A 72,089-nucleotide genomic window follows, 5' to 3' on the forward strand; every position below is an offset into this window, starting at 1 on the left:
TGCATCTGGGTTCCAGGCGGCCTGCAACCACATTCTGGGCTCCTCTCTGGCCTCTTGACACTCCTGCTACTCTTGCTCCTGTCACTGCCACCACCAGTGCTGCCCTAATGCTTGTGTTTCTCCTGTTCAGGGGTGCGCTGTGGCTGCACCTTCCTCCTTGCCATTGCTGCCTCAGCCTTACCACAAAGCTTGTTTGAACACCTCAAAGAGGCCCATCTGCCCTGAATCCTGCCAGAGATACAGAATGGAAATGCTCCCAGATTCTCCCGCAGACAAAGGTGCTGACGGGGACCTGGAGGGGCTGCTCCAAAGGCTCTTGGGAAGGTCAAGATAAGATCTGGCTGCAAGTTTAAGGCTCTCTTGGAGTCTTTCCTCCTGTGGTTTAAGTAACCATACTCTGCTCCAGACCTGTGAGCACCTGTCTTGGGTAACTCCAGATGGGAGAGTTTCTTCCTTGCATCTGCAAAGTAGATAAGATTTTTTCCTCCTATAATTTAATCTAGTTTAATTTAATTTATGAAGTTTATATAGTTATTCATTAGTTGCATTAAATTGTGTTACATTTAGTTCATTCAAATTAAATTTATTTTCTTTGGTTTGAATTCATTTCACTTAGTTAATTTTGGTTTATTTCACTTAAGTTTTTTCTTAGGTTAGCATATAGGTTCAACATATGATTAATTATTTTTTAACTTCATTTCTTTTTATTTTTATGTCCTGTAATACCGTTTAAGTCACTGCCAGTTTTTCTGTAGTTTACAAAGATTTTTCCTACACTAAAGTTATTTATACTAAATTCTTCTTAATAATTGCCAACACTTTTTGTATTTTTGTATTTTAGAAAATATTTGAGGAAAACTTTACGTTTTATTACTGTTAATCAGAATGTAAAATCAAAAGTAAATGAGTTTCCTTATTTTCCCTTGTCATTCTTGAGAAGAGTCATCTTAAACAGAAGATATAGAATAGTGCAGGTTGCGTTATTTTTGGATAGGAAACTTCAGGACTGATTTCTGTGCTATGTCTCTGGAAGACATTCAAGAGCTTTGTACAGTGTAGTTACATAACAGTATTCTGTTCCATTTGATGAAAGCATCTTCCCACATCTTTTTTAGGTAGAGCTGCCTGGAAAAAATAATGATATAAGACTATCTATGTTTTACTAACTCAGAAGTTGTAAATATTATATGTTTAATATTGTTATTCTTCAAATGACACCACCTTGTAGATTGGTAGAGTGAAGACAGATGGGATGAAATAAAGGTGGCTAAAGGAGACTAACACAGGGGTCCAAAATCAGGAGTAATAGCAGAATCAAGATAAACCCATTTTAGTTGAAGTTTGATAAAGATTCCTTAACCGAGAAGATTGGAAAATTTAAGTACTTTCAGCTGAAAGAGTAGACAAAGTATTGAAAGATTACCTCTACACTTCTTTTGGGGTAGAATATAGGAGAACGAGAAGTCAAGAAGTGGGAGGAATTTTATGTTGTAGACTTGAACTTAACCATAGTCATTGCCAAAAAGCTTCCTCTTGGCTAATCAGAGTCAGCCAAGTTATCTCTAAGGCATTCACTCCTTTTCCATACCATCTAGAGACCATCATTCTGGGTCCTTTTAGTCGGTGCGTCAATTATGAATGGCCTCAAATGTAGATTTGCAGTGTTATTGCTATGTGTGATTATGCAGTCAGAGAAACTGACATATCAAAAGACAAGGGTCTTTTGAAAGACAAAGAGTCTGCATTTTTATCTTTATTGAGGTATAATTGACAAATACATATATTCAAGGTGAACATGTTTTGATATACATATACATTATGAAATAAATCAAGCTAACATATCCATCACCTTACATAATTACCTTATGGTGTGTGTGTGGTGAGGGGAGAATACTATGATCTTTCTTAGCAAATACTCTTAGCAAATTCCAAGTATACTTTATTAAGTATAGTCACCACATTGTATATTAGATCTCCAGAACTTACTCATTTTATAATTGCAAGTTTGTATCCTTTGACTAACATGTCCCCATCTTCCACACTCCTGGCCCCTGACAACTACCCAACTACTCTCTCTCTCTATGAGTTTGACTCTTTTAGATTCCACATATAGATGACAGCATGAATTTGTCTTTCTGTGCCTGGTTTATTTCACTTGGCATAATTTCCCCCGGATTCATCCATGTTGTTGTAAATAGCAGGATTTTTTTTTCTTTTTTAAGGCTGAATGCTGTTTTACTTTTTATACATGCACATACATTACATACATTGTGTATGTGTAATATATATATTTTTATGATATCCATTCATTTTTTGATAGACATTTAGGTTATATCTTGGCAATTGTAATGCGGCAATGAACATGGGAATGCAACTATCTCTTTCAAGATTCTGATTTCAGTTCTTGTGGTATGTACTCAGAAGTGGGATTTCTAGATCATTTAGTAGTTCTATTTTTAATTTTTAAAGAAACTTCCATACTGTTTTCCATGGCGGGTGCACATTTTACCTTCCTACCAGCAGCGTACAAGGGTCCCAGTTACTCCACAACCTTGCCAACACTTGTTATCTTCTGTTTTTGTTTTGGATAATAGCTATCCTAAGAGGTGTGTGAGGTGGTGTCTCGCTGAGTTTTTTATTTACGTTTCTCTGATGGTTAGTAATGTTGAACACCTTCGTATACATGTTGGCCATTTGTGTGACTCTTTTTGGGTAGGCAACTTCAAACTTGACTACTGTTTCTGCTTCAAACTGTCAGTAGACCATAATGAATTGATTTTTATGGAACTTGAAACACCCTATGAGCCAAATAAATAATATTTAAATTCGGTATTTACATTTAATAAATTAAAAAGTTGTTAACCTCATTCACTTGTTTATGTTAATAGACTAGAACCTCTGTTTTATAAGTGATGGACCTTATCCTCACACTTGGACTACTTCAGCCTTAAAGGTTCATTCATAAATTTAGGGGCAATGTTGTGTTTAAGAATCCTCAGAAAAATCTCCATTGCAGAATCTTGTGTAATATTTTTAGGCCGTTCACATATGTGGGACCCTCCACTATCACATTTACATTCACGATAGCTTTCTCCACTCCGTTACCCATTAGTGCAGATAATCCTAGTGCCCCTTGTCATATCTCTTTTGTTCTTTGACCTCAGTTGTAGTAGACATTTGTGGAAACTCAGACTTATTTCTTGTTAAGAGCATATTACCCATTACTTCAAGTTATATGCCCTGCTTCTTTCCACTTTCTGCTCCTGGGCCTTCTGACGCCAAGTGAACCTGATGTGCCCTCAAGCAAATATAGCACGGAAGTATGAAGTTAATAACATTGGGGTGAAATTTTGACCAATTAGAGACAGGAGTCAGTGGATCAATATTCTAGTCCCCAGTAGTCAAAATGTATTGGGATGTATCTTCTATCAGTCTCAGAAGATTCTGATCAAGTAAGACACCTCACTGGCCAGATTGATCTTTTTAAAAACATATTCTTACATTGGCTTTTTCTCATCACTTTCTTTCTCCTTTCACAATTATCTTTGGCATCAACTCTCGAATAAAATAATTGTATTCAAAAATGTCTCTTTCTAGACCTTTGGGGTTACTCATATTAGATCGGTTTATATAGAAGTGTTATTAGAAAGCATACACACAGAAATGAGTACAGATATTAGATCATTTGATGATAAGAGAGCAAAAGAAGCCCCAATTGATTAGAGTAATAATAATTATTGTAACAGCATTCCAATACTTAGAGTTGACCTTTGGGTGGATTACGATGATGTACAGGTAGAAGAGGAAGTGACAGCAAACCTATTACTTGAATGGCAGAGAGGCAGTAATAGTAAGGATTGTGAAGTTTGCTGTGTTTTGTAACCTACTTAGACATGATCACCAAAAATAAGAAAAACAGACTATTATCAGCCAGCTTTGAACACAAGGTGTGTTGAGCCTTATTTCCTCATCTGCTGCTGCAACAAGATGGCCATGTGCCAAAAGAAGGCCATGTTCCAAAGGCAGATTCATGGTTCACTAGTCAAAATTTTGGAGCTGCAAAACAGTGAATATACAACAGATATCAGTTATTCTAGGATGTTTAGTTATTGGATAATTTAACAATGATTTTTTGAAACAAAAAAAATTACCATATTCCACTGTTGTAAGAGGAGGCTTGTACATGTTATTTGATTGATTCATGATCCAAGTCCAAATAACAGTAGACCTATACTTTTGGTTGTTTTCCCTTAATATTTATGTATTACAGGAATGGTTGTATTCAGCCTTGACAGAATCTACACATTGGTTTGTTGACCTGGAGTTGAAGCCTGTTATAGTAGGAAGGATCTAGAGGCCTAATTTATTTTATGAAGTTAATGATATCCTCATATTAAAGTGAGTTAAGAACAATTTAAAAGAGATCATTAGTGAATGTTAGGAATGTATAAAATATTAACATTATATACAGATAATCTTAATATATGATCTGATTGTATATTACATATAAATTTGATATATAAATTGATCATGCATATGTGATAATATAATTTAGTCATATATATTCCAAGTATTTCAATTCCAATTGGATCGTATATCTATGATTGAAATAATCAGATTATATACAATTAAATTATAATCAGATTATATGCATAATCAAATTATATATAAAATCTTGAAAAACTCTTCTAGACATTGGCTTAGGCAAAGACTTCATGACCAAGAACCCAAAAGCAAATGCAACGAAAACAAAGATAAATAGATGGGGCTTAAGCTAAAAAGCTTGGGCACAGCAAAATAAATGATCAGCAGAGTAAACAGGCAACCTACAGAGTGGGAGAAAATCTTCACATCTGACAGAGGACCAATACCCAGAATCTACAAGGAACTCAAACTAATCAATAACAACAAAACAGTTCCATCAGAAAGTGGGTGAAAGACATGAATAAGCCATTTTGAAAAGAAGAAATACAAATGGCCAACAAACATATAAAAGATGCTCAATGTCTCTAATTATCAGGGAAATGCAAATAAAAACCACAATGTGATACCACTTCACTCCTGCAAGAATGGCCATAATAAAAAAATTTAAAAAATGATAGATGTTGGCATGGGTGTGGTGAAAAGGGAACACTTTTACACTGCTGATGGGAATGTAAACTAGTACAGCCACTATGGAAAACAGTGTGGAGATTCCTTAAAGAAGTAGAAGTAGATCCAGCATTTGATCTAGAAGTCCCACTCCTGGGTATCTATCCAGAGGAAAGGAAGTCATTACATGAAAAAGATACTTGTGCACTCATGTTTATAGCAGCACAGTTCGCCATTGCAAAAATATGGAGCCAGTGCAAATGTCCATCAATCAAGGAGTGGATAAGACAATGTGACATATATATATACCATGTAATAGTACTGAGCCATAAAAACAAACAAAATAATAGCATTTGCAGCAACCTGGATGGAATTGGAGACCACTATTCTAAGTGAAGTAACTCAGGCATGGAAAAGCAAACATCATATGTTCTCACTGATATGTGGGAGCTAAGCTATGAGAACGCAAAGACATAAGAATGATACAATGGACTCTGGGGACTCGGAGGAAAGGGTTACAGGGTATGAGGGATAAAAGACTACACATGGGTACAGTGTACACTGCTTTGGTGAAGGGTGCACCAAAATCTCGGAAATCATCAAAGAACTTAAACCAAACACCACTTGTTTCCCAAAAACCTATTGAAATGAAAAAAAGGATGACATATGAATATATCTCCTATTTTTCAAAGAAAAGCCTATAGAAAGATACCTTTTTACTTCCATATTATATGGTTCTTCTGAAGATGGATACCTACTTCATTAGAATATACATACTGTAAGAATGTATCATTTGTGATAGCTAACACAAAAATCTGTCTTCTATCCATTGAAAAAGTTAAGGATAGAGGTCTTTGATGGAAAGACTCATTCTTTTTTTTTGTTTTTGTTTTTTTTTGTTTTTTTTTTTTTTTTTGAGACAGAGTCTCGCTCTGTCGCCCAGGCTGGAGTGCAGTGGCCTGATCTCAGCTCACTGCAAGCTCCGCCTCCCGGGTTCACGCCATTCTCCTGCCTCAGCCTCCCGAGTAGCTGGGACCACAGGCGCCCGCCAGCTCGCCCGGCTAGTGTTTTTTGTATTTTTTAGTAGAGACGGGGTTTCACTGTGTTAGCCAGGATGGTCTCGATCTCCTGACCTTGTGATCCACCCGTCTCGGCCTCCCAAAGTGCTGGGATTACAGGCTTGAGCCACCGCGCCCGGCCCGGAAAGACTCATTCTAACAGCATTGATTCTGTAGAGGATATTCTCTATTTTCTTCTGGGCAAGAAATCAGGAATTTATGGGGAATCATACAAGGCTTGTGTGTGAGCATCTGCTTCCCAATCCTGTTTGAGAAAGAAGTTGTCATGGCTTTGCCACATCTGTGATCTTAAGGCAATGATCAATTAAGAAATGTTCTGTCCTAATTTTTATCAGTTTTCTAGTTTGAGTGCTCAGGGAAGGCATGGGTCTCAAATATCAGGGGCCCTAGAAACTCTTGGTTGTATAAGAATAGAACTGTTGAGAAATCAGTAAGAGCCTTGCTTTAGTCTCTGCAGTTCTACTACCACTATGTCCAAAAACATCTAAAACATGTCCTTCTTCACATGGTTGCAGGAAGGAGAAGTTCTGAGCAAAGGGGGAAAAGCCCCTTGTAAAAGCATCAGATCTCATGAGAACTCACTCATTATCATGAGAACAGCAGGAGGGTAACAACTCTCACGATTCAATTACCTCCCACCAGATCCCTCTCACAACATGGGGATTATGGGAACTACAATTCAAGATGAGATTTGGGTGGCAACACAGCCAAACCATATCAAGACATTTGGAAACAGTCATCATCCACACATGCAAGCACACAGCTGCCACTAAAGTATGCTTGTTATTGTTATTGCCAATTAAATAAATGAATATTTTATGACATTTTCATAATAATGAAAATGAAATCCTACAAGTTAGAACATCATTAAGAAATATTTAACAGGCCTTTAATGCAAGTTGTAAGATGTCAGTTTTTATGTTCTGAGGCAAGAGAATGAGTAATTACTTAATTCAAGCAGCCAAAAAGGTGGCAAGAAATAAAAATATGAATTGAGTTTTGTTGGATTGGCAGTTTGCCCACAGCTCCTTATTTGTCAAGAAGTTTGCATAAGGTCTCAGAAGCTTTTACACCATTTTCAATTAAGGCACAACATTCTGGTAGGCCATTTGACTCTTTCCAGGTAAAATAATAACATTTTCTAGCATGAAATTATTAAATTTTGTTCTAAGAGGTAGAAAATCTGAAACCAGAGGCCCTTACATACACCCTGCATAGGAAAAACGATGGGTGTCCCTACTGCTAATAACTTTGTAGGATCAATAGTGAGTTAGTGATAAACATTTATGCTCAGAGAAAAATCAGGATGAGTTACTAGCAAAAGATCACTTATCAATGATAAGGTAAGTGATCAAGCAACGTGTACTTTCAGGTACGTCTTTATAGTGAGACAAAAACCACTGAGATTCAGAGTACAAATTAGCTATCAATAAGCTTTATGGCGGGAGAACTCTTCAGTGACTTCTGTTTATTACTGAAAACTCCTGTCATATGAAAAGAGTTGTGATTTCTTTTCCTATGTGTTTGAACTAATGTGAGCCACAATGAAGACTTGGAAAGGTGTGTAGAGATAAGTACCAAGTTTTAGCCAGGTCTGAAGTGTTTGATAAGATTGCTAGATGAGCAAGAGGTTGCTTCTGCAAGCCAATGCATATTATTTTGTTCACAGGAAATAGCTGTTAGCCAGCAGTTCTTCTAAATCTTGATGCAGTATCGAATGAAAGTAAAAGTTAGAAACACATCTACTCAATATGTCTTGAAATATAATGTACAATAAATTGTATGGTGTGAACCAGTTTGAACCAAATTTTCAGGCTGTCCAAAAGAAAAGCTACTCAATTTTTTTTTGCTTTTAATGAGATATAAGAAACATTAATTCATAACATCAAATATTTTTAAAAAGTTATTTTTCTTCAACTGATAATATCTAAGAAAACTCAAGCTTATTACTCTAAGGTTGAAACTGTGATATTAATTCAGTGAGATCAAAATTTCCGAAGTGGGTTGTTGGTAAGTTGTTGCTCTATTACCAAGACTTTTATACTTTATTTGGAAAGAAACTGACATTTGACATATTTCAAAGCAATATCCAAGTACTATTAGGGAACAAATAATTTCTTCCCAGAACTTCATGCAACCAATGGGTAATTCAAAACTCTATTCACTACTATCTCTCTTGTTGAAATAGTAAACCTTCATAAGCACACCTTCGTGTTCAAATAGCACGGGTTCAGAGTGACATGTCTATCAATAGTATCTAAACATGTAATGAAAGTGGGGAGATGTCTTAGTCCATTTTCGGTTGCTATAACAATACCGCAGAATGAGTAATTAATAAAATAGATTCTATTTGGTTCATGTGTCTAGAGGTTGGGAAGCCTAAGATTAAGGGTTAAATCTTGTAAGGACCTTCTTTCTGCCTTATCCCATGGCAGAGGGCACGTAAACATGTGAGGCAGAGAGATTTTGAGCTGAACTTTTCCTTTTATGGAAGCCCGCTTTGTGATAACTAATCAACTTCATCAATAACAGCATTTATCCCTTCATGAGGATAGTCCTCTCATGGCCTAATCACATCTTAAAGCTTTACCTCTTAATGTGGTTACAATGACAATTAAGTTCCCAACACATGAACTTTGGGGAACGTATTCAAACCATAGAGGGAGCATTCAGTGCCCCTATGTTAAAATTAAGGAACAGTTACAGTATCTCCATGGCTGGCAAAGATAAAACAGCATTTATGTGTTCAAGAGAGTTTTCTTCAGCATGAATAGGACATCAAGAAAGCCTTCCATTAACTAATGGAATTAGGCTTTATGGAATCACATTATTTGCAAAGCGTAATTTACCTGGACCATAATTTGTTCAGCAAGATTGTGGAAGAGCAAAGCTCTTTATGTATGGAATGTATCTTTGATTCACTTGATGAATGAGAATTCTTCCCCTCAGTTGAGTTGAGGGCACAGTTCCACAGCAAAGAATAAGCTTCAGGTAACTGAAGTCCCAAGTCAGTCATTGCTTTTCTAGATGGAGAGAGGACTGAGAAAAGTTCAGTGGGAAAACTCCCAATTGCATAAGATAGTTAGAGGGAAAATGTTCACTACCCAGTTAGGTAGAGTCTGCTTTTCTTCCAGTAGATATAGAGGGCCCTACTGAGACCAGAACAGTTTATCTCAAGCAGTGTTCTATACCGAGGATTGCAGTGCTCTGAACAACCTGGGGGAAGCAGTTGATTCTGCACAAAACACAAAATTCTGAGGGCATGAGAAGAGTGTTTAATTTTTGATATTTGGGGTAGGACAGAGGAGTGCAGAGCCATTGGACAACATTGGCAGATAATGACAAGCTCAAATTGGCATCTCTATATAGAAGCTGTTGTTTTTATGTTTTAGAGATAGTCTAAAATCCAAATCATTTCCATGGTGAAAGACTACTTCATTGACTGGGCTTAGGCAGATCCAACCAGTGACCGACACACCTCACAAATTACCTAAGTATGTTTTTGAGGAGGGGGATGGGGGAAGAAAGATTAGTACATGCATTTCTAGATTGAGTTCATTCAGATGAAGGGGCAGCCAGTTTCTATATAATACCTTATGAGTAAAAATAAAATTCTAGTACCATTGTTAATTACTCACAAGGGGATCCACCATTGGAAAACCATTTAACAGTACATTGTTGAACATCTTGGGAATTTGTGCCTTGATTGAAAGGGAAGATAAGGCAATGTAGACCTTTTCTACTCTCTGTGCACAGTGTCACTCAGATTCTCATGTGAGAACACTGAGTACTCATTGACTGCTATTTTAGGATGGGCAACAGGTAGAGAGCTGTGGACATCTGCAAAATCCACAGAAGCAGAAGAATAAACTTCAAGTCCCTTATCTATTTTCTCTTTTAGTAGTCTATACGAACAATATAAGTGACAGGTAAATATATTTCTGGGATCTGTAAACTATGAATGTAATTCTACTGAATGGCTTGTGTCTCTTGAGTAAGCATAAAACATATGAGTCCAAGATTGCACCTTGTGTAATAAGCACCAGTTTTGATCAATTTTGGTACAAGTTATACAGAAAAACAGGCACACAAATGTCATATTAAAACCTTGCCCATTGAGAGGCTTGTGGAATGGAATTTTGATCCAAATTTGAATCCTTGTTAAAAATGCACAAGGCAAAGTTTTTAAAAAGCCTTTTAAAAGAGCCAAAAAAGGCCATTTTAAACTCCTTGAAAGGTTGAGTTCAGCTCTTATGTTTTCATTAGTCATCCTCTGGCTTGATTCCAAGCCTTTGGCATACATTATAAATCATAACTTGGAAAGACAGAACAGATGAGGGGAGAATACGGCTTCTGAAACAGAAGAGTCTGGAGGGATGAGAAGGTAAGACTACAGGAAAGCTGGCTGGATATGAGGAAGCCCATGAGAGATTTATTCATTTATCTGGTGCTCATTGTTGTGAGGACATAATTACTTCTTCCATTCTCTGCCTTACCCTTGCTTTTGGCAGGGGAAAATATTCTCCTAGAGTACCTACACACTGCTGTGGGAGAGTACACTTTGGTGTCAGAGCCTACATGAGCCATCCTATTTATTCCAGAAGGTTCAGGTAAAGATGTGTCTGTGAATCCATGACTTTTATAGCAGTCATCAGTCCCCAAAGTGAGCCTTTCATCCTGGGGTGAAGAACCAAAGTTATTTGTAAGAAGACTCTACATTTGAGTCTAGATTGCATCGTCGACAAAATTAGTAACATATTTGCCTTTAAAACATTGGGCAGGAATTATTGAAGCCATAATTGAGATGTACAAATGGAGTTGAAACACCTCCTGGGACCACCCTTAAACTTCCACCACAGCAGTACAAGCAGAAACCAGAGGCATGGACTTCACTGACTGTGGCCTAAAGCATAATTATTAGCACTCAAGAAGAGACTGAAGATACAGATTTCTTATCCTGAGGGTAGAATCTTAAGAAAGGTTGAGGCCTGAGGGAGAAAGATGGAAAATTACAGAAAGGAAGTTAGCACTGGGGACGGAGAAAGGGAAAATAATGCTCATGTGAGACACTCTCAGGTTTAGAGTAAGCCTGGATTCTTGCCCCCAAATCAGGAAGATGCTAAATATTACATCTAGATTACAATTTAAAACATTTAAAAATGTTGCTTTTAAATTCCTCCCTTTGGAAAAGTTAAAAGTTGGTAAACTGAGGTAGGCCAAAAGTAAATGAGGAGGCTTTACATTATTAGCAACCCAGTCAGCAGGGTAAGATAAAGTATGTTTGCCAGCCAATGTACGGTCAGCCCTGTTTCTGTGGGCTCTACATCTGTGGATTCAACCAACCGTGGATCAAAAATATTCACAAAAAATCCCCCCAAAAATAGCAATAAAACAAAAAATAATGCAGATAAAAATCATACAGTATAAACAATATTTACATAACACATTATATTAGGTATTATAAATAATGTAGAGATTATTTCAAATATATGGGAGGATGTGTGTAGGCTATATGCAAATACCCCATTTTACATGAAGGGCTTGAGCATCTTCAGATTTTGGTATCCCTGTGGAGTTCTGGACCCAATTTCTTGGAGATACTGGGGGACAACTCTATTCATAGTGACCAAGCATGGTTTGTTCTAAGAATACAAAGATAGTTTTATCATACCATCTGTCACCAAGAAGATAAGGAAAGCTCTGCAGAGATACTGTTGGATCACATTTAGTATCTACTTTCCGTCAAGGTAATAAACATGGACTGGACCTCATGTTATAGGACCTACCCAGAATACCTTCCACATGGTTACTGGTAGGAGTAAATTGAACTCAGGGTAAATCTGCAGAAATTAGTTAATGCAGAATATTCTTAGAGTTAGGGATAGGAGTCTCTTTTCTGTATTCCCATGACATGGCTATTCCACATGGCTTACTTTGGGAATCTCAGACCCTTAAGAAAACTGTTTGTGCTGGACCACAGTAATAACTCAGACAGGAGTCAAAATAGGTAACCTAGCATTTGAGCTGCCCTAAGTATTTGAATTTGCTTGTGCTGTTTTAAAGCTTCCTTAACACACTGACGGGTGGCTCTACCCCATTCACTTCTAGCACTGCTCCCGCAGCTCTCTCTGTCCTGTCATAGAAAAGTGAGGACAAAATGCTGTGAGGAAAAGAACCTCCATTTCAAATCTAAACATTTATAATAAGAAACAAAGTTATACTTAACATTACCTAACAATGGCCCCAAAACATTAAGATGAAGAACATTGTTCTAAGTGATAATTATTGCTTTTAAGTTTTTTTTTTAAACTGTTCGACTTACTCTTCTTCACCTATTATACTTGAATTTTGTCTGTCAGTCCCTATCTTTAGTGTCAGAACCCCTGAATAGAGAGAGACAAACTATATATTTCATGCTCAAGTTTCTAGAGAAAATAAATATGTTTTTGACAACGTCTTGTGACCAGGTCAGCAAGAACTTACTCTCTGAAAGAAAAAGCTCAGGAAGGCCTGTATAGAAAAGTCATAAAGAAGCCTGTATCATGTCTGTCAGAAACTTGGAGTCTTTTTTTCTTAGACACATAAAGAGTCAATGGGTCCCATTCTTCTTTCAGTTTCTTTTTCTTTTATTTTCTAATAGGGGGCTCAACCTCATTAATTTTCATGAAACAGAATCTAGAATGACTCTCAGGCCAACTGTAGATATTGTTACTCACTTGAAACAATAGCCACAAAAGCTTTTATTGGAGTCTTGAAAGCTGTGGATCTTTTTCCCAGAAGGTGCATATGCACGGGCTTGTGTTAATATACACATCAACTATGATTTATAGGATGCTCTGAAATTCATCTTTTTGAGATCGGGATAAGAAATCTGCTTCCTGGAGATCTGTCCATAATAGTGTGCTAAGAGACAGATAGATATAACTAGTGAAGAACCACTGATCTCTGACACGTTAGTGACAGGAGGTACCTTTCAGGGCAAATGGATGGAAGTACCTGCCAGGGCACATGGAAGGAAAAGGTGGTAGCCAAGGCCAGAGGAGACAAGACTGAATTCAAGCCACACTGTTTCCATGTCCTAGTGTCTAAAGGAAAGGCTCAGGAAATTCCCTTTGAAGAAGGCAATTCAGGGCTAAAAATGTCCATTTATTCCCACTTTAGTATAACTTCATACCACATTAAGCTACCTACAAATTTCCAGTTTTGTAAGAAAATTCCAGGAGGAATAATGAAAGCCCTTTATTAAAAAGCAGTTTTAGCTACCATGGGGTAAGCATCTTCCCTAGAAAATAGAGCCAATGAATCAATTTTTCCATATTCACAAAGACCAGTTATAGGAGAAGCTTGAACTCCTTGAGGAACTGCCAAGGACACATTTATCTCTCAACAAAATTAGAAGCTTGAGAACGTTGCTCCTTCCTTGGGCTTAGACTTTAAGGAGTCTTTAAAATCACCCACCTTTTTCCTCTCTTGATGAGTTCAGAGCAGCTGGCACTTCCAGACCATCTGTCTTTTCTTATTAGGATCTCTTCACACAAGTGACTCAATAGGTGTTATTCCTTAGTTATTTCCTTGGCATCACGTTCTTGGTTCCTAAGGAGACATTTTACTCTGTCCCTTTTTCTTTTTCTTTTTTTTTGATGTTAATTTTTTAAAATTATACTTTAAGTTCTGGAATATATGTGCAGAACGTGCAGGTTTGTTACTTAGGTATACACGTGCCATGGTGGTTTGCTGCACCCATCAACCCATCATCTACATTAGGTATTTCTCCTAATGCTCTCTCTCCCCTTGCCCCCCACCCACCAACAGGCCCCAGTGTGTGATGTTCCCCTCCCTGTGTCCAAGTGTTCTCATTGTTCAGTTCCCACTTATGAGTGAGAACATGTGGTGTTTGGTTTTCTCTTCCTGTGTTAGTTTGCTGAGAACGATGGTTTCCAGCTTCATCCACGTCCCTGTCCCTTTTTCTTTAACAAGTCTCTCAACTCACTGGCTTACTCTCAAGGCAGCCTGTTTGCTTCCAGTACATGAGGTCAACCTGATCTCTGGGCAGCACTCTGTTTTACATCAGCTTTCACTCCCTTCACTGACTTTCGGCCAGGCAAGGCTCATCTTTGGTACCATGCCTGGCTCTTTCCTGGCGAAGCTGCTCTCCACTTTCATCCCATTTTCCCCTCTAAGTTCTGGCTGCCCCTCCTTTGCCACCCTCGAAAAAAGTAGCTTTATCCCGGCCCGCGGGATAGTCAGCAGGCCCTGGAGGAGGGGGTGGGAATTTGGGGAACAAGAGACACGAAAAATGGAGACAAGACAGTGCTCTGATCAAGTCTCGTTTAATGGCGGTAGTGCACTGCCTTATATACACTTGGAAGGGAAGGGGTTGGGCTAAGGCGGAAATGATCTCATTGCCGAGGGCGTGGCCAGGTTAGTTTCGGTTTCTCCGTCATGTTGCGCTTGCGCTATTAAGTAACAATTTTCCCGGGCGTGGGAAAAGTGAGTGAAGAAGAAGCAGGAAGAGTGCCATCTTTAATGAGGTATTAGTACAGGGGAAAAAAGGCAAAGATAGGGAGAAGGTGTGGGGTGGAAATGAATATAGCTCAGGCGTTTAATCCTCAATTATTATTCGCTATGGCCGGGGCGTGCAGCTCCGGACAGGTCCCCCTTTTTATATTTTTATGACAAGAAAACCCCTCGGGAACTGCGCCTGTCTTAGGTTGGGTCAACTCACCCCCACCTTCTAGGCCCGTCATGGGATAAGGCAGCAGCAAGGGCGGCCCTCCTGTCTTAGGCTCCGATGGAGATAGTGTCCTCTTACCCGTCATTGACTGTCCAGTTCAGCACACAGGGGAGGTGGTCTTATTAAGGTAAATAAGACTCACCATTTTCAGTCATCTCAAGGCGATGATAATGGACCTGTATAGGTTTGGCCTGGAAGGCCTCAATTTGTTGTCTGACAAATGCCATAAGCTTATTAAGGATTATAGGCCCGAGAGTGAGGAAGAGTAAAAGAGTGAGTAAAGGACCAAGAAATGGCAGGAGATAGGGGAGAAGTCCATCGAGTCCAGTCCATAGTGGATTGGCGGCCAGGCCTTTTCTGCGCTTTTCTAGTTCTTCTTGCAAAGTTTTTATCTTATCTCTGACGATTCCGGATTTGTTGGCGTAAAAACAGCACTTTTCCTGTAAAGCCAAACATATCCCTCCCTGTTCTGCCTTTAACAAATCTAGACCTCTTCTATTTTGGAGAACTACTTCAGCTAACGAGTCTACTTGGTCTTGTAAATCTTGTATAGTACTGGATAAGGTCTGTACATCTGAGATTAATTGATTGGATAATTTAGTATATTGGGTTAGTGAGACTCCTAGGCCTGTGGCTCCTGTAGTAAAAGCAGTGGTGATTCCTAGTCCAGCCAACAAGGGAATAAATTGTATGGCTCGTTTCAGTCTATAAATAAAATGTTCAATAGCGGGGATGGGGATAGGTTCATCTCCAGGGATGATATCAATGTCGGGGAGAAGAGTGGCCAGAACACAAAGCCCTGTCCAATTTGTAGGTAGATACGTATATGCCATGTTGTTTCCACAAACGAAAACCGAGCCATTTATAGCACACAAAGGGTTGGTGGCATTGATTATGGAAGTACAGTTGCCAAACACAACATAGCCTAAATCAATTTCTTTAGTGTTATTATATGATGGCAAAAAGAGGCAAGAGGAATTAGAAAACGTCATCGGTTGAACTAAGAGCGGGGGGATAATAGGACAGGAATTATTTACTAAGGATTCATTTGAGTAATTGACATAGGGCAATGAAAGGTTAGGTATGGCTAGAGGAATAGGGGGGCCCATTTTAAGACAAAGCCAACAATCGTGGGCCAGGCTTGTATTGGACATTTGAAGTAAATTGTAAGTAGCATTGAGGATATCAAAGGTTTGGGCATCGAGCCTAAAATTACCTCTAAGCTCAGGCAAGGCTAAAGGGTGATATTGAAGTTCAGGATATGAAGCTTTATGAATTTCTTCTAATTTTTTCTGGACGGTTTTAATTCTTGTAATATCTAATGGGCCTCCTCCATCAGAAATGTGAATGGGGGCGGTAGTGCTCCAACAAACAGGCTTTCCTTTTTGGCCGTTACAAGGAGATTGTACAAGTTTATTAGTGGATCCTAATACTTGTACGTCATTGATGCCTCCAGTTTGTGTTTTTAGTAACGTGGCCGTATAATATGTTCTATTGCCTGATTTGCATTGTTGATAGGAGGTATAACAGGAACTATGTACAGAAGATTGGAAAGAGCTACAAGGGCATTCTAGGAGCGGCCCGCTAGGTGAAGTATCTCTTGGGGTAGACTTACATTTCCATAACTGGTTTGGCATTAGGTAAGCTGTCTTGCCCGTGCAGGTCACCTGGGTGATTCTATCTGACGGAGGTTCAGATATTTGTCCCCCTCTGCAGTCACAAGGCTGGCCGTATTGTTTTCGTAATAATTCTTTTGCCTTACGAGGGTCACCAAAACCTGCATAGACTGTCACTATGTTATATAGAGCGATTATTCTCCAAAGGAATTTCATGTTAGGCTTCATTTTCTGAAAAACAAGAAGGAAAGAACTTCTCAGGGAGATTTATCTTCCCTGGACTGACAATGGTTATGATTTATTTGTCTTACCAATCTTTCAGGCAGCCATCTGGCTGCATAATTTTTTTGTGAGAAGATGCATACTGAGCCTCTTCCCCAAATTAAAACTGGATCGGGGCCATGCCATGAACTATCAAGTGGATCTTTCCATTTTACCATTGCAAACTGTTTTTGAGATTCAGGATGCCAGAAACGGTAGGCAGCCGATTTTCCATGACTGTCAAAATTTAAAAAATTAAGGATAAACAGGGCATGATTGAGTATGTTTCTGGGGGTACCCTTCACGGGGTACCAGCTCCCCCCTTTTAATTTTGTGATAATAGTTTTTAATGACAGATGAGCTCTTTCTACTATACCTTGTCCTTGGGGATTATAGGGAATGCCTGTGGTATGTTTAATTTGTAGGGTATTACAAAATTGTAAGAAGGTTTTGGCTATATAACCGGGGCCATTATCTGTTTTGATTTGTTTGGGTATTCCTAAAATAGAAAAGCAGTGTAATAAATGAGCTATGACATGTTTGGTGGCCTCTCCTGTTTGGAGAGTTGCACTGATGAATCCACTATAGGTGTCTATGCATACATGGATATATTTTACTTGACCGAATTCTAAGTGGTGAGTAACGTCCATTTGCCAAATTTCGTTGGGGATGAGTCCTCGGGGGTTAACTCCTAGATGGGGAACAGGTAAATATGTTATGCAGTTGGCGCATTGTTTAACTATTTGTCGAGCTTGTTCTCTGGTAAGTTTAAACATAAGTCTTAAGGTTTGGGCGTTTAAATGATGTAAGGCATGTGCTTTTTGCGCTTGTTGCAAATTGTCTGTAGTGACTGTGGCTATGGTTTTTGTTGCCGTGTCAGCTGTTGCGTTACCTTGTGTTAGAGGTCCCGGTAATCCTGAATGTGCTCTAATATGCCCAAGAAAAAAGGGAGTAGTCCTTTTTCGGATAAGTTGTTGACATTGTAAAAATAGGTTAGCTGTGTCTGAAATATGTTTAATTTGAGACACGGTCTCTAAGAGGGGTATTGAATGAGCCAGGTAGGCGCTGTCTGTATAAATGTTAAGTGGCTGACAAGGAAAAGCTGATAGTGCTGCAATTATAGCTTGCAATTTGACCAGCTGAGCTGATGTATAAGTGGTCTGGAATTTAACGACTACATTATTGTAAGTGTAAGCGGCAAGTCCTGTGGAAGATCCATCAGTGAAAATTAGTAATGCGTCATTGAGAGGTTCTTTACTGGTAATATGGGGAAATACAAACGCATGAAGTTTACAAAATTGAATAAGTTTGTTAGGTGGGTAATGGTTGTCAATCGCACCAGTATAAGAAGCGCAAGCAATTGGCCAGGCTTCCGTATTTTGTAACAGCCAATGGATGCGTGATTGAGTGTAGGGCTGTATAATGGTAGAGGGTTCTATTCCAAAGTATTTTCTACTGTTTTCTCTTCCCAAGATAATTAGATCAGCTATGGCATCATAATAAGGCAACAAAACCTTTTTAGGGGAGGAGGGCAGGTGTACCCACATAATGGGATTGTTCTGCCAAAATAGGCCAGTAGGGGTTATTGTTGTGTTAAAAATAAGGAATATTAATGGCTGAGAATAATCAATACCGGTAACAAATTGTGCTGCAATGGCATGTTCTACCTGTTGGAGTGTTATTAATGCTTCTTTAGTAATGGACCTGGGGGATTTTGGATTAGAGTCTCCTTTTAATATATCGAAAAGAGGTTTTAACTCTCCTGTGGTGAGCTTTAAGTACGGTCGAAGCCAATTTATGTCTCCCAGTAATTTTTGGAAATCATTTAAAGTTTTTAAATGATCACGACGTATAACGGCCTTTTGATTAATGATTTTGGGTCCATTAATCTGGAAACCAAGATAAGTGTATGGATCTTGTAATTGTACCTTTTCTGGGGCTATCTGTAGTCCGGCTGCTGTTAACTCTTGTTTGAGTTGGGCGAAGCACTGTAAGACTTGTTCGCCAATTTCTCCTGCTATTAAAATATCATCCATATAATGTATAATATACATTTGTGCCCATGTTTTTCTGACTGGCTCTATAGCGGCAGCTACATATTTTTGACACAAGGTAGGACTATTGGCCATACCCTGAGGTAAGACTTTCCATTGATAGCGCTTCATTGGTTGTTTAAAATTTGTAGATGGAAGACTAAAGGCAAATCTTTTCTGGTCAGCAGGGTGAAGGGGAATTGTAAAAAAGCAATCTTTAAGGTCAATAACGATTTTAAAATATTTTTGAGGAATCGCAACCGGTGAAGGCAATCCTGGTTGTAAGGCACCCATAAGGATCATAGTGATATTTACTGCTCTTAAATCTTGTAAGAGTCTCCATTTATCAGACTTCTTTTTAATAACAAAAATAGGTGTATTCCAAGGGGAATTACTTTCCTCAATATGTCCTGCTGCTAGTTGTTCCTGCACTAACTGTTGGGCAGCACTTAGCTTATCATTGAGTAAAGGCCACTGATCAACCCAAACGGGCTCATCTGACTTCCAAGTAATGGGGTCAGCGCACCTTTGGGGTGCAGGTATGTCAGTGGCCTGAGCTAAAAATTTCCAAACCCCTTTTTATCAAGTTGTCCTGAAACCAGTATAGGCTGTGGGATACCATTCTCTCCTTTTCCAAGACCTTTACCAGGGGTGTATCCTTGAGTTAACATTTGTGCAGTAACTATATCATTTGGACTACACATTATAATTTTCATTTGAGAGAGTAGATCTCGCCCCCAAAGGTTAACAGGTAGGTAAGGGATGACAAATGGCTTAATGAGGCCTGAATTGTTTTCTTTATCTGTCCATGTTAGGTATTTAGAACTTTGTTTAGGATTACTGCTTTGTCCAATTCCTCTCAAGTGAGTTAAAGTTTCTGTGGTAGACCAATGAGAGGGCCAATCTTCCTGTTTAATGATAGTTACATCAGCCCCTGTGTCTATTAGTCCAGTGAATGCCTTCCCGTCTAACCATAAGGTTAGAGAGGGTTTTTGATTTATTTATTTTTTTATTTTTTATTTTTTTTTATTTTATTTATTTATTTTTTAAAATTTATTTATTATTATTATACTTTAAGTTGTAGGGTACATGTGCATAACGTGCAGGTTTGTTACATATGTATACTTGTGCCATGTTGCTGTGCTGCACCCATCAACTCGTCATTTACATCAGGTATAACTCCCAATGCAATCCCTCCCCCCTCCCCCCTCCCCATGATAGGCCCCGGTGTGTGATGTTCCCCTTCCTGAGTCCGAGTGATCTCATTGTTCAGTTCCCACCTATGAGTGAGAACATGCGGTGTTTGGTTTTCTGTTCTTGTGATAGTTTGCTAAGAATGATGGATTCCAGCTGCATCCAAGTCCCTACAAAGGACTCAAACTCATCCTTTTTGATGGCTGCATAGTATTCCATGGTGTATATGTGCCACATTTTCTTAATCCAATCTGTCACTGATGGACATTTGGGTTGATTCCAAGTCTTTGCTATTGTGAATAGTGCTGCAATAAACATACGTGTGCATGTGTCTTTATAGCAGCATAATTTATAATCCTTTGGGTATATACCCAGTAATGGGATGGCTGGGTCATATGGTACATCTAGTTCTAGATCCTTGAGGAATCGCCATACTGTTTTCCATAATGGTTGAACTAGTTTACAATCCCACCAACAGTGTAAAAGTGTTCCTATTTCTCCACATCCTCTCCAGCACCTGTTGTTTCCTGACTTTTTAATGATCGCCATTCTAACTGGTGTGAGATGGTATCTCATTGTGGTTTTGATTTGCATTTCTCTGATGGCCAGTGATGATGAGCATTTTTTCATGTGTCTGTTGGCTGTATGAATGTCTTCTTTTGAGAAATGTCTGTTCATATCCTTTGCGCACTTTTTGATGGGATTGTTTGTTTTTTTCTTGTAAATTTGTTTGAGTTCTTTGTAGGTTCTGGATATTAGCCCTTTGTCAGATGAGTAGATTGCAAAAATTTTCTCCCATTCTGTAGGTTGCCTGTTCACTCTGATGGTAGTGTCTTTTGCTGTGCAGAAGCTCTTTAGTTTAATGAGATCCCATTTGTCAATTTTGGCTTTTGCTGCTGTTGCTTTTGGTGTTTTAGACATGAAATCTTTGCCCATGCCTATGTCCTGAATGGTACTACCTAGGTTTTCCTCTAGGATTTTTATGGTATTAGGTCTAACATTTAAGTCTCTAATCCATCTTGAATTAATTTTCGTATAAGGAGTAAGGAAAGGATCCAGTTTCAGCTTTCTACTTATGGCTAGCCAATTTTCCCAGCACCATTTATTAAATAGGGAATCCTTTCCCCATTTCTTGTTTCTCTCAGGTTTGTCAAAGATCAAATGGCTGTAGATGTGTGGTATTATTTCTGAGGACTCTGTTCTGTTCCATTGGTCTATATCTCTGTTTTGGTACCAGTACCATGCTGTTTTGGTTACTGTAGCCTTGTAGTATAGTTTGAAGTCAGGTAGCGTGATGCCTCCAGCTTTGTTCTTTTGGCTTAGGATTGTCTTGGAGATGCGGGCTCTTTTTTGGTTCCATATGAACTTTAAAGCAGTTTTTTCCAATTCTGTGAAGAAACTCATTGGTAGCTTGATGGGGATGGCATTGAATCTATAAATTACCTTGGGCAGTATGGCCATTTTCATGATATTGATTCTTCCTATCCATGAGCATGGTATGTTCTTCCATTTGTTTGTGTCCTCTTTGATTTCACTGAGCAGTGGTTTGTAGTTCTCCTTGAAGAGGTCCTTTACATCCCTTGTAAGTTGGATTCCTAGGTATTTGATTCTCTTTGAAGCAATTGTGAATGGAAGTTCATTCCTGATTTGGCTCTCTGTTTGTCTGTTACTGGTGTATAAGAATGCTTGTGATTTTTGCACATTAATTTTGTATCCTGAGACTTTGCTGAAGTTGCTTATCAGCTTAAGGAGATTTTGGGCTGAGACAATGGGGTTTTCTAAATATACAATCATGTCATCTGCAAACAGGGACAATTTGACTTCTTCTTTTCCTAACTGAATACCCTTGATTTCTTTCTCTTGCCTGATTGCCCTAGCCAGAACTTCCAACACTATGTTGAATAGGAGTGGTGAGAGAGGGCATCCCTGTCTTGTGCCAGTTTTCAAAGGGAATTTTTCCAGTTTTTGCCCGTTCAGTATGATATTGGCTGTGGGTTTGTCATAAATAGCTCTTATTATTTTGAGGTACGTTCCATCAATACCGAATTTATTGAGCGTTTTTAGCATGAAGGGCTGTTGAATTTTGTCAAAAGCCTTTTCTGCATCAATTGAGATAATCATGTGGTTCTTGTCTTTGGTTCTGTTTATATGCTGGATTATGTTTATTGATTTGCGAATGTTGAACCAGCCTTGCATCCCAGGGATGAAGCCCACTTGATCATGGTGGATAAGCTTTTTGATGTGTTGCTGAATCCGGTTTGCCAGTATTTTATTGAGGATTTTTGCATCGATGTTCATCAGGGATATTGGTCTAAAATTCTCTTTTTTTGTTGTGTCTCTGCCAGGCTTTGGTATCAGGATGATGTTGGCCTCATAAAATGAGTTAGGGAGGATTCCCTCTTTTTCTATTGATTGGAATAGTTTCAGAAGGAATGGTACCAACTCCTCTTTGTACCTCTGGTAGAATTCAGCTGTGAATCCATCTGGTCCTGGACTTTTTTTGGTTGGTAGGCTATTAATTGTTGCCTCAATTTCAGAGCCTGCTATTGGTCTATTCAGGGATTCAACTTCTTCCTGGTTTAGTCTTGGAAGAGTGTAAGTGTCCAGGAAATTATCCATTTCTTCTAGATTTTCCAGTTTATTTGCGTAGAGGTGTTTATAGTATTCTCTGATGGTAGTTTGTATTTCTGTGGGGTCGGTGGTGATATCCCCTTGATCATTTTTAATTGCGTCGATTTGATTCTTCTCTCTTTTCTTCTTTATTAGTCTGGCTAGTGGTCTGTCAATTTTGTTGATCTTTTCAAAAAACCAACTCCTGGATTCATTGATTTTTTGGAGGGTTTTTTGTGTTTCTATCTCCTTCAGTTCTGCTCTGATCTTAGTTATTTCTTGCCTTCTGCTAGCTTTCGAATGTGTTTGCTCTTGCTTCTCTAGTTCTTTTAATTGTGATGTTAGAGTGTCAATTTTACAACTTTCCTGCTTTCTCTCGTGGGCATTTAGTGCTATAAATTTCCCTCTACACACTGCTTTAAATGTGTCCCAGAGATTCTGGTATGTTGTATCTTTGTTCTCATTGGTTTCAAAGAACATCTTTATTTCTGCCTTCATTTCGTTATGTACCCAGTAGTCATTCAGGAGCAGGTTGTTCAGTTTCCATGTAGTTGACCGGTTTTGATTGAGTTTCTTAGTCCTGAGTTCTAGTTTGATTGCACTGTGGTCTGAGAGACAGTTTGTTATAATTTCTGTTCTTGTACATTTGCTGAGGAGTGCTTTACTTCCAATTACGTGATCAATTTTGGAGTAAGTATGATGTGGTGCTGAGAAGAATGTATATTCTGTTGATTTGGGGTGGAGAGTTCTATAGATGTCTATTAGGTCTGCTTGCTGCAGAGATGAGTTCAATTCCTGGATATCCTTGTTAACTTTCTGTCTCGTTGATCTGTCTAATGTTGACAGTGGAGTGTTGAAGTCTCCCATTATTATTGTATGGGAGTCTAAGTCTCTTTGTAAGTCTCTAAGGACTTGCTTTATGAATCTGGGTGCTCCTGTATTGGGTGCATATATATTTAGGATAGTTAGCTCTTCCTGTTGAATTGATCCCTTTACCATTATGTAATGGCCTTCTTTGTCTCTTTTGATCTTTGATGGTTTAAAGTCTGTTTTATCAGAGACTAGTATTGCAACCCCTGCTTTTTTTTGTTCTCCATTTGCTTGGTAAATCTTCCTCCATCCCTTTATTTTGAGCCTATGTATGTCTCTGCGTGTGAGATGGGTCTCCTGAATACAGCAGACTGATGGGTCTTGACTCTTTATCCAGTTTGCCAGTCTGTGTCTTTTAATTGGAGCATTTAGTCCATTTACATTTAAGGTTAATATTGTTATGTGTGAACTTGATCCTGCCATTATGATATTAACTGGTTATTTTGCTCATTAGTTGATGCAGTTTCTTCCTAGCCTCAATGGTCTTTACATTTTGGCATGTTTTTGCAATGGCTGGTACCGGTTGTTCCTTTCCATGTTTAGTGCTTCCTTCAGGGTCTCTTGTAAGGCAGGCCTAGTGGTGACAAAATCTCTAAGCATTTGCTTATCTGTAAAGGATTTTATTTCTCCTTCACTTATGAAACTTAGTTTGGCTGGATATAAAATTCTGGGTTTAAAATTCTTTTCTTTAAGAATGTTGAATATTGGCCCCCACTCTCTTCTGGCTTGTAGAGTTTCTGCTGAGAGATCTGCTGTTAGTCTGATGGGCTTCCCTTTGTGGGTAACCCGACCTTTCTCTCTGGCTGCCCTTAAGATTTTTTCCTTCATTTCAACTTTGGTGAATCTGGCAATTATGTGTCTTGGAGTTGCTCTTCTCGAGGAGTATCTTTGTGGCGTTCTCTGTATTTCCTGGATTTGAATGTTGGCCTGCCCTACTAGGTTGGGGAAGTTCTCCTGGATGATATCCTGAAGAGTGTTTTCCAACTTGGTTCCATTTTCCCCCTCACTTTCAGGCACCCCAATCAGACGTAGATTTGGTCTTTTTACATAATCCCATACTTCTTGCAGGCTTTGTTCGTTTCTTTTTCTTCTTTTTTCTTTTGGTTTCTCTTCTCGCTTCATTTCATTCATTTGATCCTCAATCGCTGATACTCTTTCTTCCAGTTGATCGAGTCGGTTACTGAAGCTTGTGCATTTGTCACGTATTTCTCGTGTCATGGTTTTCATCTCTTTCATTTCGTTTAGGACCTTCTCTGCATTAATTACTCTAGCCATCAATTCTTCCACTTTTTTTTCAAGATTTTTAGTTTCTTTGCGCTGGGTACGTAATTCCTCCTTTAGCTCTGAGAAATTTGATGGACTGAAGCCTTCTTCTCTCATCTCGTCAAAGTCATTCTCCGTCCAGCTTTGATCCGTTGCTGGCGATGAGCTGCGCTCCTTTGCCGGGGGAGATGCGCTCTTATTTTTTGAATTTCCAGCTTTTCTGCCCTGCTTTTTCCCCATCTTTGTGGTTTTATCTGCCTCTGGTCTTTGATGATGGTGATGTACTGATGGGGTTTTGGTGTAGGTGTCCTTCCTGTTTGATAGTTTTCCTTCTAACAGTCAGGACCCTCAGCTGTAGGTCTGTTGGAGATTGCTTGAGGTCCACTCCAGACCCTGTTTGCCTGGGTATCAGCAGCAGAGGCTGCAGAAGATAGAATATTTCTGAACAGCGAGTGTACCTGTCTGATTCTTGCTTTGGAAGCTTCCTCTCAGGGGTGTACTCCTCCCTGTGAGGTGTGGGGTGTCAGACTGCCCCTAGTGGGGGATGTCTCCCAGTTAGGCTACTCAGGGGTCAGGGACCCGCTTGAGCAGGGAGTCTGTCCCTTCTCAGATCTCAACCTCCGTGCTGGGAGATCCACTGCTCTCTTCAAAGCTGTCAGACAGAGTCGTTTGCGTCTGTGCAGAGGTGTCTGTGTGTCTTAGTTTACTGTGCCCTGACCCCAGAGGTGGAGTCTACAGAGACAGGCAGGTTTCCTTGAGCTGCTGTGAGCTCCACCCAGTTCGAGCTTCCCAGCAGCTTTGTTTACCTACTTAAGCCTCAGCAATGGCGGGCGCCCCTCCCCCAGCCTCGCTGCTGCCTTGCCGGTAGATCACAGACTGCTGTGCTAGCAATGAGGGAGGCTCCGTGGGTGTGGGACCCTCCCGGCCAGGTGTGGGATATGATCTCCTGGTGTGCCTGTTTCCTAAAGCGCAGTATTGGGGTGGGAGTTACCCGATTTTCCAGGTGTTGTGTGTCTCAGTTCCCCTGGCTAGGAAAAGGGACTCCCTTCCCCCTTGCGCTTCCCAGGTGAGGCAATGCCTCGCCCTGCTTCAGCTCTCGCTGGTCGGGCTGCAGCAGCTGACCAGCTCCGATCGTCCGGCACTCCCCAGTGAGATGAACCCAGTACCTCAGTTGAAAATGCAGAAATCACCGGTCTTCTGTGTCGCTGGCTCTGGGAGTTGGAGACTGGAGCTGCTCCTATTCGGCCATCTTGCTCCGCCCCCGGGTTTTTGATTTATAATTGGTTGCACCCAATATATATCTGATGATCCGAAACCTTTTATATTTCTATTAGAGTATTGGATATTATTATATGTTTTAACCAAAGGTAGCAGGAGTAACTGAGCTATTCTAACTCCTTGAGGGACAGTAATAATACTATCAATAGCTCTGGCCATAATTTTAATTTCTCCTTCATAATCATTATCAATAACTCCAGGGAGGACTTGTAAGCCTCTCATGGTGACACTACTTCTTCCTAAAAGTAGCCCAAAAGTGTTAGGTGGTAAGGGTCCATATATTCCGGTATTTAAGGTTTGCGGTCCCATTTCAGGTGTTAGTATTGTGTGGGAGGTGGAACTGAGGTCCAATCCTGCACTTCCTGGGGTTGCTCTACTAAGTTTTGAAATGGATTGCTGTTGCTGGCTGGAACAAAGCTGACTGCCCCATATGCTTGTTTCGGGGCCTGAGGCTGGCCCCTCATCCCGTTTCCCTGCCTGGGAGGTAAAGGATTTCCCTGACTGTCAGTTTTAGATTTACATTCGTTTGCCCAGTGCCTTCCTCTTTTACACCTTGGGCAAAGGCCTGGGATTTTTGCTTCTGGACTCTTATTTTGGTTTTCACAGCACACTTTTGCAAAGTGTCCCCTTTTACCGCATCTAAAACATCCTCCTTTATCTTTACCTTTGTTAATGAGGAAATCTCTTACTGTTTGGCCGCTAAAAGCGGCGGCCATTGCTAGGCCTTGTTGATATGAGGGCCCAATATCTGAACAAAGGCGAATGCATCCTGTTAAATCTGTTTTCTTTCGATAAGGTCTGATTGCCGCTTGGCAGGCGGGGTTAGCATTTTCATAAGCTAACTGTTTAACATAATCTACACCCGTTTCTGCATTTCCAAAGATTCTACCTGCCGTGGTCATAAGTCTATGCACAAAGTCTGAAAATGGCTCATCGGGTCCTTGTTTAACCGCTGTGAGCGAGGCCCCTGGATCTCCTTTAACAGGAAGTTTTCTCCAGGCTTTTGTAGCAGCAGCCTGGATTTGTGAGAACAGTCCAGGGTCATATTGCATTTGGGCCTGAGTGTCTGCATAATTACCTGAACCAGTTAACATATCAAAATCCCAACCGTTTCCTGCCTGTTGATTTCTTTTAGCTGTATCTCTACAATTTTCAAAGAACTCTGACTTCCAAATTAAGTGGTCTCCCCTAGAAAGAACTGCCCTGACTAAGGTATTCCAGTCCGTAGGAGTGAGCCAATTCTCAGCTACAGATTCCACTATAGCAAGAGTATATGGAGCAGTAGCCCCATACTGAGAGGCAGCAGTCTTTAACTCTTTTATAATAGTAAAATCAAATCCAGTATGATGCCTCCAAGCCTGTCCCTGTTCATCTATGGTTTCCGTGACCAGAAAAACGTCTTTGGGGGAGGAGTCTTCTCTATGTCGGCTAGCAACTAACCCCCCTCTTGGAACATGTTGTCCAGGCCGCTGAAGTGGGCGCAAGGAACCCTCCATAGCGTCTGAGTTAGGTATTTTTTCATTTCCTGTTTTTAGCTTTTGGAGCCTAATTATCAATGATTGATGTAACTCTTCAAGTTTAATCTGTTCTTCTAGTTGAGCAATTTTTTGCTTTAATTCTTCTTTGGGATCTATTGCTGCCATAACAATGGGCGCAGAAGCCTCATTATGTGTCTTATTATATGGGGGTGGGTATGAAGTAAAGGGAGGCAAATCAGGGTTGTGATATTTAGCCGCTTCTTCCTCTAAATCATCCCAATTTATATCCGATTGATTAGGCTTATTAATTTCCTCCTCCTCTTGAAGCATCTGTAAAATTGGGTATTTTTTTGGTTTGTTTTCCTGTGGTATTTCTTTATCTGTTACAGAAGGAGACTTAATTTCCTCATGATCACTTTCAAGGGAAATGAGATCTTCCTCCGTATCTTGCGGAGGCTTTGTGAGGTTAGAGCAGGAGCTAACCTTTAAAATATGCTCTGTCTGCAGCCATGACTTGCGGATTGGCCTCCTTCTTATCTATTAAATCTCTAATGAGGTTCCAATAAGAGAAGGCGGTTACAGGAATTTTTTCTGGCCCAAAAGTATTATAATAGTCCTGCAAACAATCCCCTACTCTACGCCATCTTTTAATATCAATAGTTCCTTCCTGTGGGAACCAAGGGCAAGTGTCTTTTACAAAATCAAAAAATTTAAACAAATCATTACCTTTAACCTTTACTCCTCGTATCTTTAAAGCCTCTTTTAATTGTCCTACATATATTTGATGTTGGCTTAATTCTTGTCCCATTTCGGACGCGTCACTTACCTTCGATTCTGACGCGGCAGGTTCCCGTGGTGATCGGAAGAGTTTGACTCCTTTTGTCTTCGTTAGCGGTCGACCGTCCTTTGGCGTCCTCTTCCTCACGGAGTCCCTCGTTTCCAGGTCCCTGTTCGGGCGCCACATATCCCGGCCTGCGGGATAGTCAGAGCAGGCCCTGGAGGAGGGGGTGGGAATTTGGGGAACAAGAGACACGAGAAATGGAGACAAGACAGTGCTCTGATCAAGTCTCGTTTAATGGCGGTAGTGCACTGCCTTATATACACTTGGAAGGGAAGGGGTTGGGCTAAGGCAGAAATGATCTCATTGCCGAGGGCGTGGCCAGGTTAGTTTCGGTTTCTCCAGTCGGACGTCATGTTGCGCTTGCGCTATTAAGTAACAATTTTCCCGGACGCAGGAAAAGTGAATGAAGAAGAAGCAGGAAGAGCGCCATCTTTAATGAGGTATTAGTACAGGGGAAAAAAGGCAAAGATAGGGAGAAGGTGTGGGGTGGAAATGAATATAGCTCAGGCATTTAATCCTCAATTATTATTCGCTATGGCCGGGGCGTGCAGCTCCGGACATAGCTTCTTCACAATACTTTTATTACTTTATCAAGGACTCTTTTCTCTCGTTTTTGATGTCCTTTCCTATACATTTTTATCATTTCCCTGCTACTCTTCCCTGGTCATCAACTAAATCAGCACTGGTTTCATTTTTGTTTCTCCCAGTACACAGACACTCCTTCCCACAACTTTCAGCACCATTCTCTGCAACTTGTCTCCCAGCTGGTTTCTTGGTCTTTTATACGAAACACTAAAGCCAGCCCGGACTGCAACTTCTTTCCTTGGTTATGAAAAAACCTATGCTTTTGTGATTTGTAGCCCCCGCAAAGAGTTACTCCCTATACAGATTCTCATTTGAATGGTCTAGGGTGGTTCCCAGGCATAAGTATTTTTCAAAGCTCTCTAGGTAATTTTGATTTGCAGCCAAGGTTGAGAACCACTACCTATGTATCTGTTTTGCATATGAATCAAGCGTGCCCATGTTATTTGCATCCAGACAACATTAATAAACTCCACAGAAAGATCAGACTGCAGTGAGCTGCCTCTGCAGTTAGATTTTAGATTGATGCTTCCTTCATCAGTTTCTTAAAAGTTCTTGACTTCTCTCATCATGTGGCCAGGATGCACTTCTCAAAATAATTGACTCCACAGCTGAAGAAAAGTTTTCTGATTCTTCCAGGCTGATGATACCTGCTCCATTTTCCTTGTTCACCATCATGATGGTCATGTCTTTGCCTTAAACTCAAATGGAAATGTACCTCTTTTAATCTAAGCCTGTTTCTTTCATGTTGGCCCCCCTGTGCACTAGAAAAAGCCAGTAAGCTTCTCTTTCATAAATGGGGGGAACTATTGAATACGTGAATCAAGTCGCATTTTAGCCTTCTGTTCTCTGGTTAGAGAGTCCCCAATTAATTAATAGAACAAGAGATACCTAAACTGGAAGGAACTTTAGGGATCTTCTAGTCTAATATTTTCAAACTTTATTTTTAAGTGGTAGAATCATATTATTAAATGCCATCTTAAAATCGATACAGGCAGAGCTGCTTTGGGGGAAGTGTTCTGGGAGACTCTCTGTGTGCTGTCGTAATTGAAGCACCTAAAAAGGAACGTTGGTATTTTGCAAAATGGAGTTTACAAATCTATTTTGTGTTCCTTAATTTCAATTTTATAAACAAGAAAGCTGAAGTTAAGGAGCTTTGTGTGGATTTAAAATTTTCTAGTAATAGTAGACTTAGTACCTTGAAGTAACACTATTAAAAAGGCTTAATGAGTAGCCACAGGGAAGTTTGTTTTAAGCTTTGGTTCAATAACGACCAAGTCTTTACTTTACTCATGATAAGCCCAGATGTAGATTGTATTCCCACTAATGAAAAAGTACCAAGGACAGGAGAGTGGCTAATGTTAGGGAATATAAATAAAGCTCAAATGCAAAGAATGATTGAAATTCTGTTCCAAAGCAACCCCAAGAGCCTCCCAAACTCTTCATGATGTCCTCTTGGTGAAGCAACTACATGCTTCCGAAGGATATCACCCTATTCCTGGAGTCTGAATGATGGCTGGAAGACCGTTACTTTTTTTTTCTAGCCAGACACTATTCTCTGACTTACAGCATTGAAGGTAAAATTGAACTATCAAGACCCCCTTCCAGACTCTGGATCTTGAATTTTAGGGAGCAAGAGGATGATAAGATTCTATTGATAAGAAAGTAAAGAGCCTGCACATGAAAACTGTTCCTAAATACTTGAATTATTTCTTTCTCTCTCCTCTTACTACATTTCTTTTAAGGGAGGCAACTTTTAATTATTCTGATTTGTTTTCTTTGTGTTTCTTTTCCTACCTTTCTTCTCCAGGAATGTCCTTCAGTTCATAAAGGATGAACAAGCCTAGAACTAACAGAAGAACCTAGGTAATATGACAGGGTAACATTCAGTCCCAGGAAAATGTATTACGTGGTCAGGGCCAGACTAAGGCATAAGAGTATCCTAAAAAATATAGTAATTTGGAATTTTATCAAGCAAGTCTTCTTTACAAGTTCGAACAGCATTTATTAAGTGAAAAGGCCATGCACTTATGAGGAAACAGAGGAAAAGGATGGTGCTCCTGGTTGATCTCAGTCTTATCTTCAGCAATTCTGCTCCAAATAGGCACAGCACATGCAGTGAAATAGCCACTTCATGGATAGTTGGACCTGCCAGTCCCATCCCCTTGATGGCAAGTTACTGGTCATCTATCATCTGTGGTTCCTTGGGCCTACCCTTTGTTTGAGGTTGGGGGGCAGTGAAGTATTTACCTCTGCCCCTCATCCTAAGCAATTTATCAAAATGTTCCTTACAAAGACATGTAGAGATATATTAGTGCCTCCTGTGAATTGGCCATATCTTCCTAATTGAAGCCCCTTAATCCACTGCTTGTTAGGTACAATATGTATCATAGGAGCTTAGTTAGAATGTTCCCTGGAGCCACAGATTTATGGTTCTCTGTCTCTAATCCCATGGGATTAAGATTTCTCACTTGCCTATCTTTCAGTTTCTGGTAAGAGTCTAGCTTCATAGCCTTTCTCTCTTAGGAGGATTTCCTCTAGCATAGCTCTTTCTAGATGCCAGGTAATGTCCTAAGCTCTTAACAGTTTTTATACTATTCATTCCCTTATAACAGTGTTGCAATATAGCTAAATTTGTTATCACCACTTTACAGATAAGGAAACTGAAACTTCAAGAAAATAAGTAGTCTTTCTGAGGTGAGATGGCAGTGCTACTGGAAATGTGATTTGAATTAAGATAGATGAACTTTAGAGTCCACAAGTCTGTCCATTTCTCTGAGCTGACTTACTGTAGTACTTTCTGGAAACCCTGCTTATTTCTATCTGAAAGTTTTCCATAAAATTTCCTGATGATCTTTCCAGTTGCCTTTTCTCTAATAAACAATGTCTTTTTTTCTTAATCCTGATTGTCCATGTGCTTTATAAAAATACATACTCAACTATACCCACACTGTGCATTATAGGAGAAAAATAAGTTGAGCCCCTGGAAATTTCCTTTTATTCTTGTGCCTCATCATTTTCCTCATGTGTTATATCTATATGTATATATGTATATACACGAGTATGTGTGTATGTGTGTATATGTGTGTGTATATATGTGTGTGTATATATATGAGCGGACAATATTATGTTTGTAACTATTAAACATCAGCTTTTTCAAAAATATTTTCCCCAATTTTTTCAAGATTAAAGTGTATTAAGTCTTTTTAAACCTGAGTAATTCTTAATTTAAGAACATTAGCAATTTGATGAATATATTTTTCAAAGTCTTTACCAAGTCATTGATAAAGACATAGAATCATTTTGATCCTGGTAGACCACCTGTGACACTTCCTCTAAGGTTAGTCTTAAGCTTTTAGGTATTTTGGAGGGAGATAAACTATTTTACTACCTAACAGCCCTGGAATATTCCAAACCTTCCTATGATATTGTCACAAGGGTCTAAAATTTAACAGAAAACTTGTATAACTTGTACATTTTTTATGCGGTCTCAAAGTTTCCTAAAAATGGAAACTCAACTGTTAGTGGCATGATTTAATTTTTACACTGCCAAATGACTGCCACTTATGATCTTTGAATCTTTCAGGGATAGATTATTGTGTGCTGAATTGTATTAGTCTTTTTCCAAATTTTAATATTAAATTGACCAGTTCTTAACTTTATGGGTTAACTTCCCTAGAAATGCTTCTAAGATTTCTATGGGGCCTATAGTTTTCTCTTAGTATCTAAGGGTACATGATATCAGATTCAGTTGATTTAAATATATTACATTTGGGAAGTTTTTATTAAATATATATGTACAGAAATGTGTATTTATATACACACACATACATATGCATATAATATACATTTTGGTGGCATCATTTCTCCCATCAAAACTTGGGCATCTCATAAACTCAATAGTAAACAAAGAAATACTTAAATAATGGGCAAAGGACATGAATAGACATTCTTGCAAAGACATACAAATGGCCAACAGGTATATGAAAAGGTGCTCAGCATCTCTAATTATCAGGAATATGAAAATCAAAACCACAACGAGATATTGCCTCACACTTGTTAGGATGGCTATTATCAAGAAGATGAGAGATAACAAGTATTTGCAAAGGTGAGGAGAAGAGGAGAAGCCTGTACAGTATACTATCATGCACTGTATTAGCCATTATGGAAAACAGTATGGAGGCTCCTAAAAATAAATAAAACTACTATACAATCCAGCAACCTTACTTCTGAGTATTTCTATGATGGAAATGAAATCAGCATCTCAGAGAGATCCTGTTCCTCTATTTTCATTATAACATTATTCACAATAGCCAAGAAATGGAAATAACCTAAGCGTCCATAGATGGATGAATGGATAGAGAAAGTGTGATACACACACAAACCCACAAATATTATTCAGTCCTAAAAAGAAGTAAATCTTGCCATTTGCAACAACATGAATGGACCTGAAGGATATTAGGCTAGGTGAAACAAGCCAGACACAGAAAGACAAATAGTGTATGATCTCATTCATATGTGGAATCTAAAAAAAAACTCATAGAAACAGAATAGAATGATAGCTGCCAGGAAGTAGGGGTGGGAGAGTAGGGGAGATATTGCTCAAAGGGTATAAATTTTCAGTTATATGATGAAATGAATGAGTTCGGGAGACCTAATGTACAGCATGGTGACTATAGTGAATAATACTGTACATATACTTGAAATTTGCCAAGACACTAGATCTTAAGTGTCTCTACCACCCCCTCAACCCATACACAGACATGCACAGTGGTAACTAAGGGTGGTGACAGATGTGTTAATGATTGGAATAATCATTTCAAGTGTGTATGTATATATTAAATCATCATGTTGCATACTGTGTGTATACACAATTTGTATTGGTCAATTATTAATAAAGCTAAAAATCATAATAGGCATATTAACTAACAATTTGCATCTGAAGGACAAGGACTGGGAGAGGAGAAATAAAATTGTCAATCTGCAAACTGTGCTGATTACCTTCCATTTTCCCCTTTGCATCCTCATTCCACCCACTCTGTTTTACTCTGTGCTTCAGAAGACTGGTCTGAATGAATTGTATCAATGTGTTTATTTTCTGATATTTATTTGAATTTAGCCCAAATGACACGCCAGTATGATATTAGAGGGTTAGTGGGGAGAGAAGGTAGCGGTATGTGTTTTCCTGGTTTCCTCCCCTTGTCCCTCTAACAAAGGCCATGAATCCTGCCAGGTGGCCCTCCCCATAGTTGTTTTCTGAAATTTAGGTAACTAGTCCCCTTCTGTGCCCCTTCGGGTCTGGTGACCAGTGGTACAATTTCTATTCCCAAATCAACCACCTACCCAGCTCCCTAGGTTACTAACTCTGCTTTTTGCATTATGAATTTTTGATTTTCTTAAGCCTTGCCCCACTTTGTAAACTTTTAAAAAAGTTCTCCTCAATTACCCTGTCTTAGGGTGCCATTTACTTCCTGCTGAGATCTTGATTAACACACAAATGATATGATTCTGTACTTAGAAAGTCTGAAAGAAGCTACCAATGAGAGAAGAAAGCAAGATTGTTTTCAAATGTTTGTTATGCAAAAATAAGTTATATTTCTATATCAAAAACAAAAATAGAAAATGAGAATCTTTAAAATATATCATTTGAAAGAAGCACCAACTCATTTAATGTACTCAGAATACACCTAAAAATAACCTCTAAGATTTTATGAAAAAAACTGTAAATCTGGCCGGGCGCGGTGGCTCACGCCTGTAATCCCTGCACTTTGGGAGGCCGAGGCGGGCGGATCACGAGGTCAGGAGATCGAGACCATCCTGGCTAACACGGAGAAACCCCGTCTCTACTAAAATACAAAAAATTAGCCGGGCGCGGTGGCGGGCACCTGTAGTCCCAGCTACTCGGGAGGCTGAGGCAGGAGAATGGCGCGAACCCGGGAGGCGGAGCTTGCAGTGAGCCGAGATCGCGCCACTGCACTCCAGCCTGGGCGACAGAGTGAAGACTCCGCCTCAAAAAAAAAAAAAAAAAAAAACTGTAAATCTTTCTTGACATTTTAGAAAATCTGAATATGAGGTATATTATGTCCATGGATTGGCAAAGCACAATGTGATGGTTTTAACGTGTACATTTTTTAAAAACTCCCTCCCAATGCCATCCCAATAGATACCCCAATATGTATTTTTGTATAACTTGACTAACTTTTGTAAAATTTATATGTAAATATGAATACTTGCTTTTTCTCTTGAATAGGAGGAGAGATGAGAAGACTGACCCTAACAGATAGGGAAGTTTAATATTGGTGCAGTGACAGATAGATCAGTGGGATAAAATAGATATCCCAGAAGGAGACTTAATTATAGAGAGGTGGTTGATTTGGGAACAGAAGTGATACTACTGGTCAGAAGGGAGATGATGAGTTTTTAACAAATGGCATAGGGTACATTTATCGTCCATTTAGAAGCACAGCCGGAAAACAACAAGAAAAAATTGGATCCACTCTTAGTTTTGGTTTATGCAAAAGCAGACCTGGAGACAAGGATTTGGGTGCAAGTTATTTATCTGAGAGATGAATCTGAGGAAGCAGAGTCAGAGATTGGGAAAGTAGGACAGGGAAGAGAGGAAAGCAAATGAAGGGTGTGTTTATGAGTCATTTGCTTCCGTAAGCAATGGGGACTCAATCCTTCTGATAGGCCCCAGAGACACTTTATAGAACACATGTCAAAATGTAAAGGATAAAGAAGCCGAGATATTAAATGACCAACTCCTATCCTTCATGAGTTGAATGTTCTTCCTAGTGGTAGACTCTGGTTATTGATTGCTTGAAACAAACTACCCTAAGATTTAGTAGCATTAAATAAAAAGCTCACTTTATTAGACTCATGGGCTCTATCAGTAGGAATTTGGACAGGGCATAGTGGGGATAGCTTGTCTCTGCTTCACAGTGCTTGGAGACTTAACTAAGAGGACTCAAATGACTGAGGGTGACTCGAGAAAAAGGGATCAGAATCACCTGGAGGCTTCTTTCATCATATTTGCCACTTGATTGAGGGTGAACCAGAGGTTGGGGTCGGTGGAAACTAGCAACCGGAACACCCATTTGTCATCTTTCCATATGACTTGAGCATCCTCCTATCCTGGAAGTCTAATCTCGAGGAAAAAGGTGGAATCTGCATAGGCATTGCTAACCTAGCCTCATAAGTCATACATTGTCGCTTCCACTTCAAATACATCATCAAAGCCAGTTCAGATACAAGGGGCAAGGGAATACACCCTACCTCTTGATGATAGGAGTATTAAAGAATTTGTGATCATCTTTAGAACCACATCAGGTCATTCACGACTTCTCTGAAATTTCTGTCCTGCTTGCGTGCACAGGCTGAATATGTTTCCACGGTCAGAGAAAAATCTCAGACATAGAGATGCAGACACATGGGGCATGCCATTGTTGGTATATACAGAAATTGTTCAATATAGCTGCATGGGACCTTTTGGGTAGGAAAAATGGGTATGGGAGCAGGGCTCCTATAGCACTGAGATGCATCATTTTAATACTCAGTTCCCTTTGTGCTTCACTTTAAATCCACTATGTTCTATCTTTGATTCTTCTTGGTGTTGATTTTTTACAATCTTAGAAAAAAGTCCCCAGGAATGCAGTGAGACAAGATATGGTTACTTTAATGGAGTCAGTTGTGAGAATGAAATTAATATTCATTATCTCCTCTCCCTTATTCTCATCTAATATTTCCGCTTTTGCACATTGGTTGTCCAGTAGAGCGGAAGAGACCTTCATCCCTTCAGGGTCTGACCTCTAGTTACCTCGCCCTTGTCAATCTCATTTTCTACAGTTTCTCATTTACTACTATCACCAGACATGTAAGAACCAAGAGACACACCAGAGACACACTCAGAGTTTTTGATATATTTCTCTTTGTGTCTAATACGAAGTAGAAATCCTTGCTTCTTATATTTACTTCATATTTACTAGCTAGGTTACTATATGAGTATAATAACTGCTTTTTCTTTTACCTGTTGGTTCAATGACACAAGAAGTCCACAACGATCAGATGGCAGTCATAGTTTTAAGTTTACTTGAATACTCACTATAACTCTGATAGAAATGTTACACCTGCGGGAACCAGGGCCTCTGCAGGGTATATGCAAACTTTTTGATTCTCCGTCCTGATGGATATTAAAAAGAACACACTGAGGAAATTAATTGCTTCCAGAAACCAGAGGCTGTGTTTATCTGCTGTAGTAAAGATACTATCTTTAGCACAGCACGTATGATTGGGGTTACCATTTGTTAAATTTACTGGAGTCTATCACCATCTGCCATATCCATCTGTTTTTTGCAGGGCCATACTAGTGAATTAAATGGGGATATATGTTGAAGACTATCATCCCTACCTTCTTTAAATCTTCAAGGGTTGCACTATTTTGTGAAATCCTAGCTGGGTTATGATATTGCTTACAACTGAGTATCTTGACTAGGGTAATGCAGTTTCAGTTGCTTCGGTTTGGCCTTTTCTGTTAAAAGGCTCTTACTCCACAGGTTGGAAAATCAGTTGAGGGTTCTATTAGCTCCTAAATATATTTATCTCATCCAGGCACTGGGGAAGTGAACAAAGAGTGATCTGCAGACCAGTTCGACCCAGTGTGTGGTAGATTTATATATATTTGGTCCAGGACTCCATTTATCACGTTCTCCATTTGGCCCCTGTCTAATTACAGAGAATGCTGGCATTTTTGGACTCCTGGTATTGCTGTCACCTCAAACCCTGTATTCAATAGCTCTCAAAAGATCTGTGCATTCCTTTTTTTCCCAGTGTTACCTGTGTAAATGCATGTAAGTCCTTTTGGGTAAGGATTGGGGGAATATTTTGTACATACTCCTGTGGGGATGCAGGTCCTTTCTTAAGAGTGTCTGACCTCTGCTTCAATTGATGGACTCTGTGTCTGAGAACTGGCTCAAGTCCGGAAACAGAGCTTGTGATTTTTACATTGCATCAATTGACATCAGCCTTCTGCTTTCCATCTCAAAGCATTTTAAAAAATTACATAAGTCAAGCAATATTCTAATTGTTTTCCATCGGTTTCACTCCTGTGAATACCATGGTATTTCAGCCATAGTGAAGATCCCAATGGGTTAGGAGGCATGGTTGCCATTCTCTTTTGCTGTCCATTAGCATAATCATCTCCACCTTTCCTCTGACTGTTATGTATCATAATTTGGACTTTGCTGTTCTGGGATTCTATCCATATTGACACTAGGGAGCCTAGTTTATAATAGTGTCTTCTGTCATTCATTCAAGCCCACAGGGGACAGACTGTGCCTCCCCGACTTGTGCATTTTTTGTTACTTTAATACATTCTGGTGTCCTCTGCTCCCTCCCAGGACACATAGGGAACTGGTGATTTTCTGAAATGGATTTTCTATAACAAATCCATTTTAGTAAGGATACCTCCTCTCTGAGTTTTTCTTTTCTTTTTTTTTTTTTTTGAGACGGAGTCTGGCTCTGTCGCCCGGGCTGGAGTGCAGTGGCCGGATCTCAGCTCACTGCAAGCTCCGCCCCCCGGGTTGACGCCATTCTCCTGCCTCAGCCTCCCGAGTAGCTGGGACTACAGGCGCCCGCCGCCTCGCCCGGCTAGTTTTTTGTATTTTTTAGTAGAGACGGGGTTTCACCGTGTTCGCCAGGATGGTCTCGATCTCCTGACCTAGTGATCCGCCCGTCTCGGCCTCCCAAAGTGCTGGGATTACAGGCTTGAGCCACCGCGCCCGGCCCTATCTCTCTGAGTTTTTCTAACTCCTTTTGTATACTGACAAGGAAATTTCAGCACCTATACCTTATTTACTAAAAGCTAATAGTTCTCAAAACTATTTGGTCTTGAGATCCATTTGCACTCTCACAATGTCTGAGAACTCTGAATAGTTTTTGCCTATGTGGGTTATGCCTACCAATATTTACCACATTGGAAATTAAACAAAAATATTAAAATACGTTTGTCATAATTCATTTTAAAATGACAAAATAAGTCAATTACAGGTTAACATATCTAATATATTTTTATAAATTAAAAAATTTATTTTATTTTAAGTTCTGGGATACATGTGCTGAATGTGCAGGTTTGTTACATAGGTATACATGTGCCATGGTGGTTTGCTGCACCTGTCAACCTGTCACCTAGGTTTTAAGCCCCACATGCATTAGCTATTTGTCCTGATGCTCTTCCCTCCGCTTGTCACCCCCTGACTATATTAGAAATTAAACTGAGAAATTTTACTGAGAAATTAAACTGAGAAACTTTATCATATTAGAAATTAAACTGAGAAATGTTAAAGTATATTTGTGTTAATTCATTTTAAAATAACAAAATTACAGGTTAATACATCTAATATATTCTTATGAAATTTTTAAAGTATAAAACAGAAGTGAGAATAGTGGCATTCATTTACATTTTGCAAGTCTTTTGATATGAAACACAACAGAAGATAGAGTTTTCTGGTTTTGGATTCAGTCTGTACTTAAATGCTGTTTTGGCTGTCGTGTATGTAGAAAATCAAGCTTCACAAAATACGTAGTTGGAAAAGGGAAGAATGCTGTAATAGCCTTATCAGATAGTTGTGAATATTCTTTAATACTGCACAAAAACTTGGCAAGTAGTAGTTTCTTAAAGTACAGCTGTGATATGGCATCTGAAATAATTTCCATGAACTTTTCATCTTCTGCTGGATTAAAATTCACTGGCCTATCTTGCACCTTAAATAAATTCTTTAGCTATGCATGGTCTTGTAACATCACACATTGATCATTTGGAAAATATTAGCTCACTGAGTTATACAGATCTTCGAAATGTTGATGTATTCCATTGTACAATATTTTAAAAGTCACATTATTTAATAAAATCACCGGTCTCATTAAAAAGTCTTTAAGTACTGGGAAGTGGGTCAAATTCAAGATGTAACATAGAAACTTGCCACGGTTCTAATTTTTACCTGAAGCCTCCAAGTTCATCATTGGTAACAATTTATCAGTTGTTTTCTTGGACTTGACAGGCTTATTCGTTCATTTTTGGGAAAATGACTGCCAAATAGCCAAGCCTGAATAACCACTCTATGCCTGTCAGTTGTTATTTCAAGACAAAGCGTTGTTCCATTAAAGGGGCTTACTCAGCCCCTTTATGGAAATAATTTTGAAATAATTTCAGAATTGCTTTCCCTTGATATAACTCTCATACTTTGGTATGCCGTAAAAGCTCTATGCATACTTCTTCTTATTTTGTCACATTGAATATTAAAAAGACATGTTCCCAAGGATCAATTTTAAAAATTAATAATGATTTTGACTGCTTCATCAAGTAAAGCCCTAGAAAAACTGACTTTAAAAATTGGCAGTGAAGAATATTAGTACAGTGTGGTGCCATTGCTTTAACTTTTTTGCTAAGGCACCAGAAATTGAATACACCATTGCTTTGGTACTCTCAGTGGAAATGTCACCCAAGCACAGAATAGGCAAATAGTGTCTTAGTTTGAAAATCATTTGACCTTGTGGACTCCCAGAAAGGTTTGTCAGATCTGTAGGGATTTGTAGACCACATTTTGAGAGCTACTGATGTGGAAGCATTGTTTCCAAGTGTAGCAGTGTATCTGGACTGGCTCCAGGAACCTAGCTATAATCAACAAGGTGAGACATTGAATTTACTATATCGCTGAATTTTATTTAATTGTTTACATTGAGGAGAACAGACTCATCTTGTGAATCATCTGCTTTCTGTGGTTTTCAAGTTACGGAATCTGCTCTTCTCTAGCAAGGAAGCGGTGTCTTCTGCTGCTGGCCCACAGCGCTCACAGCAATCTGAGAGCTCAGATATCTCCCTCTGAGACTTGCCTTATCAGGACTCTATTTTTGACATAGAAGACTTGCAATGCCTATTAAGTCAGCTTCTTCTTAACTCCTACCATCCTTACAATCAAATATTAATCCCGATTTTGAGCATATTCTGCCTTCTGGCTGCTGGAGATAAGAGTCCCTTTAAAGACACAATAGAGGCCTTCTGCTTTCATAGCAGGCCCTAAGCTAATATTTGGGAGACATGAGCCTGTTTTTTTTTCATCCTTCCAATATAGTTGAAAAAACCCAGCCAACCTTTCTATCCTCACGATACACATAAACACGTGTGTGTGTGTAAATTGTAGAACTTCTGTAGACTGCATATATATATTTTGTATATATAGTGTATATATATGGAAATAAGTATATGTTAGTGTTTCCTCTTTTACCTGTGCTTCCTCCCAGTCCACCATAGGTGAGATTCTCGGTAAAGTGATACTAAAGAATAAAAGTGTTCATTACCATCCCATTTATTATAGCATTGGAAACCCTTTGCCATCTGACTGGTAAGTAACCTAGTTATAGTATCTCATCCTGAAGGTTTGCTTTCTAGAACATTTTGCATTACTGCAATAACTGAAATTGAACCAAGGATTCAAATAAAAGCATTTATTTGGGAGGTGATCTCAGGAAGCAAGTCAGTGAGTGAGGAAATAAATTAGAGGAGGGAAAGATAATAAAATGTACGTTAATAAGTTGGCTATCACTGTGGGAACAAGGGCTCAAGTCTACTGTGAATCTCAGAGACACTATAGAAAGTACATTCCAATCGTCTCATTCAGGGGTGAAGAAATGCATGTTAAAAGTTGGTTATCATTGTGGTGAAGGAGGTTGTGATTATGGGGAACTTTATTCATATGAAGAAGTTGGGATACTTTTCTTTCTTAGGCTGAAGTCGCTCTTGGGACTTTGGTCCTTTTTTAGACAGTTCTGTGTATGGGCCAAGCCTGCTTCAGTAGCCAGAGAATACCCTCAATCAAATGCCTAAGGTAGAAAACCAAATGTAGAACTCTTCTTCCCTAAAGCTCTGGGTGAGCTCTGGGAGAGATTTGGGAGGGCCTAAGGAGCATGGATGGGGCTCTGAAAATATATATCACAAATCTCTACTTCACATCCACATGCAAACCAAATTCAGGAAGATAAAAGGGAAAATTATAATATGTTTAGAAGAAAACCTTGTGACTGATGGACCTTTTAGTAGAGAAAGATTTCTTTAAATAGATACAAAAAGCACAAAGCATAAAGGAAAATAGCCAATGATTTCTCTTTCCTAAAAGATACCATAAACAGAGTGAATAAAAAATGCTACAAACTTGGAGGAGATATTTGCAATACATGTAAACAAGAAAGGATTAGTGTGTAGTATATCTAGATACTTCTGTCACTCAAAAAAAAAAAAAAAAAACCAATAGAAAAATGAAAAAAATCAATGAGCACAAACCTCAAAGATGACAAAACAAAAATGTTCTATTAATATTTGAAAGATATTAAATCTCATTAACCAGGGGAAAGAAAACTAAAACTACAAAATTAGAGAAAATTAAACTATTAGAATGTATGAGGTGCTGGCAAGAATGTGGAGCCACAGAAACTCCCGTTCACTTTTGATGAGGGTATAAATTGTAACACTTCTGTGGAATGCAGATTGGCATTTCATAGTAAAGTTGAACATGGGTATTTCCTGTGATCTGTCAGTACCTCTTATCGCTATTTACCTAAGGAAACTTTTGCACACCAGGATATGCACCAATTTTTAAAGGATGTACACAATTTTTTAAAGAATATAGCCTTTAAAAATATATTATAAAACTGTAAACAACCTAACTGACATAAGGAGGACATTGAGTCATGCTTCTGTTTCTTACTGTTTGAGTGGACAGGTACTCAACGTCTCTAAACCTGAGTTCCCTCATCAGTAAAATAAAAATAATAGTAATTTTTAACTCATAGATTTGCTATGAAAATTAAGTAATACATGTAATATCCTTATTAATGTGCTTTCTGGTTACTGGCTCAATAAATGTTATTAAAATGAATGATTCTTATTTTCATTACGGAATTCCAGAAAGGACCATTTAAAGAAAAAAGTGATTCTTACTCCTTTGAGGTTTTAAGAACTTGTTGAATAGCATTTTAATTTTATTGCTTTCTAATCACCTGGCCTTAATAATAGTACATACCCCATGAGGTTGTCAAGAGAATTAAGTGAGATAAGGTACATAGTGTATTTAAAAAGCTTCTGTGCCTGATGGTAGTCATGCAACATGTGCAACCACTGTGATTATTTTTCTATTGTGCAGGAATATTTTCTATGTTTCTAAAATCTATGAAAGTTGAGGGTTACCAAAAAGGTGGGCAAAGGAGATAAACACTTTTCAAAAAAAAGACATTTATGCAGCCAACAATCATATGAAACAAACTCAACATCACTGTTCATTAGAGAAATGCAAATCAAAACTGCAATGAGATACCATCTCACCCTAATCAAATGGCTGTTAAACAGTCAAAAAATAAAAAATAAAAAATAAAACGTGCTGGCGAGGTGGTGGAGAAAAAGGAATTCTTATACACTATTGGTGGGAGTGTAAATGAGTTCAGCCATTGTGGAAAACAGTGTGGCCTTTCCTCAAAGACCTAAAAACAGAACTGCCATTTGACCCAGCAATCCCATTACTGAGTGTATACCCAACAGAATATAAATTGTTCTATTATAAAGACACAGGCACGTATATGTTCATTACAGCACTATTCATAGTAGCAGAGACATGGAATCAACCTAAATGCCCATCAATGGTAGACTGGATAAAGAAAATGTGGTACATATACACCATGGAATATTATGCAGCCATAAAAAAGAATGAGATCATTTCCTTTTCAGGAATGTGTGTTGAGCTGGAGGCCATTATCATAAGTGAACTATTGCAGGAAGAGAAAACCAAATACTGCATGTTCTCACTTACAAGTGGAAGCTAAATGATGAGAACACATGGACACAGAGAGGGGAAATACAGAAATTGGGGCCTACTGGAGAGTGGAAGGTGGGAGAAGGGAGAAGATCAGAAAAATAACTAATGGTTTAATACCTGGATGATGAAATAATCTGTACAACAAACCCCTATAACACAAGTTTACCTATGTAACAAACATGCACATGTACCCCTGAACATAAAATAAAAGTTAAAACAAGATAGTTGAAGGTTAGCTCACTCAATTTGTTTTTATTTTTGGGGGGCCTCTGTCCTCACATACTTAATTTTGAGTATTTTTTTCTCTTAAAGCACCGACCTTCTAAACAACAATTCGATTTTACTTGCTTCTTAGACCTTTTCAATAATTTTTTTTCTTTTGATTGATCTATATCTGGTTTAGGTTTTTCAAAGTTTTTTAAAAATCTTTTTGAATTTTTTAATTGTCTTGCATATTATTATTTTTTGGTCATTTCCTCTTATGTTTCTATATTGAACATGACTTTTCTCAAAACATTGCCAGGACTGGTTTTTGGTGGTTGGTCTATATGACTTTTAAGTCTAGGGAGGCCTCTTCTGTGGCTCACAGGTCAGGAAGCTTGGCTTGGTGCCAAAAATGACGATACAAAACAATGTAACATAAAACAATAAAAATAAAATAACAAGATGAAAATTTCTGAAGTTTTTATGAGGAAAAAATCCCTGCCTGAAATATTTAGAATTTAGTTTAATCATTAAAAAAATACTTGATCATCAAATAATGAGTTCACAAATTAACTTAAATCCACTTAGATGCTCACATAGGATGAAAGAAACTTTCAGTATAGTTACATGCACAGCAATAGATACTTTGGTGTTCAGTTCCCTGAAAGCCACCTTATACTGCATGAAGTTAAAGTGCTTGCAGTCCTTGCCACTGAAAGTAAGATCCGAGGACCAGCAGCATCAACACTATCATTACCAGGGAGTTTGCTCGATTCACAAAGTCCCAAATAATGCACCAGAACTATGGACTCAGAATCTCTGTTTTGACACGATCCCCAGGCTGTGTCTATGCCTGATGATGTTTGTGAGGCTAGGAGCTGGAGTCAGATCTGGTAGTGCAAAGGCACCTTCCTCCTCTTCGAATATTCATAGATAAATGGTCAGTTTCTCTAAACCAGCATCTAGGTAGGGCAAAGAAGCATTTTGGATGATAGCTACAATTAAGTGAAATGTTAAGCACATGTGATTATATTGGATAATTAGTACCCAAGTCTCTTACTCTGCAATTTAATTCTTAGTGGCATTTTATCTTGCAAACATTTGCCACATTTTAGTATGTGACTTGTTTACACCTGCCTCACTTGAATATTTGGTAAAACATTACCTTTACTGTCATCCTGTTGAAGTAATAGAAGGAATATATTTTCATGTACTCACTGAATAAGCATTTAATAAACACCTGTTCTGTACTACCGACTAGGAACACAAAGATGATTATAAATTGAAAACTGTCCTCAAGGAACTCACCATCTGATGGGGAGTGAACACATGAATGTACACTTTTCATGCCATGGTAGAAATACTTTGGTAGAGTACTTACAGGGTCATATGGAGGCATTGTTGAAGTGCAGCTTGTCCACACAGGAGGCAGGAGGGCTCATGGAGGGAGGTTGGATGGCATGACAAATTCAGAGAGAAAGAATATGATTTCATCTGATTTCCGGTAGTTAGGTGTCAATGAAGCCTAATGTGCAAGTAAAGGAGTGACATGGGCTGAGGCTGGAGATTCAGATAGAGCATTTCAAGTCCACGTGAAAGATCCTGGAGTTTATCATGTAGGGTAGTACTGAATAGTTTTTAAATAGGGAAGAGCCCAGTCTTATTATCATTATTGATGGAACACTCTGCCTATAGAGTGAAGGAAGGATGACGGACGTAGAAACATAAAACCTAAGGCGGAGAGACCAATTAAGAGGCTGTTACGTTCTTGCCGGCAAAAGATGGCGAGGGCCAAAGGTGGGGCCAGAAGTTCTCGAGCTGTTAGATGGTGAGATGTGAGCTTCATAACCAGGCAGAAGGGCAAAGGTACAGAGAATCCGCAGAATCTGAAGGCTCCTACACCCTTTCTCAACAGCGTTCTTCATGTCATATTCCACTTTGCAGTACAATGTTGCAATTATTGCTTTAAATGAACAAATTTCTAAGATATCCCCCTCCTCCATCCATTACAGTGTAAAAAATGGAACAAATCCTTTATTATACAAGCATCTTAAACAAATGAAATGTAATTCATCCCACATGCTGTCAGCTAATTAAAGTATTTGTACTACAGATTCCTCAGCCTTTTACACAACCTTGGAGGAGCACTGGGGTTTTATTCCAGGAGAAAAACAAATCAATCTCCATTTTCCCTTATTTAATTTATGCCACAATAACAGTAGCTTCAGTGCAGAACTGCAGCTTCAAGCTTTACATTTACCCTGGAAGCTAATTGTGCACCTTCAGAAAACTGCCTGCAAGTAAAAAGAAGGAAATGACACGTTAAAGAAATGTTTAAATTGGGATGAACTGGTTTTTCCTTCTCCTGCTACATTCAGATTTCTGTTTTAAGCATCATTTTCCCTCACCTTGCTATTCACTTTTCTCTCTGATCTCAGCCCAGTGGGAACTGAGATACTGGAGAAAGTGTATTTTTTCTCCTAGTTTTACAGTGTGACAGAAGAAGGTTTAAGTGATAGGCAAATGAAGGAAATGCAAGTCCTCAGTATTCAGAACTAATTTACCAGGTTCTTAGCATGCTGAGAAACTCACTGGGTTTGCGGTCTTTTTGTGAATAACAGCACATTATCACCTATGACTAGCAGGTGGTCACAACTCAGCTGGAGAGAGTCCCACTGGAGAGCTCATTCTGCTGCCATGTAACTAAGTGACATTTTCCCTGAAAGTTTATAGTTTATGTACTATATTCTATATAGAACATTTGCGGCTCATGCGGGGAACTTTAGCATTTTGACTTAAAAAAAAAAAAAACAATTATTGGGCAAGTACTGTGTGCAGGATGCTCCTAAGTAATTGACAGTGGATATAAATAAGCAATTTTTCCAACCCTATGCTGGGAAGAATTCCTGCAACAACATGTCATAAAGGTAGTAAGGACCGTAAAGAACCCGAGAAGCTCAGTGTTGAAAGAAACATCTACAGGTTATCTAGTGCAACTACCTTCTGATGCTTAAATTCCCTTCTGCAATAGGATGGTTGAATGTTAGTTCTGTCTCTACTTGACTGTCTGTGGGGACAGGGAGCTCTCTACTTAAGGAAGGATCTTTAAATTTCTCAGACACCCTAGTATGTTTGTGTCCTCACCCCATTATTTCATGGTATACCCTTTGGTTTAACATAACAAGTCGATTACCTCTCCCACTTTAGTCCCTTTACTTTAAGATACTTATTTTTAATTTTCATGACATCTCTCTTATAGCTTAAAAATCCCCAGGCTGTTTATTATTATTATAATATTATTTTTCTCATATATAACATGGCTTCCAAGTCTTAACTCACCTGGTCATTTTTCACTAGATGCTAATTTGTCTCTTTTCATCTTAAAGAGAGATTCTTAACATCATTCTCAGGCCTGGCCAGACCTGTAGGGAAGAAGGTAGAACTTACTCTTTTTCCCATTTTAAATGTTCTGCCTTTATTAATAGAGCCCCCATTTTTATTAATTATTGAATCTGGTTGGATGTCAATGTAATGTCTTTTCATACTGATTTGTAGTACTTCAGACATACTTGTATGGAATCTGAACATCAATGGTTCCCATCAGGGTGAAAGGATAAAGGACTAAGATAGTACACCCTTGAATTACAAGCTAAGTCTTTGTATTAGTCTATTTTCATGCTGCTGATAAAGACATACCTGAGACTGGGAAGAAAAATAGGTTTAATGGATTCACAGTTCCACATGCTGGGGAGGCCTCACAATCATGGCAGAAGGCAAACGGCACTTCTTACATAGCAGACGCAAGAGAGAATGAGAGAGAAGCAAAAGTGGAAACCCCTTATAAAACCATCAGATTTTGTAAGATTTATTCACTACCACGAGAACACTATGCGGGAAACTGCCCCCAGGATTCAGTTAACTCCCACTGGGTCCCTCCCACAACACGTGGGAATTACGGAAGTATAATTCAAGATGAGATTTGGGTGGAGGCATAGGGCCAAACCATATCAGTCTTACTTCCAATCTGAAGCTTGCCCAACATTTTCTCACATCACCTTAATTTGCAAAAGTGGAGCTTGGGTGAAATGAGTGAAAAAGGAGGAGGAGGAGGTCCTATTGAATGTAAAAAATGTGGCAATATAATAAAGGAGAAAAAATGTTGGCTGTGGAATCATAGGGGGAAATAACACAACAAATGAGTTCTAGTCCCTGAGTTCTCATTTGTCAACCCATTGATCTTGGGAATGATAGATAAGTTATCTCATCTTTAATTTTGCCATTTTTGAAAAACACTATAATATTGCATAAATATAGTGGAAATAATAAAATGAAATATTATGTGAAAGCATTTATCTTAGATACATGTGTATTGCACACCTTCTTTCTTCCTTTCTCATCCTTGCAGTTACCTTCTCCTCCTTTTACCTCTTTCATTCCATTTAGGTGTCAAATAAAACCACAAGTCTGGGAAAGGAACAGTATGTAAGAGTGAAGATGCCTATTAGGTGGGCACAGAGAGAGCTCCTGGTGGGACAGGGACTGCAGTAGAAGAGCCACTGCTTGGAGTGGTTTATCAAAAACTCTATCTGAATGAATTTCAAGAGCAAAGTGATGACATATCCACACATTGAAATGAAATCCTTCCCCTTTCCCTGGCAGTTAATATATTGAAATACTATATCATGTTTATCAAGAGAAAACACCACCAAAGACCTGCTTTTTAGTCTTGGCAGGTGTCCCTAATCCAGAATGACACTCTTCCCACTGGCCTGGACAGGCTTTCTGGTATCAAGTTCCTCTTCCAGGTAGCCATTAACAACTATTTCAAGTTGGCATTCATCACTGCTATTAGAGAGTAAACTAGATTGTGATAATTGGTCCTGTCTAAAATGAGAGCCATGGGGAATGCCCAGTTACAATTGTCTATGGCTGTTTCCTCCCGTGTGTGTGTGTCTTTTTCCTGATGTGGTGGTTCTCCAGATACTTGTATCTGGTATCCAGATTTTCTCTGGTTTTCCACAGCAAGAAATGATGCAGGGCATCTCTATGCCCGTCTTTTGCCCCTAATCCAGACCCGTGGGTCTCAGGGATTAAGGGTCCTCCACCAGTTCATAAGACCTTCACCTATGCTCCTTGTTACCATCATCACAAAACTTCTGTTTCTGATTACCCCTGCTCCTCTCCCATATTTTTATATGTCTTAGAGAATACTTGAATTAATTTAGGGTAGTTTTCATGTAGCTTTTTTTCTGAGTTGTTTGTATGGTCTTCCTTGACCTTAATGTTTTTGTTCCATGTTGTTATATATACTCTGTTGAGTTCGCAAGAATCTTTTTATTTTGAGATCTCTAAAGGTAACCTAAGAAATAAATTTTTTAATTGATTGACAATGAAAATAAATGTCTCCACAGTATGCAATTATGACACATAGATTAGTTTTGAGGAAGTCTTTGGATAGTATATTTAATGTTGGACAGTGCTTCTTTAACAAGTTTATTAAACCCCTCCAACAAAACTTGGTAAAAGAGACTCCTTCAGTTTCCTTCCTGGAACTTAAGCTTATCACGGTGGGATACCCAGAATAGATGGAAAATTGTCACTTTTCCCTTGCTTGACTGGTCTGTCTTACATGTATCCTGATGCAGGCTTCAGGCAGACAGTCTCTCTGTTACTAGCTTTGAAATTTTCACAACATATTGCAGTAATACCTAGTGATGAAGTAGGGTATTTTAGAGAATATCTGTAAAGGGTTTTCTTCTTCCTCATAGCACCCATAGGACGTACTCTCCTCCCTCACATACACAATTTTTACCTCAGTTTTCCACATGTGGGTGCCTGGAACCTTTCTCCTATCTCCTGCTGATATGCCCCATTAGCCAAACCCACATAGAAGCCAGAAGGGCGTAGGAGGAACCTGGTAATATAACCCAAACAGGCAGTTACCAGGTGGAGAACATTTGGGAGATGGGTAGAAAGTGAATCTATAGGATCAAATTGAAGATATATGACACGCTCTTCATCTGCTTATTTATCGAGTACACATACGTATATATACACACACACAGACATGCTACTTTGCTATTAAAACACAAACACATATATTTAAAAATGAGCAAACATTGAAGCTAAAGTCAAGTAATTTCCAACTTGACATAATAAAATCATTTGGATACTAATAATTCAGCTATGTGCAAAGGACTTGGTAGTAGGCACTGCAAGCAGAAAGAGGTAGATGAGGAAAGGTAGCTGTTTCCAAAGAGCATATAGTTAAGTCATGAAAACAGATAGCATTGTCTCTCCTAGAAAGAAAAGTGTTAAGTGTAGGTGAAACTTGGACAGTAGGATCCAGGTTCAAATCCAAATAGGAACTTCTAAAATCGGAAATGTCTCTTTATTAGCACTGAGGATAGGCCTATTTGAAAATAGTTGAAACAAATGAGGAGACAAGCATTCTCTTTTGGGAAAATTGTGGACTGTACAAATCCAGCAATGACATGATTACCTGGACCCCAAAATGTTCTGAAACCCTGCATAATGACAACCTGCGAGGCTTATGACTCCTCTAGAGGGAAGCTTGCTCATCCTTAATCTTTTTCTCTAATTTCTTCTGTATTTATCTTCTTTTTAAAATAGAAAAATTAAAAGATAGCTCCTTTGTTTACAACATTTTTCTAAGTCTGGGTGTTAATTTTTTAATGATATCACATGAAATAAGACTCAAGGGTAAAATCTATGTATTTTGTTTGGAAGTCATTCTTGAAGTGAAAAGACATTCTGTCCTTTAGGTTTCAGCCTCTCTTTATGTTAATGAATGCTAAGGAAAACGAAAGTAGCCACCTAGTCGTAAAGCAGCACTTGTTAATCACATCACTACATAAATCAAATAAGGCTATTCACACAATTGCAAAAAATCTCTTTACATTCAATTCACTGTTTTCCAAGCAGCTCATGTAAGAGAGATGTTAACAGATGACATTTCCCTTGGTAACGCTCTGCACCCAAGATCAATGGATAATCTACTGGCACTGGCTGTACAACTTTATCTGTTTATTTTTTAACTTTTAGATTAGAGGGTACACGTGAAGGTTTGTTACACAGGTAACTTGTGTCACGGGGGTTTTACAGATTATTTCATCACTCCAGTATTAAACCCAGTACCAAATAGTTACCTTTTCTGCTTCTCGCCTCCTCCCACCCTCCCCCATCAAATAGATCCAGTGTCTATTGTTTCCTTCTTTGTGTTCATAAGTTCTAATCATTTTGCCCCCACTTATAAGTGAGAACATGCAGTATTTGGTTTTCTGTTCCTGTGTTAATTTGCTAAGGATAATAGCCTCCGGCTTCATTCATGTTCCTGCAAAAGACATCATCTTGTTCTCTTTTATGGCTCTATTCTGTGGTATATATGTACCACATTTTCTTTATCCAGTCTATCACTGATGGCCATGCAGGTTGATTCCATGTCTTTGCTATTGTGAATAGTGCTGCAATGCATACTGTGCGCATCTGTCTTTATGGTATAATGATTTATATTTTTCTGTGTAGATACTCAGTAATGGGATTGCTGGGTCGAGTGACAGCTCTGCTTTTATAATACTGCTTTTATAATACTGCTTTTCACAATGGTTGAACTAATTGCTTTACATCTTTAAAAAGAAATCACACATCATCCAGGTGGCTTACCCAGGACTAAGGAAGATTTCCCATACAAGGTGGAGGAGAAAGTGCTAGAATTCTTATATGAGAGGACCCCATGGACAATCTCTTGTTGGAATGTTAGAATGTTGGGAGAAAAGTAGAGGTAGTACGGCAGGGCTATGAGGTACAACTGCTTTTGGCTGGTTATTTAAATGAGATGGGGAATAGATTAATTGTCCATATCAAAGAGTAGTGATAGGATTCTAAAGAAGGTGAGATGGGAAAATATCTCTCCAAGCCAAGTTCTGATGTATCCATTACCAGGCTGTAGAACATTAAAAAATGAGATAGATTTTATAACAGCCTGACCCTTACTTTATGAATAAAGAGATAGAGGAATGTGTTGGGCAAAAGTGGAATAAAAGGGACCACATTTATGCATTGGATGTTAAGCAGCCAGGATAATGGCTACTGAGAGCACAAACAAATAGTGTCAGTCCTAAAATTATCCTCGACTTACTTGTTGGAGGGAGTTTCCAGGCTACAACTTAAGAAAGAAAAATATACGCAGAACCCCACAGTGTTCCCGAATAAGAAAATGAAGCTGGGATTCCTAGGAAGCCAAAGTAGTTATACTTTAAAAAGACAGGGTAAGGAAGAGAAAATAGATACCTGGAAAGAGTCGCATCAATCTGCAGAGGGCACCTGTTCAGTCATTAGCTGAGTAGTGCTCATCGCGTGTATGTGAGGAAACTACTTGAGGCCAAGAACAAAGCTGTATCAGACAAGCAGAGGGAAAAAATCCTTGCAGCTTGCATAAGGTCAGGAATATTTCACATGCCTCATAGTCAGAAAGAAAAATCTCATAATTCTCGAGACATTGAACACAGTATTTAAGCTCTAGTTACAGCAAAACAAAGCTTAAAAGGCAAGATTGGAAAGGAAAATAAATAATTCCAAGTAATTTAACTGTATCCTGTAATAAAGTTTAAGAATATTTATAGGAATTAAAAGATATAGTACTCAGTAAAATTCATAATGTGTGTCATTTAATTAAAAATTAACAGGAATACAAATAAGAAATTACAATTCATAATGAAGAAAAAATTAATAAAACAGACCCAGAAATGACACACATAATAGAATTAGTAGTAAAGCCTTTTAAATGGTCAAGAGGATAAAGGTTTAGCATGTTAAGCAGAGCTATAAATGTTTTTTAAAAGATCTAAATACAATTTCTAGAAATAAAAAGATACTGAGATTATCAGATTACGCACAGCAGAAGGTTAGGTTAGTGATTTTGAAAACATAATGATAGAATGTATCAAAAATGAAAGAGAGACAGAATGGCATGCTGGTGAGTGGTGGGATAACTTCAGACAGCTTACTCTATGTATAATTGAAATCCCAAAAGAAGTAAAAGGAAAAAAATTAGTAGAAATAATAATCTGCAATTTTCCAAATTTGATGAAAACTGTAAGTCTACAGATCCAAGAAGTTCAACAAACTCCAAGGACAAGACCCTTGAATAAAATTACATGAAGACACGTCGTGATCAAATTGTGTAAAATAAATAAAATGAAGAGAAAATCTTAAAAGCAGCCAGATAAGAAAGGCATAGTGGGTATAAAAGAATACAGGTGAAAATGAAGAGAGGCTTCTTAGAAACAAAGCAAACCAGGGGACAAAGGATTAAAGTTTTTAAAGTATTGGGAGGAGGCAATGATTATATTAGAATTCTATGACTAGCAAAAATATGTTTGAGATAAGAAGATAAAATAAAAGATTTACATCCATTAAAAAAAACTAAAAGAATTTATCCCCAGTCAGTATGCACTACAAGAAATAGTGAAGTTCTCCAGGTGGAAGGAAAATGATATCAAATGGAATCTGGATTTACATTAAGAAGTGAACAGCACTAGAAATGCTAAATATGTGAGTAAATACAAAATTTTAAAAATTATTTTAAAACATCTTTATTAAGTAGTTGACTAAAGCAAACCAATAGGATTGTATTGTGTTGCTTATAATATATCTAAAAATAAAATGTATTTCAACTACAAATAAAATTTGTGGGAGGCTATTGTTTTGGATTGAGCTCCTGCACCAAGCTCCAACAGACCAGACCAAACCAGAATGGAGACACTGGTGCTAGGCACCACATAACCAAATTGAACTTAAAAACAGGTCAGTTTTCTAAAAAGCAGAAGATTCATGCAACCAATCAAAAGGGCCCCAGGCAACCTGAACCAGCATGATTAGGAACCCCTGTGCCTTAACTCACACTAGGAAAGTAATCTGAAATAACTTGATGTTAACCAATCTGCTTTTTCTACTGTATTGTTTCCTTGTTCCTGATCAAGGTCCCTTACAAAAATCTACTGTTCTGCCATTCCCACTGGGGCTTATGTCTGTTTATAGAGTGGATGCTGCCTGGTTCACGAATAGCGAATAAACGTCAATTAGATCTTCAAAAATCAATTTTTGAAATTTTGTTTTTTTGACACCACAATAGCCAAAATTCTAGGAAGGGAGAAATGAAAGTACACTGCTATATGCAAAGTGGTATATTACTTGAGAATAGACTATAATAAGTTAAAGTTGTATATTATAAACCTTAAAGCAATGACTCATACAAAAACCAAAAGTACAGTTATAGCTTTTAAACCAAAAAGGCAGAGACAAAAAAAGGCAAAAAAAAAAAAAAAAAAAAAAAAGAAAAAAGAAAAAAGGGAAATAAATATCAAACGGAAAAAAAACAAAACAACATAGCAAGATGGTAGATTTAAACACCATCATCACAATAATCACATTAAATAAATTGCCTAAACAACCCAACCCAAGCAAAAGGTAAGGATTTTTAGGTTGAACAAAAAAGACCCAAATACATGTTACCAGTAAGAAGCTAACTTTAGGCTGGGTGCGGTGGTTCACACTCGTAAGTAATCCCAGCACTTTGGGAGGCCGAGGCAGGCAGATCACCTGAGGTCAGGAGTTTGAGACCTGCCTGGCTAACATGGTGAAACCATGTTTCTACTAAAAAAAAAAATACAAAAAATTAGCCGGGTGTGGTGGCGCATGCCTGTAATCCCAGCTACTTGGGAGGCTTAGGCAGGAGAATCGCTTGAACCCAGGAGATGGAGGTTACAGTGAGCCAAGATAGTGCCATTGCACTTCAGTTTGGGCAGCAAGAGTGAAACTCCATCTCAAAAAAAGAAGCTAACTTTAAATATTAAAAAAGAAATGGTTTAAAAGAAAAAAGATTGATAAATATAGGTCATGCTAACTTTAATAAAAAGGAATCTTGGGGGGCTATGTTAATACTAGGCAAAACAGATTTCAGAGAAAACAATATTACTGAGGATAAAGAGGGAATTTTCATAGACAATGGGTTCAACTCGTCAAGTAGACATAGTAATTCTAAATGTATGTGCACCTAATAATAAAGCTTGAAAACGCGTGAAACACAATCAGATAGCATGACAAGGAGAACCTGGCGAATTCACAATTACAGTAAAACATTACAACACTCATCTTTCAATGATTGATAGAACAAGTAGGCAGAAAATTATTAAGGATATAGAAGACTTAAACAATACCATCAACCAGTTAGACATAATTAAAAATTATAGAACATTCCACAAAAGACAGCCAAATAATTATTTCTTTACATTTTTTTCCAGTGTACTTTAAAAATTTACCTAGATAAACCTTGTTCTGGGTCATAAAACAAGTCTCGATAAATTTAAATAATTCAAATCATACAAACTCTATTCTCTGACTCCAAAGGAATTAAATTAGAAATCAATATCAAAGAGGTCTGTGTGATATAAGCTATTTGGAAATGATATTAAATACTTGTAAATATCTCCTACTTAAAATAAATCAAAAGAGGACTTACAAAGTATTTTGAACTGAAAGAAAACGACAACATATTATATTAAAATGTTTACAAGACACCCAAAGTAAAACAGAAGTTTATAGCACTAACTACCTGTATAGAAAAGGAGAAAGGTCTCAAATCAATGGCTCCTGCTTCCACCTAATGATAATAGAAAGAAAAAAAAAGAGAAAATTAAACTCAATGTATGCAAAAGAAAGAAATAAAAAAAGTAAGCAAAAAAATATAGTAGATAAAAATCAATGAAACCAAAAGCTGGGTCTTTGTGAATTTCAATATAACGATAAATCTCCAGCCAGGCATATCAGGAAGCAAATGAGAGAGAGAGAGACAGAGAGAGAAGGGAGAGAGGGAACAAATTTACCAGTATGAAAAAATAAAGGCTAATATTCGTAAAGATTCCATAACAATAATAAATGATTGCAAACAACTTCATGCCAATAAGTTCAACAACTTTAATGAAATGGACTTTACTGAAAGATACACACTATCAAAGCATATTCATGAAGAAATAGATTACTTGGATAGCCTCATATGTAGGAAAGTAATTGAATTTATAGCTAAGCACTTCCTACAAAGAACTCCAAACTGAGATGGCTTCATTGGTGAATTCTATAAAACATTTCAGGAGGAAATAATACTGATTCCATAGAAACTCTTCAGAAAATTGAAGTGATCATACTTTTCAACTGATTCTGTGAAGCCAATATTACCATGATATCAAGACAAGAGGTAACATTACAAGAAAAGGAAACTACGAGCTAGTCTCTGTTATGAACATAAATGCAAAAATTATTCACAAATCCAATCCTGCAATATATAAAAATGATACTGCATCATAAATAAATGGGCTTTATCCCTGAAATGCAAGATTGTTTTAACATTCAAAAACAAATCAAGGGGACTTTTATTTTCAGTTTTGACAAATAAAGAGGTTGGAAACTTTTATTCCTGAGCTTTCAACAGGAAAAAGCTGAACAAAATGAAAATCAATGGATTTTCTTGGACCCATGAGATAATGGAGGCCTCAAGACAAACTGCCGCCAGAACTCTGGAGGTGAACACAGGTAAACACAGGGAGTCACAGCCTAAATGGAACAGAAGCTACTGGAGCCCTAAACTGATAGGAACACTAAAAATACTAACTTTGATGAATCCCTAGAGGCTGAATATGGTCTAGTCTGAGAGTGAGAAACATCTGGGAAGCCTGCATTTTTGTGGATTTTACTTGGAGGTACTCATGATGAAGAGTCACGAAAAACCTTCATGTTTCTGGCAGGGGAGGGAAGAAGCAAAACTTTTGAAATATGGCCATAATACTTTAGTATAAAGGTCTGCTCAGCAAGAGAAAAGACTTTACCAGAACATTATCTGAGGTGGAGGAATAGAAATTACACAACTTCAGCCTTCTGTAAGTGTTTCTCTCATACCTAAGGGAGGAGGGGGGAAGCTGAGAAACACTTGTGAAGATCACACTAGTGACACAGTCCCACTTAAAGACTGAGACTCAATCATAGGAGGACAGACTGCTTCCCCTTCTCCATACCTTACCATCACAACAAGTCTCCCATATAAAATAACAACGGATGAACCGGGTGTGGTGGCTCACACCTGTAATCCCAGCACTCGGGAGGCTGAGGCACGAGAACTGCTGGAACCCGGGCATTGGAGGTTGCAGTGAACCGAGATCATGCCATTGCACTCCAGCCTGTGCAATAAGAGTGAAACTCCTTTTCTAAATAAATAAATTAATTAATTAAAATAAAATAAAATAACAATGGATGACACTGAAAGAACTGCAAGGCTCAGACTTGTATTTAAGAGCATTTTTAGGGAAACCCACAGACAGAATAGGAGCCAGTATACAAGAACACAAGAGGAAATTGAAGGCTCTGGCATCTGCAACTATAGCAAACATTAAACAAGGCCTGTCTCCTAGCCAGATAAGCATAAGACCTGTCACTAAAGGCCTATTTACCTTGGATCATATTACATGATACATACTAAATGGTTTTCAAGTGAAAAATTATGAAGTGTGCTAAAAAGCAAGCAAAAACATAATATGAAGAGATAAGTATCACATCCAGACTCAGATATGGCATGGATTTTGGAATTATCAGACAGAATTTCACTTGATCTTAGCCAAAAGACTAAGAAGGATAACAGACAGAATTTAAAATAACTCCGATTGATATGTTCAGAACTATAATGGTAAAATAGAGAACATGTGAGAACAGATGAGTAATGTAAAGAGAGAGCTAAAAATACTAAGAAAAAATCAAAAGAAAATGTTAGAAATTTAAGAAAAGCACTGTAATAGACATATTTTGGTGGGATTATCAGTAAACTATACCTGGCCAAAGAAAGAAGAAGTGAGCTTGAAGATATGTCAGTAGAGACTTAAGCTTAGAAAGCACAAACCAGGATAAAACCTCCCAATTTTACACCTAAGTCTATTGTATTAAAATGTAGAAAACTAAAGAAAAAAGAAAATCTTAAAAGCAGGCAGATGTGCACCTTAACTATAGAAGAAGAAAGATAAGAATTATAAGCCGGGCGCGGTGGCTCACGCCTGTAATCCCAGCACTCTGGGATGCCGAGGGGGGCGGATCATCTGAGGTCATGAGTTCGAGACCAGCCTGACCAACATGGAGAAACCCCGTCTCTACTAAAAATACAAAATTAGCCAGGTGCGGTGATGCATGCCTGTAATCCCAGCTACTCAGGAGGCTGAGGCAGGAGAATCACTTGAACCTGGGAGGCGGAGGTTGCGGTGAGCCAAGATCGTGCCATTGTACTGCAGCCTGGGCAACAAGAGCAAAACTCCGTCTCAGAAAAAAAAGAATTATATCAGACTTCTTTTCAGAAATCATGCAAGAAAAAAGAGAAGAGAGTAAAATATTTAAATTACCGAAAGAGAGACATATCAATATAGAATCCCATATTCAACAAAATTATCTTTCAAAAGTGAAGGAGAAATAAAATCTTTATCAGATGAACAAAAAGCTGAGGAAATTCATTGTCAACAGAACTTTTCTGTAAGAAATATTAAAAGTTCTTCAGAGAGAAGGGAAATGATATAGATTAGAAAGAAATTTACATAAAAGGGCATCTAAGAACGAATAAAGGTAAAATAAAATCTTTCCTTTTTAAAATTCTTAATTCATCTAATACATAACTGTTCAAAGTAATAATAGTAACAATATATTAGGTGATTATGGAATATGAATAAGTGGAATGAATGACAGCAATGCAAAATATAAGGGATTCAACTAACGTGGGGGATGATCTAGGAAACCTGTATTACCATGAGGACGATAGCACACACAAGCTTTAATGGGGTTGCTTGTTGGGGAGATCTTTTACAGCAGGAATCTGTCCAGAGATTACAGCATGGGGGTGGCTACTCAGAAGGGGAGAAGAACAAGGAAACATTTTGAGGAGAGGAAAAATGGAGAGAAAACTTATGATCCAGGTGATGTCGCACAGCAACAAGGAAGGGATTCTCTAGGTCAGAAAACTTCAAAGTGCCTGGCAGCTTGCGGTCCTGTAACCACAGGCTTGCTTTTGTCAGTGGCCAGCAAATGTGAGGTGAAGTTTCATTGGATATGCAATGCAAGCAGTCTCTCAATGACTAGAAATCTGCTTGTTTGAGCTCTTTTAAAAAGAACTGGATATGTAAAAATTTGTGTTTGGCCCTGGTGGGCCTTTCAGCGAATGGGTCTCAGCATGCAGGGAAGAAAGAAGCAATCTGGGGAGCAATACAGAGACATTATTTTTGACTCATTTATGTAACAGTAAACGATGGAAGGAAGGATTTGGGAATGCACTATTATAAGTGCAGTTACCTTACAATAGTGTATTCCCAACTCCTTCCTTCCGTCCTTTGTGTGAAGCTCTGTAATGTTACTTGAGAGTGAACTTCAATGCTTTGTATATGTATATAGCAAACTCCATGGCAATCACAAATGGGGTGTGTGTGTGTGTGTGTGTGTATGTTTGTGTTTTATATGCTAACAGAGGAGAGAAAATGGACTCATGTAATATGATCAGTTATAAGCCAGAAAAGGCAGACAAGGAGGAGGAGAAAAAAAGAAACAAAAAATATAACAAATAGAAATCAGTTACAAATATGGTAGATAAACCAACTCTATAAAAATAATAACTGTAAATGTGGAGGTCTAAATATGTTACAAAATAGAAATTGTCAGAGTGGATCTAAAAATTAAATGCAACTATATGTTGTCTATAATGTGCTTTAAATATAAATACACAGATACATTAAAAGTAAAGGGATGGAGAAAGATATATCCTGCTAGCACTAATCAGAAGAAGGCTGGAGTAGCTATATTAATTTCAGACAAAGCAGACTTCAGAAAAAAAAAATTATCAAGAATAAAAAGGGTAACATAGACAGGATAATATAAAGGGGTCAATTATCTAAGGAGACATAACAACCCTTAATGTGTTTGTGCCAAATAACAATGAATCAAAATATGTGAAGCAAAAGTGTATAGAATGCAGAGAAATAGACAAATCCACTATTTTACTTGCAGACTTTTACAACCCTATTTAAATAATTTATAGATCATGTCTAACTTTTACTTGAGGAGACCAGAGAAAGAAAAGAAATTTAGGCCTAAAAGAAGCAGAAGAAAAGAATTTATAGTAATTAGAGCAGAAATCAGTGAAAGTAAAAACAGAAACTTTGGAGTAAATCAATAAAACCAAATGTTGGTTCTTTAAAAAGGTAAATAAACTTGGGCTGGGCGCGGTGGCTCACGCCTGTAATCCCAGCACTTTGGGAGGCCAAGGCGGGCAGCGGATCACGAGGTCAGGAGATCGAGAACATCCTGGCTAACACGGTGAAACACTGTCTCTACTAAAAATACAAAAAAACTAGCCAGGTGTGGTGGCATACACATGTAGTTCCAGCTACTCAGGAGGCTGAGGCAGGAGAATGGTGTGAACCCGGGAGGCAGAGCTTGCAGTGAGCCGAGATGGTGCCACTGCACTCCAGCCTGGGCGACAGAATGAGACTCGGTCTCAAAAAAAAAAAAAAAAAAAAAGAAAACTTGGTTGAATTCTAGCCAGATTAACCACCAAACCAAAACAAACACAAAGAGGGAACATACAAATTACTAATATTAGAAAGAAAAAGGGGTCATTCCTGTTGATCCCATAGACATCAAAAGGATGATAAAGCGTTATTATGAAAAACTCCATGCCACAAATGTGATGAATAGAATATTCCAGTTCCTTAAAAGACACTACCCCAAATCCCACAGAGAGGATTATAGAATCTGAATAAGTCTGTGTCTGTTAAAGAAATGGAACAATAATTCAAGAAAGAAAACACCAGGCCCAGATGGTTTCACTGGCGAATTTTACCAAAGGTTTAAGGAAGAATTGATATGAATTCTCTTCAATCTCCTCAAGAAAATAGAAGCAGAAGGAGCATCTCTTACCTCATTGCTATGAAACAAGCATTACCATAAAACCAAAACCAGATAGAGACATTACAAAAAAAGAAAACTATAGACCAGTTTCTCTCATGATCACAGATGGAAAAATCCTCAGCGAACCAAATCCAACAATGTACAATTATTTACCAGGACCAAGTGGGATTTATTCCAGTTATGCAAAACTAGTATTATATTTAAAAATCAATTAAGGCAACCCCTTACATTAATAGGAATTTATCATGGTAATACCAATCAAAATCCTGGCAAAATCCTATTTTATGGATATTGTGAAATTGAAATTTAGAGTCAATTTCAAAGTTGGAGGACTGACACTTCACATTTTACTATAAAGTTGTACAGTTATCAAGCAGAGAGGTATTGTCAAAAAATAGACCATAGATCAATGGAATTTGATAGAGTGCCCAGAAATAGACCCATACAAATACAATGGATATTTGACAAAGGAACAAAGGCAGTTCATTTTTCAACAAATGCTGTTAAACAATTGGATGTCCAAATGCAAAAAAGAAAAAGAAAAAAAGAAAAAAATTCAACAGAGACTTAAATATTTCATAAAATAACTCAAAATATGATCAGTAATCTAAATACAAAATGCAGTACTATAAAACTTTTAGAGGGCAGATGCAGTCAGTAATCTAAATATAAAATGCAGTACTGTAAAACTTTTAGAGGGCAGATGCAGTGGCTCATGCCTGCAATCCCAATACTTTGAGAGGCCAAGATGAGAGGATAACTTGAGACCAGGAACTTGAGACAAGCCTGAGCAACATATGGCGACTCTGTCTCCACAAAAAATACAAAAGAATAGCCAGATGTGGTGGCCCACATCTGTAGTCCCAATTACTTGTGAGGCTAAGGTGGGAAGATTGCTTGAGCCAAGGAGTTTGAGGTTGCAGTGAGCTATCATGGCACCACTGTACTCCAGCATAGGTGACAGAGTGAGACCCTGTTTCAAAACAACAACCAAACAAATAGACTTTTAGGAGAAAACATGGGAGAAAATCTACATGACCTTGAGTTTGGCAAAGCTTTTTTTTTTTTTTTTTTTTTTTTTTTTTAAAGGTATAACACCAAAAGCATGATCCATGGGGAAAAAATGGATAAATTATACTTTATCAAAACTTGAAAAAATTTTATTCTGCAAAAGTGGCTGTTAAGAGAATCAAAAAGCAAGACACAGACTAACAGAAAATGTTTTACACCACATAACTGATATAGAGCTTGTATCCAAAGTATACAAATAACTCTTAGACCTCAACACTAAGAAAACAACAACAACAAAAAACCAGAAAGCCCAACCTAAAAATATGTCTGTCTATTCAATGCAATTGCAATAAAAATTCATTCAGGCTTTTTCTTTGGTAGAAATTGAGAAATTCTAAAATGTGCATCAAAAGAAACTGCTTAAGGTAGCCAAAATAACTGGAAGAGAAGACCAAATTTAGGGGACTTATACTTCATGATTTCAAGATTTATTATAAAACTATGGTGAAAAATACAAAAAATTAGCCGGATGTGGTGGCAGGTGCCTGTAGTCCCAGCTACTTGGGAGGCTGAGGCAGGAGAATGGCGTGAACCAAGGAGGTGGAGCTTGAAGTGAGCCGAGACTGTGCCACCGCACTCCAGCCTGGGCGACAGAGTGAGATTCCGTCTCCAAAAAAAAAAAAAAAAAAAAACTATAGTGATCCAGACCCTAATGTAAAAATAGATGATAGTTCATTGGAACAGAATAAAGTGTTCAGCTATAGACACATAATGACACTGACAAGAAAATGAAAAGCATTTCACAGACTGGAAAAACATTTGCAAAATGTACATTCAGACAAGGATCTATATCTAGAATATATGAAGAACTTTTACAGCTCATAAGAACACAAACAATAAGCCAATTTTAAGATTGGCAAAAGATTTGCTCAGACACTTCGCCAAAAAAGATGTACAGATGGCCAATAAGTACATGTAAATTTGCTTGGCATTATTATTCATTAGAGAAACACAAAATAAAAGAAGCTACTAGTATACTCCTACCAGAATGGCTAAAATTAGAAACACGGACCAGCTAGAGCAACTCTCATATACTGCTGGTGGGTTTGTGAAATGGTACAACCATTTTGAAAAAGTTTGGGAGTTCTTATTTATTTATTTATTTATTAGTAGTAGTATACTTTAAGTTCTAGGGTACATGTGCATAACGTGCAGGTTTGTTACATATGTATACTTGTGCCATGTTGGTGTGCTGCACCCATCAACTCGTCAGCACCCATCAACTCATCATTTACATCAGGTATAACTCCCAATGCAATCCCTCCCCCCTCCCCCCTCCCCATGATAGGCCCCGGTGTGTGATGTTCCCCTTCCTGAGTCCAAGTGATCTCATTGTTCAGTTTCCACCTATGAGTGAGAACATGCGGTGTTTGGTTTTCTGTTCTTGTGATAGTTTGCTAAGAATGATGGTTTCCAGCTGCATCCATGTCCCTACAAAGGACACAAACTCATCCTTTTTGATGGCTGCATAGTATTCCATGGTGTATATGTGCCACATTTTCTTAATCCAGTCTGTCACTGATGGACATTTGGGTTGATTCCAAGTCTTTGCTATTGTGAATAGTGCCGCAATAAACATACGTGTGCATGTGTCTTTATAGCAGCATGATTTATAATCCTTTGGGTATATACCCAGTAATGGGATGGCTGGGTCATATGGTACATCTAGTTCTAGATCCTTGAGGAATTGCCATACTGTTTTCCATAATGGTTGAACTAGTTTACAATCCCACCAATAGTGTAAAAGTGTTCCTATTTCTCCACATCCTCTCCAGCACCTGTTGTTTCCTGACTTTTTAATGATCGCCATTCTAACTGGTGTGAGATGATATCTCATTGTGGTTTTGATTTGCATTTCTCTGATGGCCAGTGATGATGACCATTTTTTCATGTGTCTGTTGGCTGTATGAATGTCTTCTTTTGAGAAATGTCTGTTCATATTCTTTGCCCACTTTTTGATGGGGTTGTTTGTTTTTTTCTTGTAAATTTGTTTGAGTTCTTTGTAGGTTCTGGATATTAGCCCTTTGTCAGATGAGTAGATTGCAAAAATGTTCTCCCATTCTGTAGATTGCCTGTTCACTCTGATGGTAGTTTCTTTTGCTGTGCAGAAGCTCTTTAGTTTAATGAGATCCCATTTATCAATTTTGGCTTTTGCTGCCGTTGCTTTTGGTGTTTTAGACATGAAGTCTTTGCCCATGCCTATGTCCTGAATGGTACTACCTAGGTTTTCCTCTAGGGTTTTTATGGTATTAGGTCTAACATTTAAGTCTCTAATCCATCTTGAATTAATTTTCATATAAGGAGTAAGGAAAGGATCCAGTTTCAGCTTTCTACTTATGGCAGCCAATTTTCCCAGCACCATTTATACCAATATCCCTGATGAAGATCGATGCAAAAATCCTCAATAAAATACTGGCAAACCGGATTCAGCAGCACATCAAAAAGCTTATCCACCATGATCAAGTGGGCTTCATCCCTGGGATGCAAGGCTGGTTCAACATTCGCAAATCAATCAACATAATCCAGCATATAAAGAGAACCAAAGACAAGAACCACATGATTATCTCAATAGATGCAGAAAAGGCTTTTGACAAAATTCAACAGCCCTTCATGCTAAAAACGCTCAATAAATTCGGCATTGATGGAACGTACCTCAAAATAATAAGAGCTATTTATGACAAACCCACAGCCAATATCATACTGAATGGGCAAAAACTGGAAAAATTCCCTTTGAAAACTGGCACAAGACAGGGATGCCCTCTCTCACCACTCCTATTCAACATAGTGTTGGAAGTTCTGGCTAGGGCAATCAGGCAAGAGTCATAAAGGTATTCAGTTAGGAAAAGAAGAAGTCAAATTGTCCCTCTTTGCAGATGACATGATTGTATATTTAGAAAACCCCATTGTCTCAGCCCAAAATCTCCTTAAGCTGATAAGCAACTTCAGCAAAGTCTCAGGATACAAAATTAATGTGCAAAAATCACAAGCATTCTTATACACCAGTAACAGACAAACAGAGAGCCAAATCAGGAATGAACTTCCATTCACAATTGCTTCAAAGAGAATCAAATACCTAGGAATCCAACTTACAAGGGATGTAAAGGACCTCTTCAAGGAGAACTACAAACCACTGCTCAGTGAAATCAAAGAGGACACAAACAAATGGAAGAACATACCATGCTCATGGATAGGAAGAATCAATATCGTGAAAATGGCCATACTGCCCAAGGTAATTTATAGATTCAATGCCATCCCCATCAAGCTACCAATGAGTTTCTTCACAGAATTGGAAAAAACTGCTTTAAAGTTCATATGGAACCAAAAAAGAGCCCGCATCTCCAAGACAATCCTAAGTCAAAGGAACAAAGCTGGAGGCATCACGCTACCTGACTTCAAACTATACTACAAGGCTACAGTAACCAAAACAGCATGGTACTGGTACCAAAACAGAGATATAGACCAATGGAACAGAACAGAGTCCTCAGAAATAATACCACACATCTACAGCCATCTGATCTTTGACAAACCTGAGAGAAACAAGAAATGGGGAAAGGATTCCCTATTTAATAAGTTTGGGAGTTCTTAAAAGTGAATCATATAACCTAGCCAATGTATTTCTAAGTAGTTATCCAAAACACATGAAAGCATATTTATGTACAAAAAATGAGTTCATAAATGTTAGTTGTTTTTTTGTAATAGCTAAAAACTTCACACAAATGTTCACCAACAGGTAAATAAATTCAAGCGTACCCATACAAGTAATATTGCTTATTAATAAAAATAAATGAACTCCATATGCTACAATGTGAATAAATCCAAAAATCATTATGCTGACTGAAAGATGCTAGAATACCTACTTCATAATTGTATTTATATAACATTTTGGAAAATAGTAATCTGTAGCATCAGAAATCAGATCATTGGTTGCCTGTAGGATAAATGGGGTTTGAAAGGGTGGGAGGAAACGCTAACAAAGAAACAGCTGGCAACTTTTGGGAATATGAGTGTGTTATGTTGATTATGGAGATAGTTTCATGGATTCATAAATGTATATCAAAACTTATCAAATTATAAATTTAATGCAGTTTTTATGTGAAATCTTGATAAAGGTTTAAAGAAAAAATAGATGTGTTTTGTCTTTTTAAAGACTTGTTATTAGAAGTTTGAATTGCTATTACTTATGTAATCATTTTCCTCTTTTTTAGACTATAATCTTTTCAAAGTCAGGAATCCATTCTATTTTTTTTAACTTTTATTTTTAGTTCAGGGGTACGTGTGCAGGTTTGTTACATAGGTAAATCTGTGTCTGTTACATAGAAAAACTTTTGTGGTACAGATTATTTATCACCCATGTATTAAGCCTTGTACTCGTTAGTTATTATTCTTGATACTCTCCCTCCTCCCATCCTCCAACCTCATGTAGACCCCAGTGTATTGTTGCCCTCTGCGTGTCCATTTGTTCTCATCGTTTACTCCACTTATAAGTGAGAACATGCAGTATTTGATTTTTTGCCCATCTTAGCTTGCTAAAGATAATGACTTCCAGCTCCATCCATGTCCCAGCAAAGGACATGATCTCATTCTTTTGTTATGGCTGCATAATATTCCATGGTATATATGTACCACATTTTCTTTATCAGTCTACGTTTTCTTTATCACCATGTCCAGCTAATTTTTTGTATTTTTAGTGGAGACAGAGTTTTGCCATGTTGACCAGGCTAATCTTGAACTCCCGACCTCAGGTGATCTGCCCACCTCGGCCTCCCAAAGTGCTGGGATTACAGGCGTGAGCCACCACGCCTGGCCAAATGCTAGTGATTTTTGCACATTGATTTTGTATCCTGAGACATTGTTGAAGTTGTTTATCTCCTTAAGAAGCTTTCAGGAGGCTGAGGCAGGAGAATCACTTGAATCCATGAGGAAGAGGTTGTGGTGAGCCAAGATCACTCCATTGCACTACAGTCTGGGCAAAAGAGTGAGACTCCATCTCAAGAAGAAGAAGCAGCTTTTGGGCTGTAATGATGGGGTTTTCTAGACACAGGATCATGCCATCTACAAACAGGGATAGATAGTTTATCTTTCTCTCTTCCTATTTGGATGACCTTTATTTCTTTATCTTGCCTGATTGCCCTGGCCAGAACTTCCAATACTATGTTGAATAGGAGTGGTGAGAAAGGACAACCTTGTCCTGTACCTGTTTTCAAAGGGAATGCTTCCAGCGTTTGCCCATTCAGTATGATAGTGGCTGTGCGTTTGTCATATGTGACTCTTATTATTTTGAGGTATGCTCCTTCAGTACCTAGTTTATTGGGAGTTTTTCCATAAATGGACATTGAATTTTATCAAAAGCCCTCTCTGCATCTATTGAGAAAATCATGTGGCTTTTGTCTTTAGTTCTGCTTATGTGATGAATCACATTATTGATTTGTGTGTGTTGAACCAGCCTTGCATCCCAGGAATAAAACCTACTAGATCGTGGTGCATAATCTTTTTGATGTGCTGCTGAATTTGGTTTGCCAGAATTTTGTTGAGGATTTTTGTACTGATGTTCATCAAGAATATTTACCTGAAGTTTTCTTTTCAGATAGATACCTATCTGCCAGGTTTTGGTATCAGGATGCTGCTTGCCTCATAAAATAGGTAGAAGTCCCATCTCAATTTTCTGTACCTGTAGGAGGTGGCTGGAGACCCTAGTTGGGAGGTCTCACTCAGTGAGGAGGAATGGGATTGGGGACTGCCTTAAAAAAGTAGCCTGGCCAAATTTTTGCAGCTGTGCTATGCTGGGGGTCTGCTTCAGCCCACAGTTGACTTGGACACTCTGAAGCCTGAAGGCTGAAATGGCTAAGTTGCCTAAACAGCCTTCCCCTCCCTCTGGGAGTTCTGTCCAGGGAGGAATTCAGATCCCTGTTGGCTGGAGAACACTGGTAGGGGTAGCTGGATGCCCCAGTTTGGAGGTCCTTCCCGGTGAGGAGGAATAGGATTAAGGGCCGACTTAAAGAAGCAGTCTGACCACGTAGAACAGACTGCTATAGAGCAGCTGTGATAGAGCAGCTGTGCTGTGCTGGGAGATTCCTTTCACCCCTGGTTGGTTTGGACTCTCCGAAGCCCAAGGCTGTAATGGCTAACTTGTACAAACAGCAGAGATGGCAACTCATCGCTCCCACTGGGAGCTCCATCCCAGAGAGGCGCAACACTGGTTTGCTAGCTGGAATTCCAAGCCAGTGGTCTCATCCTGTGAGGTGCCATGGAAGTGGTGCCAGCAGACCTTTGCTGCTCAACCCTCTGGATTCAGCCTGTTTCCTAGGGGTATGTACCAGGATCTAACCTCTCACCTTGCTGTAGTTGCAGCTACTTTTGCCAGGATGCCTGGAACTAGAACTCCTAGGTTTCTGAATCTAGAACTCCTGGGTTTCTGCACGAACCTGAGCTGCTGCTCTGCTGAGACTCCATGCGGCTCTGTACGTCAGACTCAAGGCCCTTGTGGAGTGGGTTCACAAAAGATCCCCTGACCTGAGGATTGCAAAGATCCGTGGGAGAAGCCTGGGATCCTGGGGTCACACATTCACTCACCACTTCCCTGTGTCGGGGGGGAGCTTCCCTTGGCTCCATGTCACCCCTAGGTCGGCCATTGTCTTGTCTTGCTTTTCTCTGTTCTCCATGGATCAAGCTGTTTCCTTGATTAGCCCCAGTGCGAGTCTCAATGGATGTTTCCGTTGAAGGTGTATTTACCCGTCCCTTCCCTTCCTCTCCATGAGAGCCACACACATTAGCTGCTTTTAGTCGGCCATCTTGGCCACTCCCCTCATTTGTACCAAGTGACTAGTATAGGAATTATTGAATGCATATGTAAAAAATAACAGGAAAAATAGTGTAAATTAATTAATAACTGCATATTACTGAGCACATACTATGTGCTCAGAAATTTCTTTAGGAAATTTCATGAAGTCTTATTTGAGGTTAATATGTTTTAGGAAATGAGAAAAGAAGGGGGAAAAAAAGCCAAGTTTGTTTGTAAATGTGCACCAGAGTAAACTCTGCAAAGATAACTATGTTACGTTAATCTGAAAACCCTGAAACCCTCACCATAGTAATGTTTTAATTACTAATGCTAGCAAGATTGTTTCTCATCACAGTTGACCCCTTCTTGATATGAATGTGCCTTAGATTAAATAAACTAATGCTAAGTGAGATTCCACTTTTGATGGCATCAGGCTAAATAAGGTTGGGCAAGATAAGGGGACCCATAAAAGATTTAACGTGAGCAGTATGAATATTCTCATTTGGGTCTAGAAGTTTGTCTTTACTCAGTGGACCTAAATAATAGGCCTCTTCATTATTTTTAAGACCCTAGAGTTCAGCACTTAATACAGTTGATGTGATTGCATTAAGAAAATGTAGGATAAGCCTCCAGCTCCCATATCTACCTCTTTGCATATGCCAATTTCTCTAGATACCTCTCAGATACACAACCATTGTGCTTTGTATTATGTGGGATATGAAGTGGGACTGTCTGAGGAATTTATAGTCTAATTAGAGAAAATATCAAAACATGATAAAAGTAGCTAAGTTACTAGGAAGTGGTAAATACCGAAAAAGTAAGAATGACAGCATGGGAAGTTTCTACCTTTTGGCAAGAGAAACTTGAGAAAGAAGACGGTATTTTAGTTCAATTAAATAGAATTACAACAGACTAAGGGGTGGACAAAGGGCATTGAGGAGTTAAGAAACAAGCATGAGATGAGGAAATAGAATTGGCAAGAAAAAATAATTTAGCAAAAGTAAGCAAACCAATGAAATAAAGATAAATATTGCATTCAGCCAAGCAATCTGGTATTTTGAGGAAGGAAACACAATTTTGAAAACTGACTTGATTTTTTCCTATTCTTTAAGCCAGCCCTTGTTTATATAGTATTTTTAAATTTCGTAAGTTATCTCTTAAATACTGACATCACAATCCTCTAAAATTTAATTTGTAATGCCTAATCAAGATGGTAGAGATGATGATACTTAAAAATTATATTCACACATTTAATTCTGTATGAGGGGGATGTTCAGCAAGTCTATTTAGGAAATGGGTTATGTCAAGTGATTGAAAATGATTCTTCATATTATTAATGTTATATATAGTAAAGCTAGACATATATTAATGTTATACACACATGTGTGAGGGCTGGGTTTGTCAACTATGAAAACATAGGGTTATTAATCAGATTGACTAGTTGATGTTCGCTCTATGCTATGACTGAATCGTATATAATAAATTAAGGAAGAACCCTGGCATTAGGATGAAATAAATTATTAAAAAATACTTACTTGGGATGCCTGAATCAGCTCATGGTAAACTGTCCTCTGTACCAAGTTGAGTAAGTTTAAGCCTATCCAACAATGCACGGTTCCTGGGAGAACATCCTCAGCTGAAGAGAGATGATAATGTGGGATAACTTCACTCCCAAGGAAGGACAGACAGCTTCTGGGAAACTTTGATATCATGTTCATATCACTTCTGAAATTATCTTCCTGTAGCCATTACTCCTTGAAACAAAATGCCATAACAGCAAGATTTCGGGGCATTCTGTCACAACAGTAACCTTAAAAATGGAAAGAAAAGTGAACAGTGTTTGCATTTCACAAGGAATTCTACATTTCCCATGGGTCCACTAAGCTCAGGAAACATCTTCAGAGAAAAACACTTCTCTTTGCTAGTACAAAGGATGTAAATTATAACAAATCAAATGGAGTGGGAATGACAAGGTCACTTAAAAAAACTTCTGTGATTAAATAGTCTATATTGAAATTATATTGTGACAGATTTTAATAACTGACACCTTGAGTGAAAAGTGTTTTTTTCTCTAAAACTTTTCTGCAAAGAAAGCATGTTAAAAGAGCATAGCTTGTGTCTCACCCACTCTTTAGAGAATACTAGAATAAGATGCACACTTATACATGAGAGGATTTTATGCAATTTTAGAGCATGAAGTCATCTTAGAGATCATCTAGTCCAACCATCTTGTTTTACGAATGAGGATACAGGCCTAGAGGTCAAGATAGGATTTACGTTTAAGAAAGATGAGTCTGGCGGCATGGACGAGATGCTGTGGGTATAGTCTCAGGGGTTGGTCTAGGTACACTTGGGTCAGAATGGGTTGTTTCTCCAGTGGTTGGAAGTACATGTCATCTGAAGAATGACTGTGACTTGAAGCTCAGGTTAAGACAAAAGGGGCAGAGACTAGCAACAGTTCCAAAAAGCAATAAAAAAAGATGCCACAGATAAGATGAGCAACCTTCTGGGAAATAGATTCCAAGGCTGGAAGAAGTTACAGGATGAATATCGGTCCCTACAAAGTAAGAATGCCAAGGACACAGTGTTTTATGACTTTTGCCTATGATGTGAAAAAGGGCTTGGCTTGTAGTTTGGAGGTCCAGAGTTGGAATGCAAAAGATCAGTGCAAAGAAGATTGAATAAACTTGAGTGATATTGAGGCCGTGAAAAAGCCTGATAAACTCTCATGAGCCCATTTGGCTCTTCCTTTTCTAGATTCATAGAAATCAGGCCTCATTGTTGTCACTTTCCTTTGGGGGCAAAACTGCCCCTTTCTGACAGCCCTTGTAACAACCAAAAAGAGCAAATGAATTTAGGAGTAGAAACAAAGTGACATTTAATTCCTGACTTTGATGCTGCCAGACAAATGACCTTGGACAAATTACAAATCCTCTCTGAGCTTCAGTTTTTTATCAGAAAAACAGAGATTACAGTACCCTTTCATTCAAAAGGTTATTTTGAGAATAATATATCTAAAATCTCAAGCAAAGAATATGCTTTCAATAGTGTTAAATGCTAGATTTGTTTTAAAAATTATGTCTTTTAGAGAATATATCCTAGTTTTGCTCTTTCTGAGAATAGGCTGATTCATCCACTAAATGTTGAACTTATAATTTGACTCTCAGAGGGATACCATTGTCTGCAAGTTTACTAAAATTTTACTATATCCCTCTAAGTACGTGGCTATAAATCAGAGTGATCAGTTTAATCC

At 38.4% G+C, this 72,089-nt stretch overlaps 1 protein-coding gene across 1 annotated transcript; it reads right to left on the reverse strand.

Annotated features, from left to right (window-relative positions):
- Positions 1 to 14,483: 14,483 nt before the first annotated feature.
- On the reverse strand, positions 14,484 to 28,519 carry LOC144329722 (syncytin-1-like). Its single transcript, XM_077938705.1, has 2 exons — positions 28,334 to 28,519; positions 14,484 to 16,751 (listed from the first exon to the last, which is right to left on the reverse strand). Exons 1-2 carry the CDS (start codon positions 28,469 to 28,471, stop codon positions 15,027 to 15,029), a joined length of 1,863 nt encoding a protein of 620 aa, XP_077794831.1. The 5' UTR covers positions 28,472 to 28,519; the 3' UTR covers positions 14,484 to 15,026.
- Positions 28,520 to 72,089: the final 43,570 nt, after the last annotated feature.

Source organism: Macaca mulatta, chromosome 7 (assembly GCF_049350105.2).
Source record: "Macaca mulatta isolate MMU2019108-1 chromosome 7, T2T-MMU8v2.0, whole genome shotgun sequence".
Classification (NCBI taxonomy): Eukaryota; Metazoa; Chordata; class Mammalia; order Primates; family Cercopithecidae; genus Macaca; species Macaca mulatta.

Excerpts from the sequence above, each read along its gene's own strand:
- LOC144329722 (XM_077938705.1), bottom strand. The coding sequence starts at position 28,471 with ATGTGGCGCCCGAACAGGGACCTGGAAACGAGGGACTCCGTGAGGAAG. Across the intron at positions 16,752-28,333 it reads CTGCCGCGTCAGAATCGAAG|AAAATGAAGCCTAACATGAA; the intron begins GTAAGTGACGCG and ends CTTGTTTTTCAG.